This window comes from Pezoporus flaviventris, unplaced genomic scaffold (genome assembly GCF_033815535.1).
Source record: "Pezoporus flaviventris isolate CSIRO_AGI_PZ_B2104156 unplaced genomic scaffold, CSIRO_AGI_Pfla_v1 ptg000083l, whole genome shotgun sequence".
NCBI lineage: Eukaryota > Metazoa > Chordata > Aves > Psittaciformes > Psittacidae > Pezoporus > Pezoporus flaviventris.
This window is the reverse complement of record NW_026892631.1, coordinates 3,340,287-3,392,597: the sequence shown is the minus strand read 5'-3', so window position 1 is coordinate 3,392,597 and position 52,311 is coordinate 3,340,287. Positions and strand designations below refer to the sequence as shown.

The 52,311-nt window shown below is 42.9% G+C and overlaps 2 protein-coding genes across 5 annotated transcripts; one reads left to right on the top strand and one right to left on the bottom strand.

Moving 5' to 3' along the window:
- Positions 1-6,272: 6,272 nt before the first annotated feature.
- Positions 6,273-23,218, bottom strand: BROX (BRO1 domain and CAAX motif containing). Of its 2 annotated transcripts, none has more exons than XM_061475487.1 (13): positions 23,067-23,218; positions 21,439-21,570; positions 20,726-20,832; positions 19,181-19,277; positions 17,455-17,550; positions 16,740-16,812; positions 16,293-16,398; positions 15,657-15,746; positions 14,755-14,840; positions 13,337-13,418; positions 12,164-12,314; positions 10,748-10,907; positions 6,273-10,270 (listed from the first exon to the last, which is right to left on the bottom strand). In XM_061475487.1, the coding sequence occupies exons 2-13, from the start codon at positions 21,537-21,539 to the stop codon at positions 10,184-10,186; spliced, it is 1,236 nt and encodes a 411-aa protein (XP_061331471.1). In that variant the 5' UTR covers positions 21,540-21,570; positions 23,067-23,218; the 3' UTR covers positions 6,273-10,183. The 2 variants fall into 2 exon arrangements, with proteins under 2 accessions (XP_061331471.1, XP_061331472.1); XM_061475488.1 differs by lacking the exon at positions 23,067-23,218 and adding an exon at positions 22,614-22,712.
- Positions 23,219-23,317: 99 nt separating this feature from the next.
- Positions 23,318-51,951, top strand: AIDA (axin interactor, dorsalization associated). Of its 3 annotated transcripts, XM_061475489.1 has the most exons (11): positions 23,318-23,548; positions 27,403-27,472; positions 34,069-34,122; positions 36,267-36,321; positions 41,580-41,643; positions 42,076-42,182; positions 43,896-43,907; positions 46,646-46,768; positions 49,345-49,467; positions 49,933-50,050; positions 50,808-51,951. In XM_061475489.1, the coding sequence occupies exons 1-11, from the start codon at positions 23,439-23,441 to the stop codon at positions 50,902-50,904; spliced, it is 933 nt and encodes a 310-aa protein (XP_061331473.1). In that variant the 5' UTR covers positions 23,318-23,438; the 3' UTR covers positions 50,905-51,951. The 3 variants fall into 3 exon arrangements, with proteins under 3 accessions (XP_061331473.1, XP_061331474.1, XP_061331475.1); XM_061475490.1 differs by lacking the exon at positions 43,896-43,907; XM_061475491.1 differs by lacking the exons at positions 43,896-43,907; positions 46,646-46,768.
- The last annotated feature ends 360 nt before the right edge of the window (positions 51,952-52,311 follow it).

The window sequence follows — 52,311 nt, the reverse complement described above, 5'->3', positions numbered from 1 at the left end:
GGAATAAACCTCAACCCACGCAATTCTTTCAGCTTTCTCAGATAATGTTCTTGCAGCAGTTATTGCTTCGACCCCTTTTCTTTATGGCCTCACTTCCTGTCCCTTGGCCAGTTCTTCCTGCTTCACCGGTCCTTACACCCTCCTACTTGTGCACCATGCTCTCTCTTTAGTTACTCTGGTCCAACCTCAGATGCTTTTCATAAAACCCTAACAGATGTAGCTGAAAAATCAACTTGCTGCCTACTAATTAACATAACAGATTGTAGGTCACACTGATTGCAATACACTAATAAAGTTTCCAATAAGTGTCAGTGACCTTTATTTTCAATTGCTGATAATCTGTTGTTAGTACTGAAGTATTTTGTCCCATGTGGGGAAGAAAAAGACTTCCAAATGCTTGAAAACATAGATAGGAATAAAATAACTTTTTTTCTGTAGTCCATGTTAAAACAGTTCTTTGTTGTCTTCACTGCTGTAAATCACAGAGGAACTAGAACCTTTGAGTCTTGAAATAAAGAGTTGGTCACTGGTTCAGCTTTTGCTGTACCTCTGAACATTTGCCCACGACCCAAATATACAGGTTCAAAGTTAGGACACGTGCTTTGGAGGTTTCTTTATTATATTTTTTCATTAAATGCCCTATTGATGTTGAATAATTGAAAAGGGATGATATACACTGTGCTCATGTATCATTTTCCACCTATAAGTCCTATTCTTATCAGTTGGAGAGAGGGGACTTCGGAGTACTGCCTGTGGAGCTGGTCAGGATTGCAGGGCAAGAAAAGCTGTTGTCTATAGGACCCCATCCTCAGTCATGGAGAGCTTGGAATATGTGAATGAGGAGTCTGAAGAGTAAGAAACACTTGCCATCCTTTGGCAGGAGTGTTGACCATTCACAGTCACTACAGATGCACACAATAAAAACACTACCCACAGTGTAGCATGCTAAGTGTCCCATGATGTTTCTAGCTGGATACTCTAAGTGAGTTGTCTGCTGACAATCTTGACTCGTCTTTATTCTGTAAAAAATGACATTGCAGAGCATTCAAATACTCATCTATCAGCTCTCCTCAAGAACCCAGGGGATGAACAAGTCCCTATTCTGTACTACATTCCCATGTTGTGCAGCAAATAAAAGAGGACAGACTGCACAGGTATATAAAATACACTGAAAATAGATCATGCTGTCTTGAATGAGTAAATATTCCATGTGTAAAGTCCTCTAGAAAAGTGGTGCATGACCTTGTAATTAAAGCCTGTCATGCTGCATAAGGACAGGGGACTGAATTAAGCTTTCATGGAGCTATTCATACTTTTTTGCTTAACTGATTTTGCCATCATAAGTTGCTTTTTGATGTCTAACTGCAATGTAATAATTTTTATTTATAATCAACACATCACACAGTACTAAACAAAAATTAACCTAAGCATCTGACATAATGCTATATATGGAGATGTGATGTTTATGTGATGTTTAATACCACTGGCAGCAAAAAGTACATTTAATGTGAGAGGATGGAATTAACATCAAGTAGCTTCATGTTCTTCAAAATCAGAAAGGTCAGTCATGGCTCTGATCTTATTAGGAAATTAATTACTATTTCACCCTCAGCACAGGGGTTAAAACTGAGCAGGCCTCTGCCTTGGACATTTATACTCAGTATTTTCATCAGTGAATGTGTTGGTGCAATACATGTAGCTGTGAATATATTTTTGCAAATAGCTAAGAGTATCATAGAAAATAGAAATAAATTCAAAAGAATTTTTGTAAAACAAATAGAATCATAGAATAGTTAGGGTTGGAAAGGACCTTAAGATCATCTAGTTCCAACCCCCCTGCCAGGATGTAAGGAAATCTGCCCTTAGACAAGATGGGAAACAGCTGCTTAGGTAGCAGATCTGTACTACTCTGTCTCGGTGAGGCCCAGCTGGAGGCTTCTGTTCTGTTTTGGCCATGACAGCATTTGAAAAGCATGTGGAGAAATGAGAGAAAATCCAGAGGACAGCAATAAGAATAAGTAAATAGCTTAAGGACTAAGACTAAGGCAGAAAGATGCAAAGGGGTGGTGGTGTTTAGTCTACAGATGGAAAAGCTAAGGGGAGGCATAGCAACAGTCAAGTACAGGAAAAGGTCATGAAAGACAAAAGGATAGTTTGTCAATAGGGTAAGAGAGGAACTTGAAATATAGACAGCATAGTCTATATGAAATAAAGAAAACTCTATTAGTCAAAGGATTCAGGAACGTTACAACCACTACCTGGGTAGCTGATGCAGTTACCATGACAAAATGGTCCACTCTCAATTAGAACCATCCTATTTTGATTCTTCTGCAAGTGCTCTCTGCCATGCTGGTCTAACTGTGAAAGTTGCACAAAATTCATAACATACCTAATATACTACACCCTGGTTGTTACTGCCCTGTGTGATAATCAGGTTTTTCTGTTGCCTTCAAATTGGTCTTTTGCTCACACTAAGGCTGGCTCTAGGTATTCAAAACCAAAGGGAAATGTCCTGGAACAGAGCAGCTGCTGGGACACAAGGCAAGAGATTGTCTGAGTTTGCCAGTATTCCATGGCCTTGGCAGTGACCTTTATGAAAAGGTAGTTGCTCTCCTGGTCTCAGAGCATGCATGGGCTCCTAGATGTCCCCATGTAAGTAATGACAAAGATGTCCTTTTCAGCATAACCTGATTAAACGATGTACCTTGTTACAGCTCTTCCCATTGTAAAGCTGCAATACCGTTCCTGGGTGCATACTGTTACTGGTCTGCAGCCATCCAGAGGGCTGCTGCCTGGACCAACTTCATGCTGTTGACCAGAAACCATAAACTTGCAGCAAAATATAAACTCTGCTGACCCTCAGTGGCCATAACTTCACTATATACTATGGGATTTCATTGTTTTCTTTATAAATTCAAGAGTGCTTTTGTCCTGGTTCTGTTATGCACTGTATTATAGTTGGGGGGGGGGGGGGGGGAGGAAAGGTATTGACTAACCTGCTAAGGGCAAAAACTGGGGAAGTCCTGTCAGCAGAGAAGAGGATCTGGGTATCACAAACAAAATACCTGACCTTAAGATTATGCAGCAATTCAACAGAGCAAGTGCAATCTTAGATCTAGGAGCTACCAAAATCGACACTGTAAACTGAAGGTGAGTCATTCATTGGGACAGAAAGATTGGAGGCATGAAGCAAAATGATTACAGACCACTACATGGCTCTAACAGACAGATATGATCCTTGGAGACACCAGGAGGTGCATGTCTGGTTCTGACAGGGAAGACTCAACATGCTCTGTTAGTGAGGCTTCACCTAGAATATTAGACACAAGTCTGGCTTTGAGAGCCAGGCAACAGGAATTTGAATATGCAAGTAATGCCGCAGGGTGACCAGGGGAACTGAAACCCTCTTTTATGAGAGGAACTTAAAGATTAACAGGAGCTGCCACAAAGGTGACTGCGTAAACACACTGACAAAGAAGGATACCCCCTTAGCCAGAGTCCTGCGACATCCCTGAGAAGTTCAGTGGATACCTAAATGATGAAGAGTAGCTGGCTGGACAGAAGAAATGCTGACTGGTGCAGGACAAAGAAATTGTGATCATGAACTGACCTTCCAGGAAAGTAGGAGTCAGCAACAGCTATTCTGGGAACTGACATCCTGTGCCCACTTAAATATCAACACCAAAAAAGTACAGTAACTCACTCATTACCTACCTAAAATGAGCTTCTCTGCAAGAGATCTCCCAGACAGACTGCAGTCAAATCACGCTAAATGCTATAAAACACAGACCAGAATGACAGCTTTTCACCCAAATGGTTCATGTTTCCGTTATAAGCCAACTGACAGTAAACAGATGTTCACCACCACAGCAGAAGACAAGCAGAAGACAAGACAACCCTTAGGCTGACTCCACAGCTCTCAAAAGCACAGTCCCATCTCACAAGCTCCTGACACTCCTCAGGCCACCCCAGCAGCAGCAGTGGCTCTCTGCCAGTCAATCCCACTTTGGCCTCTGCCAGGACGTCGGTAGCTCTGCTCTAACTGGCATTCAGTTGCCTGAAGATTCCACATGCTGCAACAGTAATGAACAGCCACCCCACCACTTGTCTTCATCTGAACTTCCCTGTGTGTTTTACAGCTCTGCCTCTACATTACCTGTTTATTAAACAACCAACAGACCACATTTGGTATCCCTGTGCTTCTCCAAGCTGTTCTTCATAGAAAACTTAATCTAGGTTTTCTAAATTGCTCACTGCTAGGTATGTCTGATGAGGTGGATAGTTGAGCTGCACGAGAGAATCTCCTTTCTGTGTGTATGTTTATACACCAGCTGCCTGTGAGAACTAAGGCAAAACCATAAGGTTTGCTGTGGTTTTAGAAAGGCAAGTCATTTAAGACAGAAAGCCTGTGCTGTCAGAGGAGTTCCCACCCCCCCCCCCCCCCCAGCTGAAGAGTGCAAGAATGCCAGCTTGCATCAATCTCAGGAAAAAGTGCTGTAAGTTTTGTGATTGAGTTAGAAATCTGAGCAACGTCATCAGCCCAGATGACATGAATGTGCTAGTCACAGAAGTGTGAGACAATTTATCTCAGCTCTCCATCAGCTTTGATCTGCCTGAACTCACAGTTTAGAGAAAATACCCTGCAGACTTTTCCTCCAACAGGGTAACAACACTGAGCCTTGCGTTTTCCAAAGCTACCGATAACAAATGAGTCTAGGACTCGCTACTCAGAATCTGTTTTCACCTTCAGAAAGCCAAATCTCATTTTGTTATGGCTTCAACAGAAAACTTGCAAACACAAACCAAAGCAAGCCATGTGCAGACATCTACATACAATCTGTAAAGGCAGTTATAAAACTGGTTTGAAGTGTCCACTCATCCTCTTTATCCCAATGCTGTTAGCTATAAGCATCATTGGTGGTTATTTCACTTCTTACTCAAATGCACAAGAAAATAAAGAAAGCAATAAAGCATGGAATTCTAGTTTTTTTTCCCTGTCACTTAGAAAGTGAAGTAGCCTGCAAGGGACTAGAAAAAGCCCACAGTAAGACAGATAGGTCTTTTTCAAGGAGTTGGTCAGCTTCCTTAAGTCTGAAGTGTTCTAAGGAACTCATCAGCTGTTTTCAAACATGAGGCAAACTGTGGGTCTTCAGGAGCTCTCAAGAGACACCAGTGACTTTGTGTGAATTGGTAACCTGTTTCAGAGTAAATCTGTTTCAGCAGAGACTGCTGCTGCTAAGATTACCGTCTTTATGGAGGAAAGAAAAACAATAATCCAGCCCAGCAGCTACATGCTAAAATCATGAACCCTCCCCAGATGCTTGGTTGGCTCCATGGTTGAAGGGATGAGCCTGGTGTCAGGAAAAAATCCCTGTGAATTAGAAACACTTTAGTTTCTAAACCAGCGAGGAAAATTTGTCAGAAAGTTGCTCTCCAGGACATTGTCAGATTCCCAATGCTATGCTCAAATTGTCCAGTCTTCACATCCCCATAACATGATTTGGAATGATCAAAATGAAGGAAAAGATAGTTTTAGACAGCCAAACTATTGTTCTCTGAGGTCTATGTATAAACTGAAATCCTTTAAATCACTAGGAAGGAGGAAAAGTTACAGATAATCACAGAATCAGTTACAGATGCTTCTACTGAAGTCAACCTGCATGAATGAAACACCTCCTCTGTAACTTTTTTCAATGGACCTTGTTGAGGGAAGATTTATTTCAGAAAGAAACAGTCATCAGAGTCCAACAGAGACTATTTATTTCTGCTAGAAACTGTGCTAAAGTTTGAGAGGCTAAAAGACATTATGTGTATTTACACTACAAACGGAACAAGCCAACCAAGCATCTGAATACAGAAAGAGATGTTTCCCACAAATCCTATGTTCCCACCTGCTGGCAGTGTAGAGAAGTGACCAGCAAGTAACTTCCCAAATAACCTCTTCACAGAGTATACAGACATTCTCAGTGTCACAGAGCTGTGGAAGCAGTAGGAGTTTGTGCAGGCATAGGAAATCATACCTAAATACTTTTAAAAACCAGAAGTTTGGAAATTCCATCTTTTCTCATTCTGCTCCATGACTTGAAGTGCTTCGTTGTAGCTACTGCTTCCATATGCACTCAATTCACATATCTTCCTCATTTAAATCCTCCTTTGGCATACTGCAAGGATAAAGTACTCTATAATCATTAAATTTGCATTAAATTGGAGAAAGTAACATTCAAGATAAACCATTTTACGTTAAATTTTAAATGATGAAACTAAACCCGATTCATTGAGATTGTTTATTTAAGTGGTATTCTGAAACTCGTGGTTAAACATAAATCTGCAAACTATGAAGCTTAAGATTGCATGGTGACTGTCTGCATAAAATAAGGCTGTGTGGTCAATCTTGGAGCTGATGCCACTGAAGTCTGATTATTGGGAGTACAGGATGGCTTCAAGGTTGTAATCCATGAAGGCACCAAAGGAGGCAGGCCTTCCTACATCAAGGGTCCCCTTAGTTACCATGAGACATTGTTGAAACTGAGAGCATCACCAGCAGGGAAAGATCTGAGTGAAAGCAGAGGTCATTGTGGAAAAGCTTTTCTTTATACTGCACTCAGAACCTGGAGACAGGTACCCACTGCAGGGGCTCTTCCATGCCAGTCACATTCGCTGTGCTTTATTCCTCACTCAACTGGGCTAGTCAGAAGGAAAAAGAAAGAAGAAACCCCAAAGCAGCTCATGCTGCTATGACAATTTGGCAATGACCTTTAGAGGCAGATTACTTCTTTTTTAGAGATAATTAATAAGCATGAGCAGGATTTGTGTTAATGCTGAAACAGTTTAGACACAGAGATGGGATGAAATCTATCACCCCAGAGACAGAAAACTTTCATTTCTGTGCATTGACATGGAAGGCAGATGAACTACAGCCTCCTCTCATGTTCCCCCAATACTAAAGATCTGCTTCATGAGTTTGTTCTATACACAGACAATTAACAGTACATTTTAGTAATGTTTCCCATAAAAAGTCTTACCAATAGCACAGTACTGAAATCAATGCAACAAAATCAAAATGACAGGAAGGAATATTTACAACCACATTGTATCGTTCCAAAACTGCAAGATCAGAACTCTCTAAAGTGCAAAGTTGTCTATATTCTACACAGATACAGGGATCTGCTTTCTTGCTTATAGTATGAACCACCACCACCATTACAGACACACCACATATCCATGCTGAACACTGAAGTGACCAAACGTCATCCTTAGGCTGACAGGCAAAAACTCCTCTACTGAATCCAGTGGGAGGCAGACATCAGCATCCAAGGGGCAAATTTAGTCCCTCCATTGTTGGAGTGTCACATGCTGGATGGAGATTAACTACTGTAAACCAGGAACACGAAACAAGGAGGAAGTATATTTAAATACATGGAGAAAGGTATTTGAATAGAAAACTTACAAAGACCTCAATGGTTTGTTTTATAGCAGATTAAAAGGCAATCACTGCATTTTTTAAAGCACAAAATAGAGGGCCCAGCACGCCATAATTTATTTAGCTGCAGTTTTGTCCTAGTTCAGATTGGACACAAATCTTTAAGGACTATTTATACCAAATAGATTTGCAGGTTTAGCCATGAGAGCCTCTAAAACCAGAGAGAGGCCACAAAACCAGACTCTTGTAGCATTAGAGTATTAAAAAGTCACCATTCAAAGTACCTTATTTTTAAAGATTACTAAAGGAAATCATAAGAGAAGGAATATGGCTGTTACATTTCCAGATTAGCTGGAACTCCCAGTCTATTCACCCATATTCCTAAATATATTGGGCAGTTAATCTACATAGTATTTACAATTACTCTTGCCACTAACCAACAAAACCCAAAGAGAAAACTGCTCATTGACACACAGCTCTCTATACTTTGCAAACTAAACTGTCTCCAGTTTCTTATTTTGGGACAAAACTATCCAATGTTTGCTATAGGACTTTAACTACAAGTAAACAAAGTTTGCCTTGAAAAGCAACACATGTCAAGTGAGTTAGTTTGTTCCATTAGTCTATTTTTAAACTACTACATCATATTTACTGAAACAGCTACAGCATAAGAGGTTACACAGCTAGGCTTAAGTAATGCCATAATCTGACATAATCCACTTGGTTATGCCCCAAACTATTTACAATGAACTTGATTCAAACAAACCACTTGGTTCAAAAAAGAGTCCAAAGACTTACAAGTCCATAAAACTAACCTTTCCTAAGAAGTTGTTTGGGAATGATTTAGACATGATCATTTTGTTTTAAGATATTCATATATTGAATTATACCCATGGGCAAAAGCCTCATTAGAAATGAGTCCCAGGACCTAGATGTGTAGTAGACGGGAGGGAAAATGAGGGGAGGAGGGAAACTGGCATCTTAGTCTGCATAGAGGAAGTTAATCAGGATCAGACATATACACATTAACATGCACAAGCATCTGAAAAACAGTGAGCAACAATAAAATCACGATTATGAAACTGAGGTAACTCTATCTTGAGCCTTAAAGGGGGCAGGCTAAGCAAACGGTGATGACTACAGCTTTAAACATTTTCAGAACTGAAATCTGTATAAGCACAGTAGCTCCACTTTCCATTCTGGCAAAACCTAAGCTGGTCTCTTAACAATGCAAGAAGACTAAAAAGTCAGTGGATGAAGTTATGAACAGAAATGAGAAAGTCTTCATAAACCATATTCCAGGCCCCCGTGCAGCATCAGAAGAAATGGAGGAATTTTAGATATAAATTCTTCTTGATACTCATCATCTTCTGCCCACCCAAGCCTTTGCAGAAGAGAAACTTCTTCCAAAGGAATTCAGCTGATTTTACACTTATTTTGTGTGCAAAACTGGCTGGAAGAAAAATCCATCACTGGACACAATAAGTTCTGCATTTGGTTCGCTTATGCCAGGCAGCACTAAGCATCTGTGCCTTTTGCAGCAACAAATTCTGCAGTTTGGTCCAGTATCTCAGGAAGAGTTTTGAGTTTCCTATTAACCTCCTCAAAAGCTTTTGTTCCATGGGCCTTCAAGGAGCTACGATCCTGGCTGCAAAGCTAACTTACTCTAAGCCCTATAAAGAATTTCAAACAGAACTACATCACAGTGGAAGATGAACCAATCCAAACAGCACCAAGAGAGGAATGTGTTTACAGTATAGTTCATGGTAAGTGCATATGCCGTCACGTTTTGTTAAAACAGGAGCATTTGCAGGCTGTTCAGTTTCTTTCTCAGGTAAAGTGAGGTGCAACAACCGGTACCTAGAGACTGGAAGGTCTCACTTCAATGCATGCATCAGTCTTTTGTGTTTGTAGCACATCAGAAAGCTGTGTTTTTGTTGACATGGGTGTTCTGCAGTGCTCAGCACTAAAGAATGTTATCACATTTTCCACAGAAGGCAGAAATGGAAGAAGCAAATTCTACGAAACACTTTCTTTCTTAGTCTTGACTGAGCTTTGCTTTTAAGCACATTCATATTACTTGCTGCATCACTTTCATATACACTTTGACATTAAAGGATTTTAACTTAAGGACAGACAAGCTAAAGTACCTTACTACAAATTCTGATACAAGAACCCTAATCTGTAGAGGGAAGAACAGATACTAATCATTTCAGAATATAAATTGTGCTCCTCTTACACAGAACTTAAGGCTAAGTCCTGTGAAATACCACAGGGGTGTTACAAACCGAACCCAGATTTTCTTCCCTCACTCCAATTAGATGAATCTGAACACGACAGGGTGATGAGCTTGAATGGCAAAACCTGGACAAATAGAACTGTTCATGCAAACTTTTGTTTGCACAATTTAACATTACATAGCATATAATTTAATGGAAACATCCTCAAGCGTTACAATCATGATACTTCCTTTGCTATTTGCGGGTAGAAACTAAACCCACAAAAAGAAACTCTCTAGAGGCACAATAGGAACATTTAAGCCCATTCATTCCATGATATCCCACTAAACCCAAAAATATGTCAGATAAAAATAAACTCCTAGAAATCCACCACATTCTCAAGCAAGATAGATGCACACTAACAAAAGTAAATTAAATTAGTCTTCTAAATTAAAAAAGAAGGATCAGAAAAAGGGAGATCAGAACTAAAGCCCCAGAGTCCCATTAATACAGCTTCAAAGTGAATTCATAGCACTTATGGCACTTAAGAAATCTGGCATCCACTGTCTTTTTGAGGCTTTATATCTGGTTCCTTCAGAGGTTTTACTTCTTCATCTGGTTTTGGTTTAGCCTGCAAGCAAGAAGAAAAAGCCCTAAATACCACAAGTACAAACCACTGTGCCTGCACAGTATTTATGCACAGCTAACTTTACATATTCTAATTTAATAGCTGCCTCTATTTTCGAGGCTGAAGGCTTTGAGCAAGCCTCGAAAAAGACACATATTCTCTGTTTCAGCATCCTTGAATGAATCCTTTTCTAAAACAGAACCTTCTATAGGACTCACTCCCGTAACATTCCAGCATCTTATACACCTTTAAGAACTTCCTCTTATTCAGGACTTAGAAAACAATGACTCCTCATTTCCAGATGCTGACAGTGTAGCAGAAATTAACTGACTTGTCTCCTGGCACAGTGAAAATGTGAGCTCAGGTGGTAGCCTTGTGTCTATACCCTTAGCTGGGGAATGTTGCAGAAAAGTAAATCAGTAACTCTGTACTAGACACAGAATAAAGGTAACAAGAAAACAGCACATGAGATTATCTTACAGCGTCATCCTTTGGCCTCTTGGTGAGATCAAATGCCGCGAGTGTGTCAGGAGTCCAGTGTGCGTTCAAGGCAGGGAATTCAAAAGGAACAGGCTCTACTAAGCCATAGTTTGCTTTCAGCTCTAGCTGGGGAGCCTCTGCTGGCACCTTCTGAAAATAGCTGTCATAGAACACAGCAATACAGTTAAAACACAGCGCACCATCTCTGCAAGCCTTGTTTGCAGTTCTAAAGAAGAACAATCTGTGTTTTTTCAGTGACCCTCACTGCTGCTCTCTTTCTTTATTAAGGTACTGTCCAACATGCATTCTGTCAGAGAGATTCAGAAGAACAAAGGCAATTCCTTCTTGGTATTGTTCATCCCCTCATAACCACATGTTTTTTTTCGCTACTTGATAACCATTATTCCCAGCATTTTGATGAGAAAAGCACCTTTTGTTCCAAAAGACCTTAAAAAACATAGAGTCATATAACACCAGGTTGGAAGGGACCTCAAGGATCATCTGGTCCAACCTTTCGAGGCAAAGCACAACCTAGACCTGATATCCCAGCAGCCTGCCCAGCTGAATGTTAAAAGGAGGATTTAAAATACTTCCCAAGGAAGATGAAGAGGATGGTTCTTTTCCTCAATCAGCCTTAATGTGCCACAGTGCATAACAGCAACACCCACAAAGACTTGGAACAACATGAAGCCTGAATGGGGGTATAAAATTCAGCTTCATGTACTTAACAATTATTTTTGTTTAGTCAATTTCTCTATTATGCAGGTCTTTAAATACCATAACAAGGGAAATAACAAAACTATTATGGAATCCTAAATCACAAGAGGAGGGGAAGGGAGAAAGAAATGAGCAAAAGAATTCTAAAGCCAAGCTAATCTTGCTGTTTTAAACTGCTTCCAAACTCTTTTTGGAAGGGGTATTAACTAACAGAAAGCCCTATTCACAATATTAATTATACTTAGCCTAGTAAAGCTCCTAGCACCCTAAAGCATGTTCTTCACTGAAAGCATGTGTTTGCTTCCCTGTAGCAAAGCAGAAGCAGCTAAGTCTCTTCTCCATTTCCCTTCTGTCCTCTTTTGCTTACTAGGTCCCAGCAGTTGGGAAGAGAACATTAGAGCAACACAACAACCTCTGCAGGACTCTCTCTGGTGTAGAAGGAAATGAAACAAAGCCACTGAGGAATGAAGGAAGAAAACCACTTAACCTCTCCATGTCAGTCCAACCTGCCCTGCTGAACTGGCACAGAACACAGAAGGTGACAACACAGACCCATAGCAAATCTGCTTTAAGTTACATGCCATGCCCTAAAGGAATGTAAGAACTGGAGAGTAAAATTTACCATCCTATCTTGAAATAAAGGCAAATGAGGTAATAACAGCTCATACAGAGCACTGCACCAAACCATAAATTACTTACATGAACCCATTCTCTCTCTGGCATTTTTCTAGTGTGTTCTTAATCAAACTTCCCAACTTCCTAAAGAAGAGATGTCCAGAAGGTTTGGCAGTAGTCCCGGGCCCTTTGGTTTCTCCATATTCTTTGCACAATGCTTCAGCCTTGGCAAAAACTTTGCAAGAAATGTAACAAAAATCATTTACATGACTCTATTAAATCAGGGTTCTGATCTACAATGCTTCAGTTTTAGGAGATACCAGAATCCATTTAGGCTTTTTGCTTCTTAGAAATGAAAATAAACTAGCTCAAAGGCAGCACTTTCAGCTGAGATTTACTGCATCCAAAAAGTGACCAGGAACAGGAAAAAACAAGAGCTAGCTTTTTGGGGAGGAAGATGCAGGAAAGCATTCTTCCACACAAGGCAAAATGCAACAATAAGCCCAAGAACTGTGCCACACGGTAGGCAAAAAGAGAGGGAATGAAGGTGTCCACACACAGGTGATGCCCCAGAATAAACAGCACTTAATATGGAGTGGGCAAGAAAACACTCTTCTGTGAATAACAGGCACAGTAAAAAACACAGTATTTGGTTTACCGAAAGTAATCCAACTTAACTGCTTCTAATAAATTCTTTATTTTTAAAATTAATATTAAAGGTTTCTCATGTGATGATTTGAGCATTTTTTATACAACATGGTAAAGTTATGCAGAGCAGACTGCTGGGGTAGCAATAGCTTTGAAGAAACACTGAGCTACTGCTAACTTCCCTTAATCTACCTTTTAAAGAAATAGAAAGGAAGTAAGTTACTGAAACCTGTTTAAAATCAAACAATCATGATCTAGATTTACTATTTAATGCAAGACAGAGCAACCTCCACAGCAGAAAAGGCTGCAGTAATTTAACATCCATCAATACCAGACAAGTGATTCTCACACTGCACTGCAGGTAGCTCAAAGCCAGTCTCTAACAGGCTGAGAAGTGAAGATGATATTTTCTGGAGCACTGTTACGAACGACAGTCTTTGGTAAGATACAGGAAAGAATACATTTGTCTCCATTCAAAATCGTGCTGGATTTTCATCAGGTGACAGATAAAAACCTTAAGTTTATAGGAGACCAAAATAAACATGATACAGCAAAATAAACTAGGCATGTCATCATTAGACCCTATAATCCAGTCTCAATCACACTTACATTTCTCTGATTCCTGCAGAGATCTGATTGCTTCCCCGCATTTATCACTTGCCAGTAGAGTTTGACCATGGTAACAATAAGCCTAATGGGAGAGGACAAAATCATTACCAGCACCACAGGGCACTTCCTGCACCGATTCACCTCTGCTCTTCTTTACTTCAGAGTTGCAGCTCTTTGAAGCTGCCATTCCTTGCAAACAGCTGACAAGTCAGGATTGCAAATAAAAGCAGCATTCACTGAACAATGCATTCAACATAAACACCATGAGGAAGGGATGGAGCAAGCTGTGTCAAGTCTAGATGAGAGTCTTTGAGCTGTTTTACCAAAAGCACTAGTATACGGTCTAGTTCAAACCTTTCTTATTGTATCAATGTGCACCACAATCCTGGTGTAATGGTTGGACTTGATGATCTTAAAGGTATTTCCAACCTAGTTGATTCTATGGTTCTATCAAGCCCCACCACAGAAAGAGGATGAACCCCAGTCAAGTTTACAAAGCAAAGATTAAAAACAACCTGAACAGTTAAAAAACAAACCTGCAACAAATATCACTGATGCAGAAGCGATGAAGCATTCTGCTGCTTGAGATACTTTGCCATAGTCCAAATAACTTTTCCAGCCCCAAAAGTCCCATTCCTTTACACTTACACTTGAATATAGTACTGTATTCCAGTGAGAACTGAACTGCCTCTTTTCCATTATCAGGAATTGTTGAATTTAAAATACTAAATACCATAGGTAAAGGAACAATCCCATGAACTAATGCCTACCTTGCATTCCTTGCTTTCATTACTCTGTTCTCACAGTATTGCAAGTGGTACCTAAATCTACCATTGCCCATATCACAAAGACCAAAAAAGTACCACAGCATTGAGCCTCCCTCACCTCTCAAACTTAAGGCAAGCAGCTTTGAGCTACAGGTTCAGCTATGTAAGAGAAAGACAACTGTGTTAGCTTAGTTTGGGCCTTTATTACAGTGTGAAAGAGCCAGTTACAGGTTGTGGCAGGCAACAAGAAATAAACAGCAAACTGAGCAGCTGATGATCCCAAGAGAGGCACTGCACTTGCTAAGAGATCAGTCACTCTCAAAGGGTCAGCGCTTGGAATGGTACCTAACATTGCTTAACGCAGTTTCATTCAGGGAATTCAAAAAGATGATCAGTTAGATTGTGACGCAGACAACGGAACAGCAGTATTACACTCAACCTGAACTGCTTCACTTAACAATATGGGATCAAAATTAATTCCACATTGCAGTAACTTCACTTGGTTCCACAAACCACTTCAAACACTGTCAACACTGCCCATCTCCTTTCACAGCACAGAAAGAAAGTCAAGGCAACACTTAAGCCCCCATTCCCTATCTTGTCCTTAGGACAACATTAAAAGCTGTGACAGCTGTCAAGCAAAGTACTTACATAGGCCATATAGAAACTGTTCTTCAAGTTTAAGTACTTCCTCCATTTTCCTGCATAGGTAGCATCCAAACTGGATAATGTTTGATCTATAACACATATGTCAAGTTATTCTTTAAGACATTTCCAAAACGAAAAATCACACACCCCCCCAAAGACCAGAATTCTTAAACTCAGCAACAGATCTTAACTTTAAAGATGCTAGCAACATGTGACATAAATTACTTCTGCAAAAACACAGAGAAACTGTAAGAAAAACCAAAACCATGCAGTTTATTGAGCTATCATGCAGTTGTCCCTGGAATCCCTGAAACTGCCATCCACTAAGTTTGGAAGGCTAATTCTGCTAAGTATTTTTAGGCAGCACTTCAAAGCTTGTTCCTAGGTCAATTTCAAGTAGTGACTTATAAAAGCCTACATATGCTACAATATTCCATCTCTTATATTGACTCCCATATTTCTGCATTGTTCCGACTTGCCTCAGTAAAGCCACAGATAGCTCAGTCACCTGGAAGTATGTACATAATTAACCTGCATTACGCACGCTTTACAGTCTGCATCATCATGTGCTGCCCAAAGGTAGCTGAAACACACTCCGTTTACATCAAGCCTCTTGTTTGCAGCTATTGTATATCCTCAAGACATTACTCTGTCTTCTGTTTCCCCTCACTAACATTTCCTGCCAGTGGCTACAGAAAAGGATTCCCCAAAACCAAAAGGCTTTATCAAGATATATCTGTTACACTGATAACTGAAGCCTTAAATGGGCTAAATAGAAGCTAAATACACAAAGCATGTGTCCACTGAGAAACAGTGCTCGTATCACAACTGATGGGCGGGTAAAGTATGTCTGCTGGCAAGAATGCATAAACCAGGTCACTAAGGATACAAAACAAGACACTCACCAGCTTTTTGGTAGAAGTTAGCTGTTTCATAAGCAAGAGCAGCTATTAATCCTGGATTATGTTTCAGTTCAATAGCCCGAGCAATTGTCACTGAAAAAAGAAATTTCACCGCACAGTATTTAAGTTTAATTCAAGATGTCACATCAGAGCAGAGGTATTTAGTGTTTTAAACCCCCTGCATGAGCAGAGAACAAGTATTGTGCAGTCAAGCAAACTGCAGAATAAAGACAGATTGTTTCTTGGATAGAATGTTTCGAAATTCATAGAAAAGCTGGAGGAAAGTTAGTCTGAAGACTGCATAGTAAACAAGCTGCAAGTATTTTTTTAAAGGGACTGGGAATTTACATTAGGCAAGCATGGTGGTGAAGAAACTGAAGGAAAGGAAAAACGAAGAGGGAAGGAATGTCACACACAAGTTCTTCCAAACTGGTTACATGTGTAATATCAGACTGATTTTTGGCAGTTTCCTCCTATAATTGTAACTGAAGTTTCTTTAAAAGCAACTCACCCCACTAAACCACAGTACCTCAGGAGAGTTAAAACCAGGCATTGCTGCCAAGCAGACTTCATGAGACACCAAAGTAACCCACAAAGACTGTTATTTCCCAACCCAAACAAACGCAGATTTGAAGATACCTTCTTGAGCTTCAGCTTGGCACTGGATGATGTATGAGTCAATAAGTCGAGCTTCTAAATCTCTTCCCTTTTCTACAGGTGTAATCAGTTTTGGAACGTGACTTTCCTAAGGACAAAGCAAGTCCCAAAGTTAGTTTGGACTTAATACCACAGCTGCCAATGCAAAGCAAGTCCCTTATTCCTGCATGGATGCGACACTGAGTGAAGGTCCCAAGACAGTTGGCTGCACTGTGCATGTGCTATCGGGCATTACTCTTCCACTGCCACTGGGAAAGAGTAGCAAGGATTGAGTGGTTGCACAGCATGCCTTTTATTTCTTGCATCATTCAGACAGTCTGGGGTATTTGTTTATTCTGTAACCCTGTCAGAAGAGCAAATGCTTTTCTAAGATAAAGTCAAGTACTTGGAAACAACTTACAGAATAGACAGCAAAGACAGTTTTTCTACCTTCAAGTGTTTAAAGATCCCAGCTGCTATCTTCAGGCTTCTGTGAACGTCTTTTGCTTCATCTTCTGTTATACTAAGAATACAGAATAAATGGATGAAATCTTGGTTAGAAAGGACCTCTAGGTGTCATTTAGTCCCACCTCTCACTTTTGGAGAGCTACAGACAACAGTAGATCAGGTCAGTTATGGCTTTGTCTAGATGAATCCCTGACAAATGGAGAGCCCACTGACTCTCCAAGTAACCTGTCCTGCTGCTGTGCTACCCTCATGGTAAAGAAGTTTTTTTACAGTGTTCAATCATTAAATAATCAAATAGAACTCACTTGAAAAAAGAAATGAAAGACCTTCTAATGTCTTTCAAGTTAAAGGTAACCTCAAGTGTTAAAAGGCAAAAGCTTTAGAACTCTGTAGGGCTAAAAGTCAGCAGAGCTGTAATTCTGAGAATCCTTATTTTGTAACTGGACACTCAGAGCAGGACCGATGAAGGGTTTATTCAGAACTGACACTTTCTCTATACCACAGTCACTTTGTCATAGACGCAAGAAGGGACAGAAGTGCACTTGGACATTACAGCACATGAATGAAGTCCATCTGCCTCCTCGAACTCCTACTGTCTCAGAGAGACTTGCACTATAACAGTCAGAACTCAGAACCTGCTAATTTTTGGGGTGGAATATTGCTGCAATGGAATTACTAAGAAAAGAAAAACACTTACTCTTCTTTTCCAGCGAGTCTTGATGCATATTTTGTGTACCACAGAGCCACATTAAATCCCATGGAAACCAGTTCAAACACTGCATCCTGCTGGGCACTACAGACAGACAACACCCCCCAAACAATTAAATGCTTTCCATTTTGTTCCAACAAGCTCTCTCTGTTGACAGATCACACAAACATAAATCAATGTTTCTCTCCATACAACACTTTTCACTTAAGAAGTCAACAGTTTCCCACTTGCTGAACTGCCTAAAAGGGACTTCAGTTTTTACTTATTCCCTTTAAGAACTCAATCTCCCACATTCAGATGCCTCCCCTTCCCATTTGGGAGCTTTTACTTTAAAACAGTAACTTGAGAGTTGTTTAGCTTTGGGTGTGGCTGACATTTTTCCATGATTTTTTTTCCTTAAATTGCACATTTTGTGGAAAGCCTTGCTCTGGAATGTCTCCTTTAAACTTGTAGCTCCTGAGTTAATAAGTCAGAGTCTATTACGTCTCCCTCGAATGAATGTTATTGCAAGTATTTATGTAACTGCAGTTGAACAGCATGTGCAAATAGCAGGGAGTTTCAGAAGCTAAAAACATGGTCTGTGGAAAGAGTGAACTTCCAATCACAAGCTCAGGATAGCTTAGGAACTAGTAAACTTTAAAAAGAAAGGTGTGGGAGTGGGAAGAATCATGCTGGCACAAGGACAAGTGCGTATGGCGATGAGAAAACCAGGAGAGAGCCCTCATCAACAGATTGTCTTCCAAAGGGAATAAAAGCTTTGAGGAAGTTGAGCATTTATTCTAGATAAAGCTTGACAAATTTGAAACTGTGGTTATACAACACACTTGCCTACAATAGCAAGCGTGAACTGAATCATCCAGGAGGTTATAGATCTGTATCCCTACTTAAAACAGAAGCTCTGTTTGTTTGTACCAGGAGCACATGCACTGTGAGCTTCAGAGGACAAGAACAAAATGAGATCTTCAGCAATGTACTTCAAAAAACTCAGCAGATAATGGTCAGGCAATAGAGCCAAATGTAAATTTTAAACTGTAGTAATCTGTGTTATCATATACAATTCACTAATACTCTTAAGGTTGTTTTTTGTACTGCTCTAGCTAACTGCAGATATAGTTTGTAGATCAACTGAAACACAACAGACCCTTCTATCACAATCACTTATCACAAAAATCTTTATTTTATTATTATCATGCATTTGGGGCCTACAGTGATGCTGGAGAGGACTTCGTCAGGGACTCTAGTAATCAGGACAATGGGTAATGGGTTTAAACTTAAACAGGGGAGATTTAGGTTAAATCTAAAGAAGAAATGCTTCCCTGTGAGGGTGGTGAGGCACTGGCACAGGGTGCCCAGAGAAGCTGTGGCTGCCCCATCCCTGGCAGTGTTCAAGGCCAGGTTGGGCGGGGTTTGGAGCAACCTGGTCTAGTGGAAAGCATCCACTAGAAGGGTTGGAACCATGTGATCTTAAGGTCCCTTCCAACCCATCCAATTCTATGATTCTATGGTCACACCTTTACATAAAGGTAGCACATGCTTCAGAGCACCTAATACAGTACAGCAACTATCAAAACCACACAGCAACAAGATTCTGAAAACTACTTTGCTACACTTCTACATTTTGCTACACTTCTAAGTCTTCCTTCACACATGTGCATACACATAATAGACCAAAAGAAAACAGATGCATATCCTGTAATCATAACAGTGTATATACCTTGGAACTTGTCCTTGCAGCGTGTCTGTCCACTTGAAGTTCTGAATATATCTCAACTTGCATTCTTGGGAAGAGTCATCCAGTGAAAGGATAAAACCTGTAGGATTAAAAAAATGTACCAACAGGCAATGTCAAGGTAAGAAACAGAAACAAGTAATACAGGAATAGGGATCAATGAGAACACAGATATAGGTAAAACAGTGTTTCTTGCTGTACTGCTCAAAAACCTGTTACTTGCTGAGGCTTTTATTCCTCAGTATCTTCAGAACAAGATGTGCAAAAAACCCTAACTAGCTACAAGAAACTCCTTGCCCAGCAGGTCTCCAACTCAACACTGTGAGTCCTGACTGCTCAAGGCAAACCTTGCAGGTGTCTGCATGTCCTCTATGGTAACTAGTTGGGAGTTGGGCTGACCCAGGTACAGGATGACTGAGACTGCTCAAGGTGAGTAAGTGACTCCCTGACACCATAGTGGCTATTGGGAAATTCCAGGAAGAGCTGCCTGGTCAACAGGAAAAGGGCTTACGACTTACCTACTCATTATTCTTTTTTGTCTCCAGGGCTACAGGAAATTAGTCCTTTACATCCAGCAGCTCAGAAAGCAGCAGTCGGTGGACTGAAGTTTATGCCATCAGATGTTCAAATCCTAACACATGCAGGCCCAAGGAATTTTTCAGGGAAGAGTAAGTCTGGCCTTGATCTGATCAGGTCTTACAGACCCCAAGAACTCAAGACTTGCAACAGCAGCTATTTGAGCTATAGCTCTAGGTGCTGACACATTTATAAACTCAGAAAATACTTGCTCCTTTCACATGCAGCAGGTTTTAGCGATCAAGAGTGATGCTTTCCTAAAGAAACTCTCCAAATCTTCTCTGCAGCAACATGGACTGCTATTTTACCTTTATGTCACACTGTTTTACATCATCCCAGTGGCTGAGGGAACTAAACCAACATGAGCTACTTCACTTCCCACAGACTGAAGGATCACAGTTTCCATGAATCAGCTGATTCCTGACAACTCAGTCCTAAAAATCTTGCCTGAGCACCTGACTGCTAAGAGAGAGTTATCAAAATACTGGCAGGAGGAAGGTCTCGAGGGAATGCATCATCATAGGTGATCATCTACTGATACTGTAGCTACTGTTCTAACGAGCACCTATATATACACCTAAGATAAGCAGCAGAAGCTCACAACAAGTCTATTATCCAGCATAGACAAACCAGAAGTTTACATCAAAGAGTGAAGTTTACATCAAAGAGTGACTCCTAAATATTTTCTCCTCCAGCAGGAAGCACAAAGAGGTTAAAAGCAAGAGGATAGAACTGCCAACACTTAGTACTGGCAGGGTCACAAAGAACACTGGAACTCACAGAAAGTACCCATGACTGGTATCAAGCTTACGGACCCATGAAGATACTCTCCTTCCTGAGAAGTGCAAAGCTTCTTTATGGAAGATTAGCACAATACACATTCTGAGAAGTGTCATTAAACTCAAACTCTACACCTCTTGATGTATTAGCAGTATTGCTAATTAATGTTCCTACCTTGCAAGAGTGAGAAGTACAGGTCAGTTGCATTCTTCATCATCTCTGGATTACAACTTGAGTCTGTGAACAGCTCCAACAGTCGGGATCGAGATAACCTCAGATCACTATATGGAGGGTAAGAAACACAATACAAAGATCTCTAAGAAATTCTACCCAAAAATGTACTATTAAGAATGTACCTATCCATGTATACCACCACCTTCTTGGACAGACAGCAATGGATAATCAGTACTTATTATTAATCTAAAGTAAAATAACTATGCCTTTATCTACTGAGATCTCGGGTGCAGGGGAAGGGAAGTAACAAGCAGAAACATTCTTCAACATTAGAATGGGATGACCATCTGAAGAGATAAGCACAGATCTACCAAATAAGCTGAGATCTCTTTTCATTCTATTCGTATCTACAATAGAACATTCATGCCTTATTCACTTATAGAAATGACTTTAAGTAACGTTTTGCAGAAGAATGCACAGTCATCAGAAAGACAATGAAATGTTCACTCTTTCGCCTCCGCATTATTATAATAGGCCTTGCCACACACTCAGAGACTTGAAAACTGGATAATTCATTCTTTGTAACCAAACACTTGTCTCACAGCCTACACATTTCTCATCATCTTCAGAACAAAAATTGAAGAGTAACCATTACTTTTAAGAATGCCCCCCAAACTGAGAGACAGCATGAAGTTAACCACAAGCACACTTACTTGCAAACCTTTGCTGCAGCTGGAGTGGTGGCTACCCCATAAAAATTAAATGAAACAGGAGCTGTAGCCTTCAGAGGGTTGCGGTGAAACCAGTGGGTCATTTTCCTTCTGTTGTGTTGTTTGATGCCAAATCTAAAGTGCGGATAGAAATGAACAAGAACAGCTGAGATGCTGTAATGATATGTAATATGCCATGCTCCTTGGCTCACAAAAATATATTCCAAATGTAAACAGTAATAAAAGAAAATAATTTGAAAAGTTGTATATAATCACACAGAAGCAATTATATTTATCTTTCCCATTAGAAACACTGAGTTTCCATATACCTTGTCTGCATCATCCATGTGCTTAATTCCAGAATGTCACTCCCTTGAAATTCCCTCTTCGTTTTCTGAGGTAACTATTTTAAGTTGGGCAAAAAGCTGTAAACTCCTTTACTCTGTATTACTGCAAACTTTCCTACTTCCCCCCCCCCCCCCCCCCCCGCATTTGTTGCCTCCTGCATAAGGCTGAATATTTCCCATATAATTTCCATTCACTGAGATAATTCTGTTGTCTCTGATCAATCCATTAGTAGCCTTACTGATACGATTAGTAGCCTTATTGGCACCACTGGTATTGATGAAAGTGCAATTACATGCTAACCCTTGCTGTAAACATGGATGCACTGACATACATGTAACAGACCTAGAAGTTTGACAGAGTACAGCTAAAACACACCATCTTTTTATTTTTCACCTCGATGTCAGCAAACACACAACATCAGCATTCCTATGAGCTTTCAACGGCGGGAGGATGTCAGAGGATAATGGGTGCACATTGAGGTCCGTGCTGGATAGACAGAGAAACTTCACCGTGAGGACAGCGAAACCGAAGAACAACCTGCCCAAAGAGCTGGTGTGGTCTCTCCATTCTCAAGGGCTTTGACGACCTCATGGGATAAGGCCCTGACCTCAGAGGTGATGCTCCTCCGAGCAGGACCGTGGACCACAGACCCCGTGCTCCCTCCATCACCTCACGATCCTCCCCGAATCTTCCTCCATCGCTACCAAACGCTTCGTAGCTCTGCTAACAAAACCGAGCCAAGCAGCGACCTCCTCCCACCGGCCGGGTGTTCCTGACCCGGCAGGTGACTCCCTTACCGTACCGGCGCCCCTCACCACATCCCCACACACCTGCGCAGCGGCCTGCAGAGCGGAGCGGTGCCGCCACACTGACAGGAGCTCCTCCGTGTCCAACCCGCTTCAGCCGCACGCCGCGGGCCAGCGGCACACACTGACCGAGCCCGCCCGGCCCCCCGAGCCCCGACCAGGCACCGAGACCTCAGCGACGGGCCAGCCGCCACCTCCGGCCCTGCCCGGCGTCACGCACCCGCCGCAGGCAGCGCTAGCACACAGCCGATGGCATCGTCCCGGCCCGACCGCACCGATCTTGCCGGTTACCCCCACTCCTAGCCGGGTGTCCCCGGTTCACCGCCGTCAGCCCCGCGGCGGGGTCTGACCCGGGACAGCCGACAGAGGCGCAGCCAGGCCCCACAGCCCCGGTAGGGTCCCCTCAGCACCACAGACAGAGGCGGAAGCTGCAGCGACACCCTCCCGAACGGGTGACCTGCCTGCAGCGCTGCTTACCGGGGAGAAGGGAGCAGGACCCCCGCGGCGGCACGGCCGGGAGCGGCGGAGAGCTCACGGGAGCAGCGAGGCGGTTCTCGTCCGGTCCCCGCCGCCGGGCCTCAGCTGAGGGCGGGCTCCCTGCGGAGGAGCCATGTGACAGCCGCCATGACACGTACCGAGGCGGAAGCCGCTGCTCCTCGGTAGCGATGGCGCGGGCGGCGCAACCTCCCTCGCTGGGCGGCGCTCGCCGCGTTTGGTTGTCGCGGCGGCTGGGCAGGGCCGGGCCGGGCTGGGCTGGGCAGGGCCGCCGGCGGGCGCGGGGCTGGCGGGAGCGGCTGCCCGGCGCGGTGCCCCGGCCCGGGGTGAGCATGGTGCCCTAGTGCTGGGGCTATGTCGGAGGCGGCCCGGAGCCTCCTGCAGCGCTGGGGCGCCAGCTTCAGGAAGGGCACAGACTTCGACTCCTGGGGGCAGCTGGTGGAGGCGATCGACGAGTACCAGATGTGAGTGAGGGACGGGCGGATCCCGCTGCTGCCCCGGCGGGCCTCGGGCGAGGGGACGGGGAACGGGAGCGGCCCAAGGGCGGGAGAGGACGAGGCAGAGCGGGGGGGTCCGCCGGGCCTAGGCCGCGGCCCCCTCACCCCTCGGGCCGGGCCGCTGGTCCCCCGCCGTGCTGAGGGCCGCGGGTCGGGCGTCCCCTGAGGCGAGGCGGGGCGGGAGCAGGGGGTATCGCCCGAACCCACCCGGGAGCCGCCCCGGCGGTCGGTGGTGAGTGCTCGGCTGGGCGCTGCCCCCGGGCCGGGGAACGAGGCGGTAGCAGCCCTTCCTTGTGCGAGGGTTAGGGTTAGCGTTGGGCTGTTAGTTAGGGCCGGTGGTAGGCCGTGGGGCTGGTTGGTGGAGCCCCAAGGCGACGGGTGCCCGGGTTCCCGCGATGTCCCGTGGCCCTGTACCCCAGGCACCATGCTGGTGGGGAAGGGGGGTGCCCGGCTGTGGCAGATGGGCTGCTGAAGCATCAGCCTTACCCCCCAAAACGCCAAAGAACTCACCAGTGTGAAAACTGGTCCACTGCATACTGTGTGTTCCACCCCTGAGGAAACCAGGGTGGGAGAGTGGGGATCTGGGCAGCCCCTGTTAGACTGGCTTGTGCTGAGTGGCACCGCACTATCCATGAATCCTTTGGTATTGATGGAGTATGGGCACTGTAGGGTTCATGGTATCCTTAGAAACACACCTGGTAGCTTCAGTCAAATGCTGCCCTCTACTACAGTGTTGACAAGGAAGATGGAAGTTACTCCCTTGTGAAGGGAGTATTGCAGGCAAAGTTTCTTATGGTGAACTTTCTGGAAGAATTCTAGAGGGTTTGCGCTTATTCCCCAAGAGAGTTATCTGAAGAGACATGCTCGCCCTTCTAGCACTGTTCAGGGCTATTCAAGTTATGGGCTGGGCTGTGACCACACTGGCTACCGGTTCAGTTGCCATTCAGGGTAGCTAGGCTGCTGGCTGTGTACAGCATAGTCATGAGGTGCTATAATCTCACCATTTCATTCACTCACCAGACAGGATGATGCAAGTTCAGTTATTTGCAGTTTGCTGATGGTCTTTAGAGTAGGGCAAGCTGTTACTACAAACCTTGGCACGGGGATGAAAAGTAACTCTCTTCCAGATCTGTATCTTGGAAGAAAAGAAAACTAATTATAGGAAAGTAAAGGAAGATATTTTTATGTGGACAGCTGCGAGGAGTCCAGTAGGACCCTAATGCAGATCTTAAGTTTAAAACTTTAATCCTAAATATCAAACTGTCTTGGCAGTCTCAGCAGTCAGTTTCATGTCATAATGTTTCTTCAGAATGAAAGCTCTTCAGACTTCTCATTCTGAGCTCACTTCTTTGAGAATTAAAGTCCCTAAATGTCTGCAGACAGTCCAGTTTGAGAGTTGAAGTATAACTTTTCCTTCCTCCCAGCATTACTGGTGTCTGGTGAGAATTAAGGGGATCCCCGTGCTCTTGCTGTATTCTGACTTTGGAGCAGTGTGATGTCTTTGTAAGAGAGCTCCTTTTGGGTAGTAGTATTGTAAGCTGCTCTTACAAGCCTTGTCAGTGAGTTTCTGCTGAATAGTCAGTAGATGAACTCTGTGGTTGCAGGAGGGAGAAGATCAAAGGATTACAGGGAGATATTTCATAGGGAGGAGCAGAACCTTTTCAGTGTGCATATCTGCGTCTTGTAGATACACCAGGTAAAATCAATAACAACTTTAAAGTGGACATTGCAAATAGGAAGCACAGGGCAAGATACCTGTACCTCTGGAGAGACATAACACTATGGCTTGATGCTGTTGTCCCTGAGATGGGAGGCACAAGCATGTTGCTGGTACTGAAGAGGTCTGTTCTGATCAGCACGAGGGGGCTGGGGAGAAGCTGCTTGCTGACACAGAAAGGTTTTCCTGAATCTCTGCTAGTTCATTCCATGGACTTAATGGCTGTTGATGTAAAATGCTATTATTTGCCTCCTGTGTCCAGGGGACCTGCACCTCCTCAGGTCTTTATGTTGCTCCTGAAAGTGCAGGAAGCTTGGTGCAAGGATTGGCCCTTGTTCATTCAGGTGCTTGCTTGCACAGGAGCACACCAAGCACGCCAGCAATGCTTCCCTGTTGAATGTCCCCATCTATCGAACCTGGTCTGATCCAGCTTTGAACAAGGTTCAAGTGGGATGCCAAATGCGCATGTGGATTAGTGTGGGTTTTCTTTGCATTAGTGACAAATGGAAAGTGAGTTGTGTTGCTGATTCTTGTGGAAAAGTTAATACCATGATGCTGCCTGTTGCAGGTGGCATGTTGCTGCTATGGTGATGTGTTTTCTTAAGTTGTTACTTTTAAATAACCTTTCTGTGTGTCCTGTATATCATATGGCAGGGTGGTAGGGACTGAGTGTCCATTTGTGTTCCAGCATGTTTGTGCATTTTGTCGTAGCCACCACTGTTTCCCCCTTTATGAAGGGAGACAGTGCCACTGAATTGTCCTGTTTGATTGTGTTTCACTGGTGCTACAGTGGCCTCAATCCTTGTGGCTTTTTAAGAGAGCTTACTTTGAGGAAAAGCAAAGAAATAATCGAGTTCTGATTTTTGCTTCTGGCAGGCTTTGCTGATAACCTGTTTTGGTGGATACGTTTTACGCAGGCAAGATAAAAAATAACCTGGGCTGATGCCCACTGCAGTGGTGGCAAGAAGCTGAATCCCTTTAACAGTGCAAACTTGGGAGGTTCCGAACAGAAGTGTACTGTGATGCCCCAGTACTGCTGTTATCCCTGGGTTTGCCTCCCTCTCTGCTTTGAAAAGGATAATGATTTGCAGGGAATGGCAACAGTTGCCCAGAGGTTTTGCTTGTTTAATATTCTCCTTCCTCCCCAGTCAGAAACTGTAACTCTTCCCATAGCTTCCTTTTGCTCTCTGGAGCTGTTTGCTTACTGTTACTTTCCAAACCTCTTGGTGATCCTGTCTCTGTGGTGAGCAGGGGTGGGGGCTCTGCTCCACATGTGATGCTGACAAGCGCAAATGTGAGCTGATACACCCCGGCCTGGCCCTGCGCCTGGCTCTCAACAGCCATCGCCTCCTGGAGCCACACTGGCCTCAAACACCCCCTGAGAAGTGGGTGTGGGCTTGTACCACAGTGGGTCCCCACAGGGGTTATAGGTGGCTGTTATAAAGTAAAGCGATGGGCAGAGGAAAAGGGTCAGTGCTTTCAAAGGGGCTGTTGGCTAGAAGGACCTTCTTACCTGTTCTTTCTTTACGATACTTCATCAGGGACTGTAGTGATAGGATAAGGGGTAATGGATTTAAATTTAAACAAGGGAAGTTCAGGTTAGATATAAGGAGGAAGTTAATTACTGTGAGGGTGGTGAGGCGCTGGCACAGGTTGCCCAGAGAGGTGGTAAATGCTCCATCCCTGGCAAGTGTTCAAGGCCAGGCTGGGCAGAGTCTTGGGTGACATGGTTTAGTGTGAGGTGTCCCTGCCCATGGCAGGGGGTTGGAACTGGATGATCTTAAGGTCCTTTCCAAACCAAACCATTCTATGATTTTCTGCCTAATATAGTTGCATACTTTGTCCATCTTCTGGGGATTTTTTAGTTTGGCCTACTATGGTTATAGGCACCTTTGTATAAAAGAAAACCCCAAATCCCCCAAAAAAACAAAACAATAACAAAAAACAACCACAAAAGAAACAAAAAAAAAAAAAAAAGAAGCCACACCAAGAACTATTTGGAGCAGCAGACTGTGGACCTTTTGGCTGACACGTTTCCTGGAGACTGGGGTGTGTGTGTTTGTGTTGTGTTCCCACTCTACAACTTTCTTTCCCCCCCATCCAGATTAGCAAGGCATCTACAGAAGGAGGCACAGTCTCAGCACAACAACTCGGAATTCACAGAAGATCAAAAGGTGAGTATTTGCGCAGTCAAGGAGCTTGATGGTGGTGTGTATTCCGGTGTTTTAGTGCACAGACAAGAACCTTATGAGACCTTCTTTCCTCCCTCAGTATATGCAAACAGAATCTGAGCCCAGCATGGCTAAAACAGTTGCTGTCATTAGATGTGGCAGATGCTCTGCTGCATAATATTGAGTGTCATGTGTGCTGGCCAGAGCCCTTCATAACCTGGGTGTTTCTTTTTTGGGTGACCTTTTGATAACTTGCTTATACTACGTTAGCACGATTTATGGTGTGAAGTCTGAACATGAAATGTCTGGAACTGCAGACATGATGGGTGTGTGAGGAGGATGTTCACTTAACATGTAACACCTGATGGGAAAGGGTCTTGGCAGAACAGTGCTTAGCAGTCTCTTAGAATGTGATTTGTTTATAATCCTTCAAAATACTGAAATTACTTTACTCCTTCCTCCCTGCCTTCAATTTAAAAGGCTGTTTCTTGTCTTAACATCATATTCATGCAATTCTGTGACAGGATTTTAAGTGGAAAATGCTAGCTGAAGTTTCACATACTTCAGAATTTCAGCAAAATAAAATCTGGTGAGATGCAAGGTCCTGCTCATTTTTCGTGTCTTGTATAAAGGCATGTTTTTCTTGGGAATACCAATTTAGAGAATCCCTATATTTCCAGATTCCCAAGTCATAAAATCACTTGTTTGAGCAATAGCATTGCCTGAAAGTTGACATTTTCTAGCCCAGAATCTTGCCTATGGTAACAGGGTGCTAGAGTAATGGGATCTGTGTTTGGAAATGTTGGCCCTGAAAACAAGTCCTGGCTACAGGAATTGGAGATGAGCTTCATGTGTTTGAAGAAACTCATTGCAAAGAAATGTACATTTGTACAGAGTGTGGCAGAGGTTTGTAACTGTCTCCTCGAAATGTATCAGTGAGAAAAGCAAAGAGCCAATCTTCCATGTTCTTTTTGTCTTCTGCAAAGAGGAGGATCAGGCTTGTGATCATCCTAAACAGAGACATAATCTTGGAGAAGGATTTGATCCATCTTTCCCGAACTGAAGGCTTTAGAGCCTTGTTAATGTAGGACAGCTATTTGCTCTTTGATTGCTCTCCATCCCTTGCTGGTAGCTTCCTCCACCATTCTCAGCTATAGGCATCTTTACAGCATGCTTCCCCTCTGTGGATGCTTTTGAGAATATGGTTACTTCATGAAAGTGAAGCTATTAATCTCACAGCTGGAGGCATCATCTCCTGTGAATATGGGAACCAGAACCGCAAGGGCTTTGCTTCCAGATGTTCCCTGAATCCTGTGGAAAGGACCTTGGACCAGACTGTGGAAGTGAGTGAGGTCAGCCATGAGAGAAGGCCTGGGGGGCTCAGGAAGCAGAGATAACTGACCTCAGATGTTACATGCGCAACTGCGATCATGTCTTAAGGTGACAGTCTTCTGTAAATAAAAAATGAGTGGCTGTTTTGAATCCTTGCAGGGCTATATGCCTGGTTCTAAAGCTGATACAGAAGAGGTTGACGTTTCTATCTCGCGCTTGTTTGCAGATCAGTGAGGGGCTGATGCACTCAAACTTTGTGCCTGGTTATCTAATGGTGGTGCCTATTTCATTAGCCACATACACAGACAGATTACCCAACATTTTGTTGAGAGAATATTCTCTTTCTCTTCCTTGCCATGAGGAATTCTAGTCACCACAAAAAGTAAGAGTCTTGCTATTGCTTTGAAAGGAACACTGAAAATTCTTTACAGAAAAACCGTTTGGTTTGATATTAAGCTCCTTGCTGTTCTGGGTTTCCCTATTTCTGCAGGAGCTCAGCCATTCATTGCAAGTACCATTTACTTGACACATAGGAGTGAAGTTTAGCACACTTCTGGGTTTTCAAGCAGTTTGGTTAAATAGAAGTGTATCTTCTCTCACTACTCTTCAAAAACATCTATATACCAAACCCCAAAGCTACCTTTGCTCAACTAAGTTCCTACCACTGCGTGCTATTCCAGCATGCTCTTTCCTCCGGGTTCCTAATGTCTTGTCTTTCTGATGTTCTGTATGTCATGTAAGAGCCACCTCTTAATTTTAATCAGTGTGAAAGTGCGTGTCAACTTCAAGGTTTGCTTATCTGGTATTACTGACCAGGAGTGCCCACAGAATTCCATGGATTGGAAAAGGCAAAACTGTGAGGCTAAATGTTTTCCAGCTGCTTGATCTACCCTCGTTCCAGTCTGTGTAGATTTAGAGCTAGCTGTTGTCCAAAGGACCATACGTATGGCTGAGAATTACTGTGACACTGTCGTTGTTTCTTTTACTTGACATACTCTGTGGAGAAGATGGATTTTCAGCAGTGTACCAAGGGAAAACTACTACTTTACAGCTACAGAGAAAGGACAAGGCTAGGTTAAGATCCTCAGCCCCATCTGTCTGTATAAACTTTTACCATGTTTGGGTTTATTTCATGCGTCGCAGGTGGTGTTCCAGTGCAGATATGGCCACACCATAACTGATGGTATGTTACTTGCTTATGTAATCATACCATGTGTTAATCTAACAACACTGACAGATACCACCAATTTCTTTCCTAGGCATACTGTTGTTTATGGTAAGAATTCAGACTTCTAAATATTCATATCTTGCCTTTTTTGTTCTCTATCTGAAGGGTCTATTTTGAAACACTGTGTGCTGGTTCCCTTGGTAGAGCAGTCTCCGGAATTGCTGTTCATTTCTGGATTTTCATTTTCTTTTGTCTTATATCTATTGCTGGACATAATTCTGGAGTTCTAGTCCTTAGGGAAGGCTCTGTCTTGACTTGGATAACTGACAGTGCTGGAGTCATCCTTAGTGATTGTGAATTTTGTTGAAGAATTTCTCTGCAGATAAATATTGTAAAGAGCAAATGACTGTGTTTAAATGTAGTCAACCTTTCAGGAGGCTGTGCAACAGTTTCACTACCTTGAAGCTGCGTGTATGAGATACTCATACAATTACTGGTGGATTTACCCCAGTTTTACCCTCTGCATCCTGCTGTTGTTTTACCTTAATTGCCTAACAAAATCCCATCTTCATTCATGATCTACCACTGTGTTTTGCTACTTGAATTGTTCCAGTTAGGTTTGGCTATGTTTTCCACTTGCCTCCAGCTATAGTTAGTCTCACTCAGTTCTCTATGCAGTAAATTTGACCTTTCAAGCCCTCTTCTAACCACAGTTGTTGCTTCTCGTGTAAATGTTTTTGTGCTGGGCTGCATTTTCTTTGGTATTAGAAAACCATGCGCTGCTTTATGCAACGGTAACTCACTGAAATAAGAGCACTGTTGAACACTCTTAGCATGATTCATTAAACTACTGGTCTCCTAACAGCCTAGACCTCTCTTTAGAGCCAAACTCCACTCTGGCTCTGTATTTATGCAAACATCTTCGCTTGCATTACAGTTAGCACAGTCATTACTCACACGACTGCACTGAAGAAACCTTGACTGTGAGATCAACTGACTTTTTTCCCTTTCTAATCACAAGTTTACATAAAACTGAATCTTAACTATTGTAAACTAGCAAGGTTAATTATGACTTCAGTCTTTCTAATGAGATGCAGGATGTTTTCCCTGCTTCAAAAAGGAGCCTTTGCATGGGACAGTTGCAGCTGAAAATGATAGCAGTGTTCAGCTGCAGTTTTAACTTTTGGGCTGGGTGTGGTCCCTTAAAAAAATAGTTATGAATAATGCCTGCTGGGAGCTTGCCATGTTTCAATAGATTCCATATAAAACCTATTCTTTACTATTTTAAGACTTCCAAACTCTCTTCAATTAATCTGTTTCTAGAGACGTTATTGCCCTTCAGCCCCCAGGAGCCAGAGGACACACATTTTGTATTGCTGTTTGTCCTAATAGGAAGTACGTAGTTCAGGCAGTTTTAGGAATACACAGTTATGAATCTGCAGGATAGGGAGCAGGGGTGTTGGTGTGCTTATTGGTGAATTGGCAAAGGAGATAGGTGTTGAACAGTGCTTCTTGAGACCTCATTTATGGTGTGGGCTTAATGCTCTGCATGTGAGACCAGGAGGAGAAGAGCCACTTGAAAATCTGTTTCCATGTTCTGATTCCATGCTGGGGCACCCTGGGAGCTTGTGGGCCTCTGTGTGGTGCAGTCAGAGGGGGAATGGGCATGCTCTTTGCTCAGCAATCAACATCCAAACCATCCAAACAGCTGGGCTTTAGCAAATGTTAGAGCTGTAGTCAAACCTCTGAGATTTCCCCTCCCTCCCCAAGGGAACCGGTGGATTCCTTTCTTTTACCCATTACTTCACACCTTCCTCTTTAAGATTCTACCTTTGCTGCAAACATATCTTTCCAGATGTTCTCAAGTGTGAAAAGGAATTCCTTTTGTTACACTGCAGCTGATGAGACAGACAGTGCATTCTCACCCTACTGACTGAGAATCTGCTTCTGTAGTACTACCTGGTGTCCTCCCATCCAGCTTGAAGATACATGTAAATACACAACACCCATGTGTAGGTCTGAAAGTGTCAAAATGAATCCAGGACTGTACATACTCCTTTGTTTTTCAAAAGTCTGTGGGTTTCCAAGTTATGCTGGAGATCCAGCCATGAAATCTCTGTTAGGTAGCAGGATTTATTTTGGAGCGGTAGAAGTTCATTGACTGAACCTAGACTACAAAATGAACCTTCATGGAAATGGAGCTGTAGTGTGGGAGCTGTAGTATTTTTTACTCTGCCATGCTGCTTGCAAGTATACAGTCATGATGCTCTGTATTATGATTCCCAAACAGCACACTGTAGCTGCATGTGCTGCATCCCAGGAAGAGGAGAAACAGTATGTGCCCTGTGCTGGTAAGCATCACTCACTGGTTTGCTGGAAGGTGCTCAAAAGAACTAGTTTTCTTTAAGACCTCCATGCAATCAACAGCATATAAACTGTGAGGATGTAAAGTCTGGGCTAATGTCATGTTCCACCAGAGTGTTTAAGAGAAGAGGGGATACCAGCTGGGGAGAAATGGCTTTGAAAGCTGTGAGGAGCCTATGGTAGAGGTGAAAATCAGGTGTCTGAGGCTTTTACACACTTCAGCTGTTGGCTTTGCCCTTGAGGTATTGGCGTCTGACCTGCTCATCATTCAGCTCCTGAACTCTTTCAACTGGCATAAGGTGAACTGCAACTGGAGCCGCTTAGCTTTTAGCACAGCCTGTTGGAACTAGGGATGGCCGATTGAGAAGAGAGTTGTGACATCCCTGCAAGGAGAGTCAGGGCAGATGGCTGGGAAAGCAAGTCTCTTTTTTTATCTGCTGCTACAAACCTCTTGGAGCCCTAAAATGTAACCCTCTTTTAAAGGGATGTTTTGCCTTTTGGCTGGTATCTCACAACGTGCCAGATGCCTGTACTCTTGTATTCTTTGATGCTAGAGTTGGGCTCTAGGAAATCTTCCCTCCCCTTTGCATCCAGCTTGGGGGGGGGGAGCTGGTTTTATACTGCCTGATTTAAAAGGCGAGAATGAGTTACAGGTGTGTATTTCAACTTTAATCTTCCTTCTGGGGGGAAAACTCATTTTGGAAATAAGCTGCTTTTCTTTCTAGCTGCATTGTTGCTGTTTTTCTTGCGCTATAAATGTTCCACGGAGCATTTTGAATTATATTTGGCCCTTATCTCTGCAGATAGTTGCAGTTTTTCTTCACTAAAACCTTTTAGTTGATGAACAAACACATGATGGTCAGGCAGGGTAAAACATGCCTTGCAGTTGTGCCCAGTGATGTCCATTATGGAAGTTTTAACTCCTCCTTTCAGCTGGTAGTATTAGAAACAAATGTGGCTGTTGCTGGAGCTTCTTGTTTAGGGAGAAATAAAAGCTGAAGTAGCACTGTCTTCAAAGTAAAGCTGCTAGCAACAGGCTATTTTGAAGCCTTTCCCTCTTGTACATCTTTAAATGAAAATGAGAAATGATTTCCCAGTTGTACTCAGAGATATTTTAGGTAATGACAAGTGTGGATCAATAGATCTCATGCTTCACCCAGATCTCTTTAAAACTGCAAAAATAGAAAGCTGGAAAAATAATCTGCCTTTTTACTTCCTCTCCCACCAACACCCACAACAGTGGCCTGTGTTTCAGTGCTGAGATACTGGCTTCTGGAACTTCTGAGGAGGCATGACTTGGTCTGCTCTGGGCCTGATAGATACATATATATACCCATATACTATAGGTATAACTCCTGTAAAAGCAAATTAGAACACGTTGCCAAGGTTCTCAGAAGGTAGTTTGGTTGGCTGTAGTTTTAATCTTCCCTTTCACTTCAGAGCAGTTGAGTTTATAAACGATTTATGCTGTGGTAGGCATCCTTACAGGTTCTGCTGGGTGAATGACCCCTGTCTATGGTAATGGGCTGTGGGAAGGGAGTTAAACGGCAGATGTAATGTTCCATCTCTTGTGCTTTTCTTTTGCTTGTGTATAAAAAAGCTTTTGATAATAATAGATCTGAAATGTTTTCAAGAAAAAGCTGTTGTTTGTATTTATATTTGTTTATAAAATGTGAATGTGGAAGAATACAGTTTCTGTACTGAATTAGTAATATAGTTGTGTTTTTCCTTTCAGAAAACCATAGCTAAAATTGCAACATGCTTGGAACTGAGAAGTGCAGCTTTACAGGTACAGCTCTTTTTTCCTATGTGACTTCATACTTCAGTGATAAGTAACTGTAGAGCTGTTGAAAGCTAGTTTAGGGTATTCAGACATAGCCAGAACTTCTGAAAACAGAGTGAGCAAACTGCTGAGCCCTTGGACTTTCCAGATTGTCACTGTGATTCCCCAGGTGGCTGCCTTAAAACCTTTTTAAGTGCTTATATGAGTATGTATTGGGGTTTGTACAGGAATTTAACCACTGGTTTTGTGTCTTTGGTTCTTTGCCTTGTTTTCCTCCTTCAGAATGGATCAGTTTTGTCTTCCTGACCTGTGTGCAAGGGTAAAAAGATCTCCAGAGTGATCACTGCACTAATTCAGCTGCTTCACAAGTAATAATAGAGCATGAGGACAAATGTGTGTATAGAATAAAAATTACTTTTGTAACAGTCATGAAAATGGGCAGGTCTGTAGGCAGATGTGTGAAAGTAATGATTTAGAGGCTACTTCTTGGTCTCCTTTTTCTGGACTGAAAGTAGATGTCGTGGAAGTGAATTTCTTTTTCTCAACACAATCTTATCCCCAAAAGAAAAGGGAAGTGAGTCAAATTTCCAGAAGAGTGTGGATGGGGAGGGATGAATCAGCTGAAGCAATATTTGGTTTACTGCATTACCTCTTTACCAACAAAGAGTGGTGGCAGGCAAATTTTACATCAGGTTACTCACAGCAGTGCTCCTGAGTTCCTCATGTTGCCGTACAAGGTGCAGCAGCTATGTTGTGCTGCTGTCAGTTGCCCAAGAGGCTGGAGTATAGTGGTGATTTAGGCAGGATGCTGGAGCTGGACTGATGAGGTGGGCCTAAGCAGTCTTGAGGCTGTGCAGGGTTTGAAGGATTATTTGGGTAGCTTTACTTGTCTTTCTATTTTGATCTAACCTGGGGTGTTGGAGCAGCTTTGCACTTGGTCTGAATCACTGTGACAAGGGCAGACGTGTTCCATTGTGGGACATCTCAGAGCAACAGTAGAATATGCAGCAGTGTCATAACCTGCACAAGTGAAGAGATGATGTCTTGCAAGAGCAGTAACTAGCAGTAACTAGCAGTAACTAGAGGATTTTATAACCTTGTGTGAGGATACCAGAACTTCTCATCCACTTCACTTTGGCAAGTATTTTACTTGCTGAAATTTGTTATGGTTTCTTAGCAGAGATTAAAGTAGTTGAGTGTTTATCTTTCCCCATTCTTCTAATAGCATGGGTATAGCTGCTTTACTGTTCTTCTGGAGTCTTGCAGTAGGTCCCCAGTGGCATTTGGGCAAAATCAAGGGGAAAAAAAACTTAGGTCTTAAAGAAATATTGAAAACAATGGGTAATCTTAAGAGATGCCAAGGGTGCAATGACACAATAGGTAAGACCTGATCCTCTGCCTAAAAAAGGATGTCCTGTGTCAATCCGCTAACTTGCAGCACTTCTCTGATGACAGCTCTGCCACTTTTCATCTCAGAATAGGCTACTTGAGCTTTCCAAATTGCCAGTAATTACCTCAGAATAAAAGGTTACAGACTTCTCTGTGGAGTTAGTCAAACGGGCTCACTGAGAGGCAGACATGTGCTACAGACAGTGAGGAAATTGCATCCTCAGAGTTGGAGAAAGGAGAGATGGGAAGCCCTCTTCCATTTGCAGCAAGCTCTTAGCTGGGCGTTTTGTCAAGCTCATCCTATATACTGTACTTTCTACCAGTATTATGCTGTTGGACATGTCTTTTACTGTGAATGGTTCTGTTGGAGCATCACTTTGCAGTGCAGTCTTACAGCTGATCTTGCTTCAGAACAATCTGACTGGGGAAGAATTAAAACAAGTCCTCTGTCTTAATGTTCCTGTGTGTAGTGAGTATGAAAGAGTGAGTATGAAAGGTGCTTTAAAAGCATTTACCTTGCATTAGAGCTTGAAACATGGGATAGTTTTGTTCTCACTAAATGAGAAGTAATGTACTTTCTGACTCACCTGTGAACCTAGCCTGTGTTGAGGAGATGTTCGGGAGTCTTTAGGATGTAGCTTTGAAGTAATGTGATACACTTGAACAACAGAAGCACCTTGCATGCTTGTTCTAACATATGGGAGCTCTGTCTGAGGGGAAGATGCACACTAAGATCTAACTCTTTCTTTGTAATGTCCTAGTCCACCCAGTCACAGGATGAATTTAAGCTGGAGGATCTGAAGAAGTTGGAACCAAGTAAGTAGCATCTTTGTATTTTAAGTGAATGGCATTTATCATTACAGTGGAAAATACAACAGCAGCATGAATACCAACTGACCACAGTGTGGTTTGACAGTAATACTGGTTTATGTGTTTCTTCCAAATACCTGTTGCCATGTAGACAAAACCTGATGTATATCAAAGAATGTAATGTGGGTAAATTCGAAGTATAGTAGTCCTAATGTTTCAGATAATATATTCTCAAATCAGTAATTCTTTGGGTGCTGCTAGGTTTGCACAAAGTGGTAATTTCAGCTCTCAGTAGTACCGCACCATCAGCTGGGAAATCGACCTGCACGTTTCTTATTTGAACTGAATTTCAAGACTTTGTGGTCTTCTTCCCAGCAGCATGAAACTTGTTTTTTTGCATCTGAAAAGATTTAACTTGTGCTCTTGGCAGCCAATCACCCATCACCTACCACTGCCATGCCACCAGACTAACCAGGTTAAGAGGATGTGACTCAGTCTTTGAGGGGGTTTGTGTGATGCTGTTTTTTCCCAACTGATTCTTGGTCAGTTCTTGCTATGTCAATCCAGAAATAGCTTTTTCATGTAGGAAGTATCTATTTATCTGCTACATTTTCCTTTCCATAACACTGGCTGCTTTGTTCTCAAAGCATCCGTATGATCAGAACTTCCACCTCGTTATCAATATTATCCTGAATGTTAATGTTTCTGCAGTTCTGGGGGACCAGGACATGTGGAAAAGCTGCTTTCATGCTGGTAAAGCTCATTTTATTTTGCCTCTGTAACAATTGTAACACTAAGGGGGATGTTGGTGATAAATGTGGTGGGCAGGCAAGTGTTTCCGCTTCATGAATAAGCTGAGCTTCTCTGCACTTCCATTCTCTAAGTAACTGGCACAGGATCCCACAGGATCAAGAAGCAGGCATTGAACTGAGCTTCCTAATGTCTCTACCAAAACAGAGTCCAAATACTTTCAAACTATCCCCTGAAAACATAAAAGTATGTTACAAGATGGCTATGTCAGTGAAGGCCATAACTCAGGAAAGGGTTTAACAACGTGTTGGAAGTGTTAGGTCTTTCTCAGTATACATACTGCATGTCTGGCCTCTGCACCTCTGGTTTGGCATTATTTTGTATAGACACTCCTGCTCTCTGTTTTCAAAGTATTTAAGATGTTGTCATTATTTGATGACTGTGGATTTCAGACTCCATTGTGCACATGCCCTGCGAGTGACTGAATGATGGAAGGGGGAGATGTCATGTTTTAATTGATCAAACTGTTCTACAAATTGAAAGTGACTATTGAAGGCTTCAGTCAGAATTTATATTCTGCCAACAGACATCAAGCTTCCCTTGAAATGCTCCTTTTCTTAAAAGCCAGAATGTCTATTACAGAGCAACAGTCCTGTTGCTTCTCTTGCCCTCCATCAGAGAATTCATTGTTAGCTGTCAAAAAACCTGGTGAACAGTGTGAAGTGCATTCAGTCCATGCCTCATACAACAGGAAACTGTATTAAAACTGAGGCAGAGTGTGTGGCCATCGGTTTTCAAAGACACTGAGTTATTTTCCTTGGAGGAGAACGGGTGCTTCTACAACAACAATTGAACATTGATGCTCTTAATGCTGCTGTCTGACTGTGATTGTTCCAGCCTCTTTCTCTCTGAATCATGCCTTTGTTTTGTGGATTTTAAGTGTATCTTGAATGGAGTAAATCTTAATCAGGCCAACACCAATCTTCTCATAAAATACACTGTGAAGTGTTTTCATTTGTGTGTTGTCAATTTGCTCTTGTGTTCCAGTAGAAAAAGCTTAAAAATAAATCTGGGTTGGCAATGCAAAGAAGTGATTCCTTTGATAGGGCAGACCATTCTGTTAGGGTGGAATGAAAACAGCTATTCAGACAATTTGGCTTGTTTTAATTACTTTTGTGCCTGAAGCTGTCAAAATGCTCAGAAATTTGGTTTGGGTGGTGGTGTAACAACCACAGCCCTTAGTTTTATATATCTTGTGTTGTCAAGTTCTAACTTTTCCTATTAAGTTGCATTTCACACTGCTTGGAACGTGAAGCAGTTGGGTAGTTCTGTTTGTTTATAGGATTTGTCACTGAATCTTGTGTGCTAGAATAGAATATAGGAGGGTCTGTACATGCAAACAGTTCTTTTGAGACTACACTGTGTGAAATCATGGCTAACTCTGGATCCCAGAAATCCTGTTGTGAAAGCTTATACCAGTGTTGTTACAGATGGGTAGGCTGGGACGTGCCATGGGCCTGTGTTTGTGTGGATAACTCTAGGCACTAAGGTACTAGTTTCAAACTCAGTGTATCTGTGTTATAAGAGAAACAGATACTGGGTTGTTGTCATGGTTTAAGCCTGGCTGGCAACCCAGAACCATGCAGCTCCTCTCTCACTCCCCCCCCATCAGTCATTTTTCTCCTTCTTAGTAGCTGGTGCAGTGCTGTGTTTTTGACTTTCAGCCTGGGAACAGAGCTGATAACACCAATGTTTTTAGTTGTTGCTCAGTAATGTTTATTCTGACCAAGGACAGTTGTACTGGGGAGCCTGTATCTGACTTACTTTGTTTTGTCTATTTAAGAAAGAATAAATCAAGATATACAGGTATCATTTAGGCTGTCACTAAAACTGTAAGTGGACAGTGGTCTTGAGTTAGCATGTACTGGTGTTGATAATTTCAGTTAACATCTTTCAGGAGCTGATAAAATCAATGTGATGTTGTCCACGGCTGCTAAAGAACAGGCTGAAGAGCCTGCAGAACAGTATTTGAACTAGATTCCTGTTGGAAAAGCAACATAACTGGAGGCCACAGTGCTGGGATCTGCCCACTGGTTACACACATGGAGAACTCCTTGAATCACGTTCTCAGCAGCAGAACAGAGGGGAAGTGCTCTTTCTCCCAGAAGTGATGTGTGGTTTTAAAACAAAAGGCAAAAAAGCCCAAACCAACCTCTTAACACTTGGGTGTCTTACACAGCATTGGAAGGGAGATTCCTGTTCTCTGTAATCTAATGTTTTTTTTTCTGTAATCTGGTTATTTTTATTTAAACCAGCTGAAACTCTCCCCTGTGATACATGCAGAAGATTTTCCTTTTCTCAAAGGAAGATTGTTACGTTGCTTTTTTATTGCTTTGCTTTTCCTTAGTGACTTTAAACAAGCATTTCACCAGGCTGAGTGCTGTAGATCCACTTCTTACCATGTTGATTTTTAAAGCAGCACTTTAGTAAATCACTGTATAACAACTTGGCAAAATGATTTGCTATTGGTGATGACACAGAGTCAAAGCCCCTTTAATAACATGATCCACAGCTTTCTGTGGCAAAAGGCAGGAGATTCTGGATGGTGTTTCCAGAAGCGTTTCCGAGCATCCCCTCCATTACCAAGCCCAAGAGATGCCCGAAAGCAGCAGCTCCCGTGGGCAGGGCGGGTACCAAGACCCGTGTGCAGGGCTTGGCTCCGTGGCAAGAGGGTGGATGCTCAGCAATGCCTCCGGGCAGCAGCAGCAAGAATTTAGGTGCTGTAAAAACTTTTCCTCTTTTCCTGCGCTCAGTGGAGTATTTTATGCCCTCTAGTGATGGCTGAAATGTATTACTGGAAGGTTTTACTCGGTGGCGGCTCATTCACGTAGAGAGAGAATCTGTTTGCTGGGAAGAGAGGAACGTAGTGCTTACCGACCTTTGGAAGATGGGAGGAGAACTACTGTGATTTCTATTGCTTCTGTATATCGCGCCTGTGATCTGGAAGAGATCTCACTTTACTGAGATTTCGCTGCCTGGGTTTCACTTTCTGTCTCTGCTCTGATGCAGCTTTCCAAGAGCTGGGGAATTCTGAGTAATAAAAATCCCCTTCTTTCCCTGGACCTCAGCTGTGCTGGAAGGTGACTGGCTGCTATTAGTCGGCTGCTTTTCTGTTGGGAAGTGGCTGTGATTCTTGGCCACCATGTTGAGATCTGCAGTACCAGTTCCTCAGAGCAGAAGTCTTTAGAGAGAGAAAGAGATTTGGCATCAGTTTTGTCTGTCACCTCTCTGACTGAAGGGAGCTTAAAGCTTTCTGTGTGTTCAGGTGTTGTGTCCAGCTGGAATCAGGCAGTACCTCTCAGGTAGTGGTATAGAAATCAGAAACAAAATCAGAATGAGCAAAGGCTGGAAAGACTTTCTGGATTCTTTATAGTTTCCTGGAGGGATTATTTATCCATTGTAGCATGCAGATGGTGTCTGGTAAATTACTGTGCTTAGCAAGACAGGCAGGAGCTCTCCTACACTGCCTGAACCGCAATGTGCAGAAGCACAGTGTACAGAGGGGCAGTGGCTGCTTCAGCATAACTGGTATTTAAGTACCTCTAGGTATTTGTGTAGTTTTAACATTGTTTGTTCTCACTCACTAGTCCGAAGGGGAGATTTTCTGTGCTCTGAGAGGGCTCATTGCAAAGCTCAGTGAGAGGACTCAGTTTTCTACCTGCTCTGCCCCTGCCCAGTCTGGGATATTCCTTCTCTGGTAGGAGAGTGCCTCTCCCTGCAGGTAAATGTGTAGGTCCTCGTGCTGTCATGAACTGCTGATTTCTTTCACGTGCTTTTACAAGTTTTGCCTTTACTCATCTCTTGGAAATAACAGCTTGAGTCCCAGTTGCTAAAACTTGAGTAAGTTTCCAATACAAATGGCAAAGTCATGCTCCACTGGGTGCTGGAGTCTATAATGGGTGTCTCTGGGGCTTGATGCTCAGATATTGCACTGTGTCTCTTCTAAATTTTGCCAATCTACAAAAATCCGAGGGCAGACCAAAAAGTAAAACCAGACCAAAATCCCCACTGACAAGCCTCCTTTTAAACCCCATTCATGAAAGAGTAGGAAATTTCAACTAAGCAATGTCTTACCAGCACAGTTGGACTCCACAAATCCAAGCCTATGTTCCTTGCCTACAGCACCACCACCCTCCCTTCAACAGCCACCAAAGATTGCTACCATTACATTACAGTTTTTCCATGCTTCTTTTGGTCATCTTGTTTAAGTGTGGTGGTGATTATGTGCTGGAGTCGCCATTAGCCTGTCTGAATGTTACTGTAGCACAGCTCTGGTCAGGACTGTACTGGTATTTACAATGGCAGATGGTGGGGTTTTGTATGATCTGAATATGTTTTTAAATGCCAATACTACTTGTGTGAAGATGCTGTGAGAATGGACGTAGCTGTGCAGAGCAGTAGAATTAATGCTTGTTTATGGGTTTGGATTCTTATTTTTTCCCCCCTCTTTGCAGTCTTAAAGAATATCCTCACTTACAATAAGGAGTTCCCCTTTGATGTTCAGCCTGTCCCACTCAGGTAAGAGGGAACTGGGTCACTTCATGTACAGATATGTGTCTGAATGGGAGCGTAGCCTGGGACCTAGTGTACACCTGAAACACTGCAATTCCCAGAGCCACCTACTTGCTGCACTGCTTTGGGTGATCTGGTTAATAAAAGTACTTTTGAATTGTGTCTGTCTGGGTACCACCAAAAATCACACCTATGCTTTTGGTAAAATCAGGATGTGGCACATTCCTACCTCTCTCTGTATTGTGTCTTGGGTTTAGACTGTGCTTTCTATTGGGCTGAGCTCCTGCATTCTCTCTCTGAGGCTGTGGGTACAGGTTAATAAGTATGAAATGACATTAAAGCATGTTGGCCCTGCTCTATATTCAGATACTGAGCTGTGAGTTGAAAGCCAGATGATGAATGATCTTTGGTCTCATCCTTCTTTCTCATGTTTTCCAGGAAGATTTTAGCACCTGGAGAAGAGGAACACTTGGAGTTTGAGGAGGATGATGAGGAAGGAGGAGCTGGAGCAGGGTCTCCAGACTCTTTTCCTGCTAGAGTTCCAGGTAGGGGCACTAGCCTTGCCATGCCAGCCTATGTCGCATGTGTAAGTTGTGTCTCTGAGAAGCCTGTTTCTCCACCTGTGATTTGCAAAGTTTGGGTGAGGAGCAGCAGGCTAATGTAAACTCTGATGCTGTATTAGAGAACCACAGAGGTGGCTCAGCAAACAATATCTTACTGCAGAACAGAGGTATGGATAACCTGTGAGGGTGGTACCATCTACCTCAAATAATTAGCTTTAATTCCTATTCAAACTCAGTATCCTAATTCTATGCACTTTCTTAACTGTGCTACATTAAGTGTTTCAAATGCGTTCAAATGTAAATTGTGGCACTGTTTCTTCTGCAAGGAGTATCACATTCTGCTAGAGAGGTGATAAGGTGTTGCTGGTTATTTCTATTGCATCCTCTGGTGAGACAATGGTTTAGACTAAAGCCAAGCTCTGAGAAGATAAAAGAGCTTTGATTTTGATAGCTGAAGCTCTTGCCAGTGTGAAAGCACTCATGGAACTGGGTATACCTACAGATCCCGAAGGTCTTCCTGTAACTTCAGCTTTTGACAGTTTACCAGGTAAAGGAGTGGGATGTTTCAACAAGGTTCTTTTGGTTGGTGTAGTTTCTTTGCAGAGAAACAAGTTTCCAGTTTCAGAGCAGGTTAGCAAACTTTGTATTTCAGGAAGGAGACAACAAGTAGGGAAACTAGTACTGGAATTATACTTGAAAGAGCTGGATTGGAAGAATGCTGCATTAATTATGCCTGGAGAAAGCATGTTTTTGTCCTTGGATCTGAGCCAAAGCATGCTATAGAATAAGATCCCTGCAGGCTGTACTGATGTAGGGATGCACAGCCTACGGTTGCACAGCCTACAGTTGTTTATGCTAAATTCACAAGTAGGCTGTAATATATTGTGATATTTTTTTGCTGACATTTACTATTTAAATCCTTGTTATTCACCATGATAAATCCATTTATGAAAATGGATTCTGTGTATCCAAAGTACAGCAGAGAGACTTTGAGTAGCTCTTGGTATAGTGGTGAAGGCTGTGATCGTTACCATAGTGTCAACAGTTACCTCTGTGCCACTCAGAGCTGTATGTATATAGTGGACATGGAATGTGTGTGCTTAAGAAAGGCTCTAAGTTGATGATAGATTGAATTTATAGTCACATCATTTTTCCAAGTGGTAGCTAAATCAGAAAGAGGAGAAGTTTGGGGCATTTACTTTCTTACAGAATTATTCCTCAGTAAGACCATGCTTTTAAGGGAAAGTGAGAGCAGTGCCAGAACTTACTGATATTTTACATTGTCATCTACTTAATAGACTGCAAATCTAACCTTTCTGTTGTTGTTTTTTTACATTAAGGTAGATTTCCCCATAGCTACAATAATTCAAACTGTAAGGAGGTCTTGTACTACTTGAACACAGATCTCATTTTCCCACTGAGTGTAAATGAATGTGGTATTTCCTTACCTTACTGGAGGTTGGTCTGTTGCTCTTTCTCTGGGTTATAAGGGTTAAACAAAAGCAGTTTGCAGCTCTCTAGGGTGAGCCTTATGAGTCAAGTGGCCTTTCCATGTTGAATTGATAGAACTGTGTTCACTCTTTGCTTCTATATGCCTTTAATCCATAGTGCATAACTATTGTCTAACTGATCATGGTCTTGTCTTCTACATGCATGGCTTCATCGTTATCACATTGCACCATTCATCTAACCCAGGAGCCAATGAAGGTATGAAAACCTTTTAGTATATACAGTTATTTCTGTGATCATATTTATGTAGCTGTAGTGTTCTTCATTCAGCTCTTAGTTTCAACCCTCAAGATACAATCCTTAGTAACATTCCTAGTACATCTGTGGTGTTGGCATCTAGGTGTTGATTTGCGTTTGCTGTGTGTACCAGAAAGAGGGATGGTCATGTTCATTGAGCCACCTTTCATAGCTCTCTAGAAGTTCTACTCTGCTCATAAAGACAGCCTGACTTGCAGTGTAGCCAAAGGTAGGTGTAGCTAGATTTTCTTTAGTGGAACACACATTTTATGGGAAATCTGACACAAAGAGTACTTCTGTAGTTAGACATCTGAGCTGTGCAGACCTGAACTGACCAATGGCTTGTTGCCTCTAACAGCAAAGGTTTCCTGCCTTTCTCCTGGATATATACTTCTTTATTCCAGTGCTGTGCCGGCAGTGGATCCTTCTGTGAACCATTTCCATTTGTGAATCCAGCAGGAGACTTGTCACTTTTTCCCCTTTCTGTGAATCGGCCTTTGGGAAGGGAGAGACTGAACTCAGCCTACGTTGGTGGCTGTTGGCTCAGCTCACCTTTGTGTATCTGAAATGCACTCATAGGAGGTCACTCACTTCGCTTGTAGATGCTCCCTTTCCCCACTGGCAGTGATGCCCTGTGGTTTTGTCTGAGGTGGTTGGCAGTTTGCTCATGAAAGCCTCAGTGTGAGCCTGCTGAAGGTGAGTGGGCCCAGGCTGTGGTGGCAGCCTGGCAGTGTGTTGCCCAGCCCTAGCACAGTTATGTCATAGGGAGTTACTATCAGCCGGTGGCTCCTCTGTGGAGTGACTACAGAAGCTTCAGCAAAAGACCTGCTTGGGTGGTTGTGGCTTACATGAGGCAGGCTACGGTCCTTGGTCTGTTGCTGGCTTGGGTGCTCCTCCTGCTGAGGCAGAGAGGAAACTGTGTTCCTTGGAGACCATCTGTCCTTCTGTTCCCTTACCAGCTGGAAGTGAGCTGGACTTTTCTGTTTGTTGCAACTCTGCAATTTCACACATTCTGGAAAGCATTTTTCAAGAACAGAAGAACTTCTGCCACTGTTTTTTATAATAGATGCCAGTCTGATGCATCTTTCAAATGATTTCTCTGCCAAGTATCCCATCACTTAGTCCTTTGAAGTGATGGATAGGAAAACTGAAGGGTACAGTTGTTCTTCGCTCTTGGGGGCATACTGCTTTTAGGAGACAACAGAAAGATGGCAGAGCAGAGAGTTTTGTGCCTACAAGGACAGGTTTGCTTCTACCTTCATTTAGATTGAAATAAGAACAACTCTGTCTTTGAATATCTGGTCAAGAGAGACAGCAGGGTTAACTGGAGTGTGGATGCTGCTTTGCAGAAGTGAGTGCTCTCTAGTAAGTTTCCCTTCTAACATTTCTCATTCTACAGTCAGAAGCCTGTCTCATTACTTCAGAATGGTGGGTCAAATTCTGCCATGATATGTTGTGGTGTGTCTGCAGTTGCAGTAGCTTGGAGGTTGTGAGCCTGCTAGCAGCCAAGATAGGGAATACAGACATGTACTACATCATAGGTGTGAATTCAAGCCTTGCTGGTGATCCTGAAGGAGGGACTGGATGTAGGAATGCTCACAAAATCTTGCTGAAGTTGTGGCTCTACTTCCAAGTGCAGAATACACGGTCCCCTCTTGCAAAGCCAGTCTCTCATACAGGACAGAAACTCCTTGCTGCTTCAGTTCGTCAAGCAGATCAAGAGGGGAAAAAAAATACCAAGAAAAACCCATATTGGACTTGTCAAAGGAAACTATTACTTTGATTCTCAAGCCTTGGAATAACGTTTATTTTGTAATTAGAAAACCAAAGCTTTAAATCAAACTCACTTTTGAGTCTAAGCATTTTCTGACTTGGTGCTTATTCATCTCATACTGGACAGAGGCCTGAAGCTTGCCAGTTGTCATTAAAAGCAGCATGAAAAAACCCACTCCATTGTTGATGACAATCTGATGGCTTTTAATGAACAGTTTGGCTTTCTTGCCAGCTCCACACTCTTCCTCAGTGCTGTGTGGATGATTTATGCTGATCACGAAGCGTTGATACTAAATGTTCCTGATGCAGAGCTGGGAGCACCTTCCTTAAGGCAGAAGGGAACTCAGGAGGTGCAAATGCTCTTTATTCCTCATTTTTCTTTAAGTAGAGGACAGGAGAACTTGAGTAATTAAGAATTTCTGTTCTGGTTCCCTTCTGTCCAATGGGATTTGCAGCAATGCCATTTTCCTCCTTACTCTCCCAGGCTAAACCAAGCTATGTTCAGTGGGGTGGGACTCCTGATTAAGTGTCTGAACTTCCTGCAACTGTAGATTGAATCCAGCCTTCCCAATTTAATCCTTGAAACTACATGAAGTGAGCTCCATGAATGAGTTATTCTGCGTGAGAGCAGGAAAGAACACTTGAAACAAAGCTACTCTCTGTTCTTATGCATTAAGTTGTTGTGAATTCATTTGACTTGTGGCAGTTCTGTTTTGTTGGTTTTGGTGTGGGCTTCGAAACCTGTCAAAAGCTGTACAGACTTTCCTGTAGTACTGTGTACTCTTGGGATATGAATCCTTGGGCTTTGAACCTCCTACAGAGCACAGCCTCTTCCATGAGAGCTGGTGGGATAAGCAAAGCCTCTGCTGTAAGATGACACAAAGGGTTAATAATTAATAACACTACTACTACTTTGCTCTTTGCAGGTACTTTATTACCCAGATTGCCATCTGAACCCGGGATGACATTACTCACCATAAACATAGAGAAAATCGGTCTGAAAGATGCTGGGCAGTGTATTGATCCTTACATCACTGTCAGTGTGAAGGGTAATGATTTCTGTTTCTTGCTCCTCATTTCTGCTTTGGAGGGAGTGTGTTTTCTAAAAGCTGTATTGATTTTTCAACCTGCTGGGAGAAATACTCCCTGGTACTTGCATTTCCTGTTGTGGGCTTAAGGCTTCTGCTTTAATCAAGAGAGGAGACATTCTGTAGTTGAGAGATCCTGGGAGGTGAATCCCTGCAGCAAACACATTAAGCTGTGCGCTCTGGTGTGCATTCACTGTGCAGGGAGCTGAGCATCAGTGACTCTTCACCAGTGACAGAAGCACTGTACTCCTCTATTCCAGCTTCTTCAGCTGACTATTAAGCAGAGATCTGTTTGGACTGCTTGTACTCCCCAACCAAATACTGGGCTTTCTGGAACCACAGCCCACTGACTCCATTTTTGCTCTGGTATTGAACTAATTTTTAGTAAAACAAAAATCATCTTACCAAGGCTTAAGGTTTAGAGGAATGGGTATGAAGCAAAGCTTGCAAGTGAGATAACGTATAACATTTGCTTTAGCCTTGGCAGTGGAATATTTCAGCCAAAGCCTGGTGGGCTAAGAGCCTCCCCCTCTGAGAGCCTCCTCGACTGACAAGAGTGAGAAAGAACCTCTCTGTCAGTCCATGATAGACAACATTAGGATTTCTCACTCTTTCACATGACAGCTTTTGCTTGAGGCTGAGATTGTTGGGATTCAGGCTCTTTCTAGTGAGATCATCTGCCTCTTCTCTTAGCAGGAAGCCCCTGTAGTCAGAACTGCTTTCCATACCCTGCCCTGCTTGACTTCTGCTTATCTGTAGTCTTTTAAGGTATATGATTTTTTTGCTTATCATATAGAAATCTGTAGCTGAGCCAACAGCCTCTTGCTATTTTCAGCTGCCATAGTGACCTTGTACGTGTCCTCTTTCAGCGTGCTACTGAATACCAAATGTCAGGATAAAATACTTGTTAGATGTGTGATCAAGTGCTTCCTCCAGCAAACAAGCTCTTTGGCAGAAGCAAGGGTCACACGGTATTGGATGTCTCTTGAATCCCAGTGGTGTTCTCAAGTATTACCTACCCAAATACACAGATAGAAAGATGTAATCCTGTTTTCTCTGATTCTCCCTGGACCTTTGAGGAATTCACCTGGTTGGGGTGGAAGATGAAGCATGACTCTTACTTCTCCCCCAGAAGATACAACTGCCGTCTTGTGTTTTCTGCCTTGGAAACATGCAATATTTCTTTGTTTATGCTGCATTGCCTAAGGTTTGCTGCATTGCATTTAGGTTTTGTAACTGTTCTTTGGGCTCCATTTCTCTAGTCACTTGTGGATCTTGCTTTGCCTCTTGTATGCCAGAGAGCCGAGGGATGGGCGACTTCAGTGGTGGGGATGGCTACATGGGCGTGGGTTTAATCAAATGTAATTCTTCCATGCTGAGTTTCTCTTGGCCAACAGGAAAGTACCAGCCCCCTGACAGGGCTTTAGCATTGTATCCTGGAACTCATCAGAACTTGTAACACAAGCATTCGGTGTTCCTTGCTGCTGGAGTGTTTGTCTGTCTTAACTTATTACATGTCGTTAAAACTGGTGCTTGCCTTCAGGGCTAGCTCTCCTTTCTGGAGCTAAGGCAGACTGTATTGCCAGGCTTACTTTCCCAACAAGTCTTTCTGTTAACTTGTGGTGCTCTATTTGCAACCTCCTATAAATGATGGCTGCCATTAAGACTGGTGACTTTTTATACTTTATTTTTTGAGATTTTTGGTGAGGAAGAGTAACTCTGAAAAGTCTTTTCTTCCTATCAGGAGTCTGAGGGCACTTAGTAACTGTTTTCCTTCATTCTATACCAGGCTGCTCCTCTACAGGCCTGGGGAGAGGTCTGTTCCTGATGCCACACTGGTGGTCCCAGCCTACTCCTGGGACAAAGTGCATCAGTGGTGCTCCATGGCCCCAGCTTGTACCCCAAGCACACTGCACGTGTTCTGTACTTAGGAGGCTTGGCCTTGTCATTAGCAGCTTTGCTCCACCTGGGGGAAAGGGATCACTAGCGAGAGAAGGAGTAAGAGGACAAATGTACTTGTGTAAACAATGGAGGCTTCTTGAAAAACAATGTTATCTGTGGTGGCTGTGCCCACACAATACAACCTGTGGCCGTCGGTGGAGTCCAGCCGTGGCCCCAGCATGCCTCTGCCAGTACAGAAACCAAGAGGAGTTCTGCATGTTGAGTCCAGGCAGCTCTGCTGGGTGTGCACATCGTGTCTGAGCTGTGCCTGCAGATCCTGTGTGCAGGGCAGCCTTTGGTGCTTATCTGTTCTAGCTTTCTGGTGCAGAAAGAAATGTGCTTTTAAAAATGAAAAGAGGAATAATTCCAAGCTTTCATCTTAGATATTATCAGAACTTTACTTGTTTTCATGTTGCAATCCAAAAGAAAACTCACTTGCTGAAGGAGCAGGATTGCCCCTTTCCTGAGCTTAGCGAGAAAATCCAGATGGGCATGAACTTTTTGTGGCAGCACAAGGAGTGATTTATAAATGTTTTAAAGCAGTAGCTTGAAGTTGAAGAAGCTTCTGCCATTCTCACGCTGTTTCTTTCCTGCAGATTTGAATGGGATAGATCTGACTCCTGTGCAAGACACTCCTGTGGCTGTGAGGAAGGAGGACATGTATGTCCATTTTAACGTGGACATCGAGATTCAGAAACACATTGAAAGACTAACAAAAGGTATGTGGCATCGGAGACCAGGCACAGGGTCCAGGAGCTTTGCAGGCATAGACAGACAGCAGCCTGCTCCTGATCTAATAACCAGGCTGTGCCTGAGCTGCTGCTGCAGGGCTCTAGATCCAGACAAGGATAAAAATAGACCTTTGCATCCTGTTTCTTGCAAGTTGGTCACTGTGATGACTTGCAGACAGGGGAGGAATGAAGAAAGATAAATGCAGCAGTCTGCTTTACTCCAGATACTTGAGCTGCCTTATCACCTTCTTAGCCATTGGAAATACTGTTACCTGGATATGAGTCATTGAGTGAAGAGCAGAAGCTCTTGTGAGCCTTCTAAGAACATGGTACAGCTTTTGAATAAATAACACAAGTACTGGACATAATTCCCTCCAGTGTATGTAGAGCATCTTAATGGCAAGCTAATGGCCCTAATTGCTAACTTCTCTGTTAAACCATTTTTCTCTCTAGGTGCAGCTATTTTCTTTGAATTCAAACACTACAAGCCTAAGAAAAGGTTTACCAGCACCAAGTGCTTTGCTTTCATGGAGATGGATGAAATTAAACCTGGGGCAATTGTTATAGAACTGTAAGTGATTTGTGATTATAGATGCCAATGACAGAGGAAATGACCTAGACCTCAGTTACAATGTGTGGCTCGTTGCATTCTTGGAGTCGTTAGATGGACTTCCATAAGGAATATTCTGCTTTTAATAAAGAAGGGAAGATAAAATGTTTTTAGGCAAATAAAGTGGCTGGAGGCCCTTCTCAAGCTAGACTTTTTCCAAATAAAATGCTGGTGTTTGTAACTACATTTTCGATGAAGTTAACAAATTCTGCATGGCACACTTTCATTTTGACCTTAACTTGAGCATCAGTCAGCTGTAGGTAAAGAAAATCAACTCGCACAGTCTTTTGGTACAGAACTGCTGTAGAGGAAATCTGATTTGAGACTTGGGACACTGCTCTGTAGCTGAATGTTATGAACATTTCAAAGCACTGTTGGGTACACAAACCAATAGATGAGGCAGTTACATGGCTGTGATGTGCATCCTGCCCTTGCTGTGTGGCCGAAGGGCTTGAGTGTGTGTGGGAAGTTTGCAGTTCTGGGTGCTCAGGCTGTGCAAGCAGGAGGGCTTCGTTTGAAAACAGAAATCTTTGGTTTGTTAAAAGAAGAATCTGGAGAAAAGAGTGGTTTTGAGTGTCTCCTTTTAAGCTGCTCACTATTGTAGCTTCCAGTGAGTCTTGTCAGATGTATTTAAAAGATTAAGGTAATAAGATCTGTACAGGAGGCACTTTTCATCTCCCCTCGCAGCCAGATTTAACTCACTTTCTTGTGGTTACAGGTACAAAAAACCCACTGACTTTAAAAGGAAGAAACTGCAGCTGTTGACCAAGAAACCACTTTACCTTCACCTCCATCAAACACTGCACAAGGAATGACCCGCCCTAGTCATGAGACTTCTGTGAACTGCACCACCGGTCGCGGTAGCTGTGTGTAGTAGCCTTCGCAGGGCAGGAGAATGACTAATCATGCCAGTAGGTCAGAAGGGACCATCACACACTGCACAGTACTACTTCAGGGTCAGGGGCAAGCCACCCTTCCAGTGCAAGATTAGTTTCTCAGTATCTTCCAGATCCAGGTTTTTCTGAGAGCCCTGAAATATTTGACTGCTTTTCCTAATTTTTGCTGTTTATCACTTTTTATCTTAACCGTTATCCTTTTGCCTCAAACTCCACCTAAGGATGGAGACTGCCCCTTTGCCAAACCTGTAGCAATAAAGATGTGGCAGGCCTACTAACTGTTTACACTTGCTGTGCTATTGTAGTTCCTCTCATCTGCATTTTGGAGTCCTCTGTAGTGGGCTGGGTGGGAGAAGACCAAAAGGAAGGTGAGGTGGGGTGGGAAAAGGAGCTTGAGGTGCTGCACGTGCTTAAAGATGAGAGAGAGGAGGACGCTGGTCCAAGTGGGGTGGCCACAGAGGAGCTCCACAGGCAGTGGTTCTGCTTTGGTCAGGCCAGGAGGACAACTGCAGATGAGAACAAACAACTGCAATTGAACAGCCTTGCCTGATCCACTCGTGCTGAGCTCTGGGTACCTGTTACAGTCCTTTAATTCACTGTTACTCCCTCATAGAGCTGATTCTTCTGTATCTCGTCACAGATTTTCAAAGGTAGTGGGGGATGGAGAGAGGCGGTCACCAGTTCAGTGCCAGCAGCAGAGCTTTTTGGTACAGCAGGCCTGGCTGGCATGTGGTCCCACCTTTGACATGAAACTGCTGTTCTTGGAGAAACTGTATGCAGTTTTCTGCCTGTTTTGTGCAAGTCTGGAAACTTAACTCTAAAAATTACCTTTTAATGGAAGTAGACAGGATTATCATTTATTTTCTGTATTTGGGATTTGGTGTGTAATAAGCTGCAGGACATTGGCTTATTATGGCACACTTGCATTCAGTTTTTGACCTAATAAAGGGACAGAAGTAGAACCCAGTCAAATCTTTCCTATATTTGTGTGGATATTTAATACAGTAAGGTTTGAAATACTTCTTGCATATCTAACTAGTGCCTAAATACTCTGCTGTGCTAACTGAAGACCCAGCCCCCAGAATAGTGTCCATTATTGGGTTTATTTTCAAGTTTGGATGCAGCTGCATCACCAGTTCCTCTTTTCTGTCCTGTAATCCTGAGGTGTTACATGATGCTTTAATGGAAGGGATGTTACTTTTCCTTGTGGTATTTGTCTGGCTGCAGGCAAGTGTTCAGCAGTTTTGCCTTTACCCTATTGATTAGGATAAAAAGCTATTTTTGAATGTCCTAATCTTGCCTTCCCCCTGTTCTGGTATAACTAGG

Coding starts and splice junctions, on each gene's coding strand:
- BROX (XM_061475487.1), bottom strand. CDS start 21,539: ATGACCCACTGGTTTCACCGCAACCCTCTGAAGGCTACAGCTCCTGTT. Junction 13,419..14,754: donor ACAGTTTCTATATGGCCTAT/GTAAGTACTTTG, acceptor CTCTCCCATTAG/GCTTATTGTTACCATGGTCA. Junction 12,315..13,336: donor TCTGCAGGAATCAGAGAAAT/GTAAGTGTGATT, acceptor TTTCTTGCAAAG/TTTTTGCCAAGGCTGAAGCA.
- AIDA (XM_061475489.1), top strand. CDS start 23,439: ATGTCGGAGGCGGCCCGGAGCCTCCTGCAGCGCTGGGGCGCCAGCTTC. Junction 34,123..36,266: donor TGAGAAGTGCAGCTTTACAG/GTACAGCTCTTT, acceptor GTAATGTCCTAG/TCCACCCAGTCACAGGATGA. Junction 41,644..42,075: donor GTTCAGCCTGTCCCACTCAG/GTAAGAGGGAAC, acceptor CATGTTTTCCAG/GAAGATTTTAGCACCTGGAG.